Source organism: Haemaphysalis longicornis, unplaced genomic scaffold (assembly GCF_048455015.1).
Source record: "Haemaphysalis longicornis isolate Haplotype H1 unplaced genomic scaffold, Haemaphysalis longicornis Haplotype H1 scaffold_8, whole genome shotgun sequence".
Classification (NCBI taxonomy): Eukaryota; Metazoa; Arthropoda; class Arachnida; order Ixodida; family Ixodidae; genus Haemaphysalis; species Haemaphysalis longicornis.
This window is the reverse complement of record NW_027526445.1, coordinates 174,070,136-174,141,966: the sequence shown is the minus strand read 5'-3', so window position 1 is coordinate 174,141,966 and position 71,831 is coordinate 174,070,136. Positions and strand designations below refer to the sequence as shown.

The 71,831-nt window shown below is 50.4% G+C and overlaps 1 protein-coding gene, 1 non-coding gene and 1 pseudogene across 2 annotated transcripts; 1 reads left to right on the top strand and 2 right to left on the bottom strand.

The window, feature by feature from the left end:
• The first annotated feature begins 46,169 nt into the window (after positions 1-46,169).
• LOC144148592 (retinol dehydrogenase 14 pseudogene) lies at positions 46,170-51,226 on the top strand (annotated as a pseudogene).
• On the bottom strand, positions 50,539-71,128 carry LOC144148671 (retinol dehydrogenase 11-like). The gene is made up of 5 exons (XM_077680189.1): positions 70,807-71,128; positions 61,451-61,786; positions 55,668-55,856; positions 53,061-53,173; positions 50,539-51,459 (listed from the first exon to the last, which is right to left on the bottom strand). The coding sequence occupies exons 1-5, from the start codon at positions 70,940-70,942 to the stop codon at positions 51,280-51,282; spliced, it is 954 nt and encodes a 317-aa protein (XP_077536315.1). The 5' UTR covers positions 70,943-71,128; the 3' UTR covers positions 50,539-51,279.
• Positions 61,172-61,245, bottom strand: Trnap-cgg (transfer RNA proline (anticodon CGG)). Its single transcript has one exon. It is a non-coding gene; the product is annotated as a tRNA-Pro (tRNA).
• Positions 71,129-71,831: the final 703 nt, after the last annotated feature.

Here is a 71,831-nt window from a genome sequence, read left to right as displayed (position 1 = left end):
CGCGGTAAGTTTAAATTGACTTCAGCAAACTTCTAGCGTGTTATCTCGGCAGGAACGAGACGGGAGAAAAACACTATGATAGGTGAGGGGGGAAAGAGAAGGGAGGCGTTTACTTGCCAGGGGCGCCAGTCGACTGTCGCAACGAAAGGAGCCGATACACGCCCAATTTTTGTAAAGGAAAGTTTGACATCCATTTAAATACAGCCATACGGCTACAAAGGAAAGTGCTACAGCTTTATCGGAAACTTCGCCGTTGAAGAAAAATTCGTCCTGGTCCAGGAATTTTTCTTCAACGGCGAAGTTTCCGATTAAGCTGTATAGCTTTCCTTTGTAGCCGTATGGCTGCATTTAGGTGGATCAAACTTTCCATTACAGAAACTTACTCCACCTTGGGGATTTCCCCTAAATCTGGTCGATTAACGCCCAATTTTCTCGACGCACTCGCCATGGTTCCCGGTTCTGCACAATCATCAACTACACCAAGCATGACAACGCTAAAAATATCACACAACCATTCATTTCGACCCACGTATGCCACGATAAAAGCTCCGAGTTACGTCTATTCCCACGTCAGAAACAGGTCTGCCAATTTTTTCTACCCAAATGCTTATTCTTTTTTATGGCTATAAAGCTTGCGTCGTAGATGTCGTTTTTAGGTATAAAAAAATTGGCCGCGTATCTGCTCCTTTCGTTGCAAATGCCGTCAAAAGACGATAGTCTTTATCGGCTTTTGCGAAGTAAATGCCTCCCTTCGCTTTCCCGCTCACCTCTCATGTTGTTCCTCTTGCGTCGCGCTCCTCCCAAGGTAAAGACACCAGAAGTTTGCTTAAATCATTTTAAGTTTCCCGCGTTCCACTGCTCCAAACCGGGTGTTTCGATGCGAACGCTGCCGTACGGCGAAGACGCGCGTTAATTGAGGCGCCCTACTACACCGTTTATAGAACCGCGTTTCCCTACTCCACGTGCGTTGCAAGGAGAACGTGGAACCTATCTAGTGGAACCTTGCGTAACTGTTGCCGGTTGATTTCTTAAAATGGCGCCAGAAGCTATAGTGGCGCGGGCGACAGCAGGTGACGGCGGAGTGAATTCTTTTTCTGCAGTTGATGAAGTATTTAATTTCGCAAAAGTCAAGCATGTTTGATTTTTTTTATAAAGGAACACTACAAATATCACTTCTGCATTGATTTGTTGTCTCATATTTGCGTAATGTCTTGTTCTTCTTCAACAATGTTGACAAGTATGAACATTACACCGGACATAGACGGGTAGATTTAGCTGTGACTATATAAGACTATTGCGCAGGCATTGTTTTGCTTTGGCCGGGTGGCTGAATCGAGTCACAGACAGACAGACAGACAGACCAAAATTTCTGGGTTTAAGTAGCCCAAGAAAGACTATCGTCTTTAAAAGCGCCTACGGGAACACCGATAGAGCACTCGTAAGGAGACTGCACGAACAGGAGGGATCGGGCATCGGAACTACACAACTACGCCGGAAACTTCAGCGCAAAACGACTCACAAATTACGCGGGAACATGTACTCAACCCGTATTTTTAAGCTTAGGTCTAGCAGGAACACAGAAAGGAAAACCATCAGTCTAGAACGCCAAGAAAGGTATCGGGGAATAGTTTGGCTGTTCTTTTTTGGGTTTTTTTATTACTTGTTCTAATTAGTTACCGTAATTTGTTTCACTTTGGAAAGAAAGGGGAGAGGAGATATGCCTAGTTCCACCCAGCGTGAAATCTGCTGAAACTTCGGAGGTGTGGTTCTCCTGCATCGGTTCGAACGTCAACGGGCACTCGCCCGACAATGGCAGCGCCGTCGCCGCCGCACATATTCTACGGTTCGCGCCAAGGAATCGGCAGCTAATCTTCAGCGGCGGGAGCCTCCTTTGCCCAACTCTGCTTCCCTTAGCGTGAGGGAGTCGAACCGAACCCTGCGAGACCACTGCGCCATCTCTCGGTGGGCCTGGGAACCTGCTCCTACCCCCGCGTGACGCATGGCCTACAGCAGACTTACCAACATGTTCGACCTACAACAACTCCGCTTATAAAATGCGTTCAGAGTGCGTACCGATCGCACGTCTCGCGATAACATGTCGGATGCATTGGCTAGCTGAAGTGAGTTGATTAGCAGTTTTGGCGGTATGTGTTACTGTGTAACACCTTTGGCGGTATGTGTTACTGTGTGGGTGTGTAACAGTGTGTCAGGCTTGAAGCACCGGCATATTTCTTTTGCATGTCACGCGCCCTTGGCTGATGACCTTCATAGGTCTGCAACGCGTCTCTCCAATGTGACGGAATATACGCTGAGGAGGAAAGAAATTCCCGTGGAACCTAAGTCTGCCTACGTGTTTTGAAGGCGATTATCAAAGTCTTCCGTTCTGCTACATCGTGTTTGTGTTCTCTTCTTCGCTTGCGTTTCTTCGTCCCTTGGCGCCAATTACTTGGACAGCCACACTGACAGCACTTCGCGCGACACCATCCCCATTAACTCTCCGTGGTTGTCATGGGCCAGTTGTACTCACGTGCCGTCGCGTTCGCCAGTCACGCGGCCTGCCTCAAGTAAACGTCAGTAAGGTGATGAATTGGGCCAGTTGGTTCTGCATGTTTGAAAACTGCGTTTGAGGTTACTAAGGACACACTTGAAAGGAATACAAACGAACGACGTGGACAGCACGAGCGCAACTGTCCACGTGCTGTCCACGTCGTTCGTTTGTATTCCTTTTAAGTGTGTCCTTAGTAACCTCAAGCGCAGTTTTCAAACATGCCTCAAGTAAAGTCCTGAGTCGGTATTATCATGTTTTGTCCGTTTTGTGTCCGTTTCAAAAGTGTCCCTTTTGAGTGTCCCTTTAGCCCTGATTGGCTAAAAGTGAACACCCAGATGTGACGCCATGCAAGCATGGCAGAGCTACTGCGTTGAGCCGCGGCTTCTCCGAGCACGCAATTTGGAGCAGACGATTTTTCGTCAACTTGTGGTTGGTTCACTGGTGAAACAGTAAACACATAAAAAATAGTTTAAGATAGGTTTAGTCGTTTAAAATGTGTTTCCAACAACATTTGCGATAAATTCAACCCAAAGCCCACCTACAACTGAAGTCATCACAATAAAACGGACGCAAAACAGAAGTTTCCAAAATGGAGAAACACGAGAATACCGCCCCTGGTCTCTCTCTAGAAGTGTGCCGAGTAGTTAGCGCAGCGGCCACGCACTCGTCTCCTCCTTTAGAGACCCATGTTCTAACCTCCCGCGACCCCAACGGTGTTTTTAAGTGCGAATGCACTTTATAAGCGACCCTGAATTCCGTTGACCGCCGTCCGTCCACATAGCAACAGCTGCGGGTGCGCGCGCTCCTCGTCTTCCTTGGCAACGGGGGGAGATGGCACATACCCACGTAGGGGATTGGCCAGGAATCTCCTCGTCTTCCTTGGCAACAGGGGGAGATGGGCGCGCGCTGCCTGGCCGCTGACGTGGCACATACCCACGTGGGGGATTGGCCAGGAATCGGGCGTGAGAAGGGCTAATGCACCCGCTTAAAGGAGTACTGACATGAAATTTCAAAGCTGAGATCCGCTCTAGCAATCAAGTACAACGACAACACAAATAGGTGTCTGTGAATAAATGCATCTTTCTTTCTTTGTAGTTGTGCGTGTGTGTGTGATCTCTCTTTCGCGAACATTACCGAACCGCGCAAATTCAACTCGTGCATTCGCACTTTCACATTCTTCCCCTCGGGGAAATGCGGGGAAATTTTTATTAATTATTGTCTGTTTTAAAGCGAGGGAGCTGCTTTTCCGTTGCGAACGACGTTTTCTTTTTTTTTTTTTTTTGCTCCGTGGGAATTTAAGGCTCCCGCCAAAGAGGTTCTGTAAAACACAGATCCATGCTTAACGTCACAGAATTCTCACTTGTCATCCGAGTCGCAGTGGGTCACAGCAGCAAGGTGGAGCAGGACGAACCCGGTGAGCACGAGAAGACCGTGCATGGCGGTCGACGTGGGTGTCCGTCTGCCTTATACCGGAGAACTGCGAAAAACAGAATATTTTGAGCAGGACGCAAAGGTATGTGTTTTCGAAGTTGCGCGGTTCCTCGTATGGCTGACTTGGCGTTGGAAAAACGGACATCGCCGAGAAGGCAGCCGTGTATAATGCTAGTTACGTTGAACAACAGGGTGTCCACGTCATCTCCGAGTCTCGATTAGGACACAAGACTGCTCCAGCGTTTCCACTCGTCAGCGTCAATTCAATGATAAGATGAACAAAAAAATTCAACACCTAATTACCAGAATGTCTACCAGAACGATCTGCTTCCGCTGATCGCAGTAAAGGCGTGTACGAGATCTCGGAGTTCGTGGCTGTAACTATCTAAACGCTAAGCGAGCACAAAAAGTTATTCCCGCCCACAGTCAAAGTCACAAAGCCGCCTATAAGGACGCTTATGGGTTTGGGGGCCTTCTGTCTTAGTTAAGTGCAGCCTCGAATTCATTTCTTATTGAGCTAGGTTACAAAAGAAAGGAATTCCGCTGCATTCGGCATTCCTTTCTGCTAATTTCATTAGTTTCAATGCAGTTAAATCGCAGTTGTATGCGCCCACAATCCATTGAAAAAGTTATGATTAATTACGCGTTAACTTTACACTCGTCTTCATGTTCTTCTTGTGCGTGCAAATTAATGAAGTAAGCTTCATCTGTTCAATACCTCGGCTTCATCTCCGGCAATTACCTTACTTGCGTTACTTTATGCCGTTATCAGTGCGGAAGAATATTTTGCCTGCATTGGGCTACACTATGCTTCGTTACGACATTAGAGTATGGTCACTGAGCAGTTCGACGGAAGCAAAGGCAAAATTTTCTCCCACCTCCCCTCGCGGGAACCCCTGTGTAGATGCGACGCATAGGGGGTTCCGTTGTTTTTTCCGTTAGGTTGATTCTCCCACCGCGTGAAACGTGCCGTGAACCCCCTGCCGCGGCTATGACGCAACACAATCCAACACAATCCACTTTAATCCAACCCAATCCAAATCCAATCCAATCCAAGCCAATCCAATCCAATGCCCCTCGCAAGAGAGTGTTCGCTATCGGAGAGGAGAGGGGGTGAGCGGCGGGGAGCGCAGCTCGCGCGGCGAGGAGAATGGGGGAGGGGTGTGGACGGACAACAACAACGCCGTATGGAGGGACAAAGCGAGTGAATGAGATGCAGTCGCATGTAAAAAAATGCCGTATGGAGGGACAAAGCGAGTGAATGAGATGCAGTCGCATGTAAAAAAATTCCATTCTAAGCTCCCTATTCAAAAATGTAGCCTTCGTATATCGTATGTCGCATCTATCCGAGTACTGGTACAGAGTCTCGTAAGACTGATCCGGGCAGTAACTTATTCTTATAAACTAATGAAGGAGGCTATCTAAAGTGACGTAATTTTGACCTCATCTACTGCGCATAGCCGGCTTGTCTGTCAGAACGATGCTGTGGTGTAACTTCAAACCCAAGACTACAAAATGCGCGATTGACCGGAGCAACTTATGCTGCAGGATTTCATTAGCGAGTTCAGCGAATAACATGGTGCGGATAACTTTGCAGACGACTTTCTATGTTAACTTAGAGACGGTTAATCGGAAAAACATGAACGACATTGCTGAGAATCGCACTGCCCCGCAGATCCTGGATTCATGGTGAGTACTGTGCCGCATAACATTTGCCAGCCTGCTTGACAGCCTTCGTCTCGTCTGGATAGAACTCTTGGAACTTCGTATTTTGTAAGTTCCATGTCAAACAAACGTTTCCTCCCAAAATGTGCGACACCTAAAGAGCAGCAGATACACTGTACCTAGCACCAAAAGCGAATTTGAGCTTGAGCAGCTTGAGAATTTCGCACTTCAATTACGGCAATGCGGAAGCAATGCCATGCCCGCGGTCAGATAAGCCTTCGAGATGGTTCGCTCCGCAGCGTACCTCTCCGCGCGCTCGGGGCCCTTATACCTCGAACTTTTCCTTTTTTCCTCCAAACATACTACTTCACCTACCGAACGGAGTAAGACATAAGCGGAAAACTCACACGTTCGGTGGGAGGTGGCCGCTTTCCAGGATCGTTGGGATCAAGAGTCGGCCCGAAACACGCCGCTGTTTCAGTCACTGCTCCCCAAGCTTCTTCCTCTTTGTCTCGTGCCGAAGGAGGCGCGCAGGTTGATGGCAATGTCGGTAATGCAATGCTGACAATGTCGCCACCTATGATGGCGAATATGAGGTGCACAAGACCTTCTGTGAACCAGCGCTTAGCCATCTCCTATAGCACATCAACGACGTTTGGCTTTCTGACCAAATACCAGAGTTGTGGCTTCACGCTGATATTGTGCCTATACCTAAGCCAGGGAAGCTACACGACCATTTCCCCAGTTTGCGCCCAATCGCCTTGACGCCCACGCTTTGCAAGCTCGGTAGCTCGCGTGCTGGCAGACCGCCTTAAATGGTGCACACCTTCCTCCGGTACCACCCGGCCATGATTGGGTTTAAGGCGGTCGTTCACACAAAGGGCAGACAGTGCATGCCAAAGTCATCCACAAGGCATACAATCATGTCAGCCATGGGGCAATCCTGGAAACTCTCAGAAGCCTTTTTACCCCAGACAAGCTGTGCTCTTTCATCCAGACATTTCTTATTAAAGGTTTTTTTTTATATACGAATTGGCGGAGCAAGCTATGACCACTTCACACCAGTTCATTGAGTACCTCAGGGGTCGGTTATTTTACCCCCACTCTTAATGCTAATGATGTTGCCGCTTGCCTGACATCTCGGCTCCATACCGGACCTGTATTTCCTCGTCTATGAAGATGACGTAACAGCATGTACCTTCCACCCAGATCTGCATCGGCAAAGCGTGTGCCTTCAGCAAGCCTTGACAGACACGTAGAAATGGTGTCACAATGCTTTACTGACACTTTCAGCGAAAAAAAACAGCCGTTCTGCCTGTGGCCAGTGCTTGGGGCCGCCGCAAGCTGGCTATTTCTCCCCTCATACTCCAACTCTCCCGCCAACCCGTCCGCACTGCCACCTCTCTTCGCGTGCTAGGGTTGGACATTTCTTCGTCTGGCTCGCCTTCCACGTGGCTTCGATCTGCCCGACAAAAAGCATGCCAGATGCTTCATCTGATTCGGCGTTTCTCGCAGTAGTTTTGTGGCTCATGCTCCGATATGGGTCGTCTCTTGGTGAGGTCAGTACCTCAGCCTCGACTGTTTATCAGGCGAAATTCCAGTACGTGACTTAGGCGTAGTGAGCCCTACTTAAGACTATTAATAGCATAGAGTTTCTTGGTAAGTATACGAAAGAGGAAACTGCACCTGGGAATCCATGTCAGGGTGAGGGGGGGGGGGTAAAGGGAGGGTTATGGGAAGATCCCCGTTCTGGCTTGGGCTTGCCATGACAATTGGATTCTTCGGCGTTTTTTTATTTGATTTCTTTACTATGCATTAACACCCATACGGGCTACGAGGTAGTCGAAATGCTCCCTCTTTTGTGGTAGCCGTGAGCCGTGGCAACTTCATGCTTGGTGAAAGAGCAGGCAGTGCGTGATCGTACCTTACGTTAGCCAGCCGCTGACGAAGGAACGTATGACTGAGCGGGTAATATACCGCCGCAAAAGTTGTCACTGACGAAAAAGAAAAAAACCAAATGTCCTTTGGCGAAGACCATGTACGACAGATACGGGTGCCTGCGGCCGTCCATATTTTGTCTTCGCTCACGACTGTTTAACGCCACACTTTCCCTTTTTTCAAGTATCAACCAAATCGCTCAGCAACAAGTTTTATTGAACTGTAGTTGACGGTCGGTGCACCGGTTCACCCCGAAGGAGGCGTTTTTATAGGCACGCTCAAAAACGTTTCCAAGCTTTTCAAACAAGTTATTATTTGAAATATAGGTAAAATTAATAAACCGAGAGTCCCTATGAGTTTCTCCCAAAATATTAACATTGTTGTTAACTGCCAGCATGGCCTGCAGAATAGCAGGCACAACCGTACCGACAGAAATACTCTTTATTTCTTTCTTAGCTTTAAAACAGTCTGTTTCATTTTCCACTGATGTAATAACACATCATTATTAGCGTTTTTCTGTCCCTGTGTTCGAATATACGGCCACTAAAACGTTTCAATCCAAGCGAAAGATAAAACTAAGGCGAGGGCATGGTATAATGACGGCCCATGACGACACAGACGGCCTTGAAGTGAGCCGCATAGACGCTAGCGCCAGATTCCTCTCTGGTGTATATAGTTAGAAACTGTGTGATTATGAGCCGCAATCCGCACGATCACCTGCTTGACCCCGATGCCGTCTCTCCAGGCTGAGGCTCATGCAGCTGAACACGCTACGTTGAACAACATCGCTCAGCCCGTATGCACAAACGTACTTTTGTTGCGGAAGTAGCGGCCTTAGCTAGTTACATAAGTTGTTCCCTAACTGCTCCACCAGATCCCCCTGTAACCAGGCTGCCATAGTTGTACATAAGTTACCGACAGTCAGTAACCAGGGTACCAACAATCGACCCCTGCACCCTCCACACTCCATCGACTCCACACTCGTTCGACCGGAAAATCAGGAGCTAGAGGAACACTACTGAAGGCTGAGACCCAGTACGAGGCGGTAGAGGCCTTCGTGGACGCTGCCAGGATGCCGTTTCATCTACTGCGATGCAGTGTCCCATCTACCCAGACACCTCTCAAACTTGCCTCTACCAAACCATCCGCACCCTGCCATCTCTACTGGCGGAGCTGACAGCCATCCGGGATGGCCTACAGGCACTAACACCGTCTTTACAGCGGGCCCCAGTGGGTTCCATCCTGCATATTTATACGGACTCCACGGCGGCGATACGGGATTTACCCCGAGTACCCAACAATTGCACTATTTGAAGGAAAATACACGCCCTACTAGACACGTACCTGTGCCCTCTCCGACTGTTGTGGTTTGGGCGGAATACGCTCCCCGCTCATATTGCAGCGGATAGGGCTTGTCACCTTGCGTATATTCCTCGGGCCCTGCCAATGTTAACAACCGGTCCAATAGAAAGCTTTCCCCAACGGAAGAACGATCTGCGTCGCGCCACACGTGCCCTCATCCCACCGTGTGGAACGGACCTCCCCAGTAGACTTGCTCGCTGGGAAGAGGTTTTGCTGCGCTGGCTTCGCATTGGAGTGGCGCTTTCACCTGCTGTGACCCGGGCGTGGTCACCACGCTACCATGCCCCGTTCGATGACACCTGCCCCTTCTGCACAGCTCCTGCCGAAGAGGCTGATGGGCATTATCTAATATCGTGTGTTCTTGACTGATCTCAGCCAGTAATCGACACATGAGAGGCACAGGCCTCCATCCTGGAAGACCCCGCTACCTCCAGCGGTGGCTCTGGAGACCCCACCACCGCTACCTTCTTGCCTTCGTTCCAGAGATAGGGGCCTATCTCTATCTGTACATAGGTTATTTTGAGTTCAGTTGGTATTCTATAGCAAATAAAAAAATATGAGAGAGATTGGCGGGTCACTGGCCCGCATATAGTATCCCCTCTCACCACTGTCTCGTTGTAAAGAGGGTGGAATCGGGGCATCACTCAAGGGATGCCTGTAGTTGATTCGCTTGCTCACGATAAACGTGTCAAATATTGCAAAGTACGTAGATAGTTTAGATACAACAGAATCACAAACAACTGAAAGATAAAAAATTCAAGCTTGGGAACAAGGAGGCCAAATTCTTCGGAAATTCTTGCAAGAATGAGAGCCGCCGAGCAAGCTTTAGACAAGAGAATAATGCAACGTGTACTAATGCGTCGTTAAAAACACCTGAGCGTCTCACCCATATCCCTCCTGAACTTCTGGCTGGGCTCGATGCTGACTCGTTGTGCGGAGAAAACTTCGCCATCGCTTCGATGAAACGTCTATGTAAAGTGCATAGACAAATGAAATGCAAACACGAAAACGTGAACCATAACACGGACAATATAAAAATACTCTTCGCTGAAGTACAGCACTGCCAAGCTATTAGGATATTCGGAAACCCACATTTCCCACCATTGTTTTAAGTGCGAATGCACTTCTTAAGCGACCCTGAACCTGCGTCCACCGGCGATGTCCGCATAGCATACCCACGTGGGGAATTGGCCAGGAATCTCCTCGTCTTCCTTGGCAACGGGGAGAGATGGGCGCGCGCTGCCTGGCCGCTGACATGGCACATACCCACGTGGGGGATTGGCCAGAAATCGGGCGTGAGAAGGGCTAATGCACCCGCTTAAAGGAGTGAGTGAGTGAGTGAAACGACTTTATTCGATCATCCGGCGGGCGACTATCCTAGCCCCACGTGGGGAGGGTAATCGCGATGCGGCCACACATCATCTCGGCGTGGTGTCCTTTACTCAGCGAGCAGCCCTCACTACTCCCGCCTTCTTCTGGCACCCGCGCCTGCCCCTGTGCTGGGGTGGTAGCGAGCACCTGGCGCTTTCGCTCGGGCGCTGCTTTTCGAGGGCAGCCGAAATCCACTGGACGGCCCGCGTCTGTTGTTCCCGTTGGTCGCTTCCCGCAGCGGCCGCAAGCCACGGCGGGATCGTCGTCACTGTCCGTGCCTCCCTCGGATTTTGTGCACAGTCCCACAAAATGTGGGCCACAGTAGCCCTTTCCGATTCACACACGCGACACAAGTCACTTACATATACGCTAGGGCACACGTGTTTCATGAGCACCGGCGTGGGTAGCGACCCAGTCTGCAATTGCCGGAACGTCACCGCCTCGCTTCGGGTCAGGCCCGGGTGAGGCGGGGGCATAGTCCTGCGCCCTAGTCTATACCAGTTCAACACTTCACTATACTCCGTCATCCTGTCTTTGGCTTCGCACCACCACTCCTTCGTCGAGTCGGCCGGTTGGGCGGGGCGGTATGCGAGACCTCGCGCCGCCTCGTTGGCCGTCTCGTTGTGGTTTGCGTTGCCTCGGGCTGACACGTCCCTTCCCATGTGGGCCGGGAACCACTTGATAGTCACCGCTATGTTCGTGGGGTTCACCGCGCGCAACACCCGCACTGCTGCCACACACACACTGCCTCTGGCGTAGTTCCGCACCGCGGTCCTGGAATCGCTCAGCACGGTCGTGCATCCGGGGTGGGCGAGGGCCAGGGCGATGGCTACCTCCTCGGCCTGATGCGCCGACCGTGTCCACACGCTCGCCGCCGCCTTCATCTCGCCGGTGACCGCACTGACCACCGCCGCGGAGGACACGTGCAAGTGTGCCCGATACCGAAGAACGTAAATCCTCAGTACAACAGGGAGCGGAGGGCGGCAAGAGCCAGGAGCTTGATCGACCTCCACGCCAGAGACAGCGGTGCCGTATATGTGGACGCGGCGGAATATCAGGACAGGAGGGGAGCTTAAAGGAGTACTGACACGAAATTTCAAAGCTGAGATCCGCTCTAGCAATCAAGTACAACGACAACACAAATAGGTGTCTGTGAATAAATGCATCTTTCTTTCTTTGTAGTTGTGTGTGTGTGTGTGATCTCTCTTTCGCGAACATTACCGAACCGCGCAAATTCAACTCGTGCATTCGCACTTTCACATTCTTCCCCTCGGAGAAATGCGGGAAATTTTTTTGTAACTAAGCCACACCTCATTTTGACTTGGATGGCAAGAAATCGCGATATTTGTGTGTTCTACTTCATATTTTTGTATATTCGCGCTTCATTTGTCTATGATCGACTGAGCACTCAAGAAGAGTCGTGATGGCCGTAACCCTTTCTCAACGTTCTTTGAAGCCCAGAGCACTTTATGGGCTCACCTTGTCGTAGCTCGCTAACGGCCGATGCGACTGCCGGAATCAGGCGGCGCAGCGAGATAATGGACCCAAGTAGAGCTTGATGTACCTGTCACGATCTAGACCCGCGTTCGTGAACCTGTGAGGGTAGGGGTACCCTCCAGCCGAGAGACGACATGCAGCGTGCTGGTGGTGATGGTGACTGACCCCCGACCCCGAGCAGCCGTGCTCGGCGGTGTTTATTGCCCGGCCACACACAAGGTTGCTCACCGAGCATGGTGGGGCCACTGAACTTAGCGGCCAACGAATATCAGGGATGGGGGCGCCACACACTTGTCACACCCCTCACCCCCAAGTTTGTTTGTCCTACACAAACACAAAACACCTGTCCCCCCGGCGAGTACCGGTCCGGAGGTCTCCGCAGTCTCTCACTCCGCCGGAGCACAGGTGTCGAGGCCGTTGTGGCAGCATTAGGTGCTGCCTGTGTCACACTCGCACCAGCTGTCAGCCTTCCCGGTGTCGAAGGACTTGCGCGTGGTGCCGCAGTGGCGCGAGTAGCACCAGCCCCTGGTGCTGTGCTGGCAGCGGTCGGTGAAGCTGGCTCCCCTTGAAGGAGTCCAGGCTGAGGCAGTGCAGCGGGCCCGTGGCCAGGCAGCCCGGCTGCGCCAGCAGGGGCGCCAGCACCTGCTCGGGCGCGTACGGGTCCCCGCACACCATGCACAGCATCAGCCACAGGTCCGGCCGGGGCCCCGCGACCGCGGGCAGCGCCTGGTAGATGTGAAGCCGGTCGATGCTCTCCACCAGCGCGCACAGCACCTGCTCCAGCCGCACGGGGTCCAGGCCGCCGCCGTCGTCCACGAAGGGGCACTGCAGGCTCTTGGCCCGGTTGACGACCTCCTCGCGCAGGAAGTCCCCCTGACCCGCAAACACCATAACCAGGGGCAGGCCGTGGAAGGGCAGCCGGTCCTCCTGCTCCAGGTTGGCCAGCAGGGTCTTCTCGAGGCTCTCGCGGATGTACTCCAGCCCCGGCTGGCTGGCGTACACGCACAGGCAGCCCTGGGGCAGGGGCTCCGTGCGGAACGAGTTGTGCGGCAGGCCCACGTCGCTGTCGATGATCCTGAAATCCAGCGCGTACTGGGCCTTGTCGTCGAGCCGGAAACCCTGCGGGAGCACCTGCCGCATAGCCTGCGCCACCTGCTGGGCGCTGGCCCTGGCACCCAGCACCACCAGGTGCAGCAGGCGGCCGTTGGTGCCCAGCACCCCGCCGCCGTTGGTGCCGGCCTCTCGTCGGTGCAGCAGCTGCTCGATGACGCCGTCCATGCAGTCGGGCTGGACGGGGCAGTGCTCCCTCTGGCACCTCAATGCTTGCCGCCGTGCCGGTGAATGTCCCCACCTCGGGCTGGAACAGGGCCTCCGACTTGGTCAGGAGGCTCGGGCCATCTGCCACTGCATGCACTGCTTCCTGGTACTCCGGCAGCCTCACGCCCAACGCCAGGATCCAGTTCCGGCCCAGCAGCGTCGGTGACGGCCCCTTGGTCAGGTACAGGGGAAGGGTGGCCTCCCTGTCGCCAAGGCGGACGCTGACCTGGGCTTGACCCTCGACTTGGGCGAGCTGTCCGGAGTAGCTGCGCAGCATGACGCCCGACGCCTCGACGGCCACGCCAGGGAAGGTGCGCTCGAAGGCTTTCCCGGCCATGACCGACACACTGGCTCCTGTGTCCAGCTCCATGGAGATGGGGCGCCCGCAGACTTCGACAGTCAGCCAGTATGGTGGCACCGGCGGCTGCACTGTGGCCGCGTGCCACATGTCGAAAATCTGCGGGTCTTCGGCCACGGCGTGAAGCCTAGCCGCTGCACCCGAAGCTGCTGCCGCACGCCCCCGCCGCCTACCCTTGCGCCGACTCCCTCGGCCGTGGGCTGGCGCGGAACCTGTGCTCGGCGCCGGCTGCTGCTTCCGTCCGTCCGCCGTCGTCCCCCCTCGGCACGCCCGAGCAATGTACCCAGTTCTTCCGCACGCAAAGCACTCCGCTTGCGCGAACTGGCACTGGGAGGGGGGGGGGGGGTCACCACCGCAGCGAACACACCTGCCATGCCGTGCCGCCATCTTGTTCACCGCCGCCTCCGCCGACGGTGAGCCGGCCGCACGTGCTAGCTCGCCCGCGTCCTTGGCCGCAGCCTCCATCGCCAGCGCTGCCTTCACGGCGTCGTCCAGCGAGGGGTCGGGAAGCTCCAGGAGTAGCGTCTGCATGGCGGGGTCGTTGATGCCGCAGACGAAACGGTCCTGGAGCAGCGAGTCGAGCTGCTCCCCGAAGGCGCAGCCGCTCGCCAACCCTCGCAGCGCTGCGACGAACTGCCCGAGCGTCTCTCCGTCTCGGCGGCTCCGGTTATTGAAGCGAAAACGCTCCATTAACGTCGACGGAGCCGGGCTGTAGTGCGTGCGTAGCGTCGCGAGCAGCTCACCCAGCGACTTCTCGTGCGGCGTGGCCGGCTTGAGCAGGTCGAGCAGGAGAGCGAAGACGCGGGTCCCGCAGCTGGCCAGGAAGATGTCGCGCTGTTTTGCCTCGGGTGTGTCGTTCGCCCGGAAAAACACGCCGACTTGCTCCTCGTAGACCGGCCAGGCGGACCCTTCACCCTCGAACGGCTCGAGCCTCCCGTACAGCGGCATGGCGTAATGGCGGCTGGCTTGAGGGGGTGGTGTCTCGGCGTTCTCGGTGGCGGCGTTCACGGTGGCTTCGGCCGCTCCGCGGGCTTCTTCCCTCGTCGCCAGTGTCAGGGGCGACGAGTGGCGACGGATCCCATCCTCGTCGCCAGTGTCACGATCTAGACCCGCGTTCGTGAACCTGTGAGGGTAGGGGTACCCTCCAGCCGAGAGACGACATGCAGCGTGCTGGTGGTGACGGTGACTGACCCCCGAGCAGCCGTGCTCGGCGGTGTTTATTGCCCGGCCACACACAAGGTTGCTCACCGAGCATGGTGGGGCCACTGAACTTAGCGGCCAACGAATATCAGGGATGGGGGCGCCACACACTTGTCACAGTACCGTCTTTCTGATACATGCGAAAAGCAAAAACGCCCGTGTGTACGAGATTTCGGTACACATTAATGATGCCCAGGTGGTCAAAATTAATCCAGAGCCTTCCACTACGGCGCGCCTCATCGTCTGCGTTGCGTCGGCGTGATAAACCCTGCAATCAGTCAATAAGTAAATCAATTTGAGGCGGCAACAGCCGCTGCTACACTCTCGGGGGCGGCGGTGGCGGCAGCTTTCGGGTGTTTTTACACCCATTCGCGCTGGTGTTGACCGCTGGACCGCTTCGAGCGCCAACGTAGGCCAATCTTTCAGAGCGACATGTTCGACTGTGTGTTTCACTTCTGAGTACCCTCTCATGACCGCTTGCCGATTTATTCGTGTACGGGTTTTGAGGGGAAAGAGGGAAGGGTGGGTCGGGCACGCGCAGCTAAAGGTTTCATGCCCTTACTGATGGCATGTCCGTTCTGTTGGCGTGATGTTTAAACGTGGCCGTCAAACACGCCAATACTACCGGGCTGGTGTCCTCAGTGGTAGAGGGGATTAGATTGGCGTGTTACCATAACAGCAAGATGCCTACGACGCGGGAGGGAAAGATACAGCTCTACGTTTGTCCGCTAGCGTAGAGCTCGCGTCTTTCCAAATTTTAGTCTGGTAACTGGCCAGGAAGTATGTTCAGTCGTAAATTACAAACGAACTTGTTTTGTCTCGCTCGTGCACTCCGTCGATGGCGTGCAGGTCACCTGTTTTCATAGGATGGAAAGGCACTAATTTTTTTTTAAATGTGCTCCTGCTCGTTTTGTAATTACGTGGGAACCAGCCAAGGTCTCTCTATTATTCGTTAACTGTGTCGACAGCCAGGGAGCCCTAAGTGTTCGAACTGGGGATAATCCATCCCTGCCCATTTAGCTGTATACTCTCATATGGCAGTGTCCTTTACTACCGAGAAAGAGAACCGTCTACCACCCACTCGTTATCAACCCCGTCGATCCAATCCCTTCAAAAACAAGTCATAATCCAAATTACCTAGACAGGCTTAAGGATACCCTAATCTAGACAGCATATTGTAATGTCTACAGTTAATTCCACCATCAATCTCCGAAAAACCCATTAAATCGATCATTCAAGAACTCTAATCCTGCAGTTATCCAGCCGCTGCCCCTCTCACCCAGGTCCTCCTCACCAAATAATTGCGGGGCTGCTTAGAACACAATAGGACCGGGGAGGTGATAGCCAAGTTGGAGCGTCTGTCCAACCGCTGTTCATTGAACTTTCTCTTGAACTTCACCGCCGTGCCTTCCACCGCTTCAACAGTCTCTTGAAAAGCACCCAACGAAGCTCGTTCCACTCGCTCGTCATCTCCCGGAGCCCCCTGTTCACCTTTGTTCGAACGCCTCGGCTAGAGTGCCGTCTGACGACGTTCGAATTTTTAAGAACATAGTCTCTCATGGGCTACTTCAACAGAGAAATTTTGGTCTGCCTGTCTGTCTGTCTGCCTGTCTGCCTGCCTGTCTGTCTTTCTGTCTGTCTGTGACTCGATTCAGCCATAAAGCCAAAGTGAAATAAAATCTCTGCAATAGTCTCATATCCTCACAGCCAAATCTAAACGTCCAAGTCCGGTCTCAGTGTTCATACTTGTCAGCATTGTTGAACAAGAACAAGACATTACACAAATATTAGGCAAAAAATCAACACATGAGTTATATTTGCAGTGTTCCTTTATTCGAAAATTCTTTGAGCTCACGTCTCGGATGAGTGGCCACCAGGACGACGCCGAGGCCCGCGTCGCGGCGCGTAAAATCGTCGCTCTCCCGGCCTAACTAAACTTTATTCAATCAATCAATCAATTCATGCTTGGTTTTTGCGATACTAAATGAAATACTACATCAAGGGCAGACAACTGTCGATTGCTGTTGCCAGCGCTAACTCCTAGTGGCATTTAAGAAATCAAATAGCAATAGCAACCGAAAATTCCACTAGATCGGATCCCCGTTCCGCTTAGAACGCTCATGCAGAAATGTTGTAGTAGGGTTCCTCAATTCACGCGTGCCGCCGCCGTACGGCAGCACTGGCATCGAGACACCCGGCTTGGAGAAGTAGACCGCGGTAAATTTAAATTGACTTGAGCAAACCTCTGGCGTGTGATCTTGGCAGGGACCAGACGGGAAAAGAACAGCACGAGAGGTGAGCGGGAAAGAGAAGGGAGGCCTTTACTTGGCAGGGGCGCCAGTCGACTGTCGTCTTTCGGCGACATTTGCAACGAAAGGAGTAGATACGCGGCCACTTTTTAAGACTGGGCTGGCACAGACTACAGCGTCTGCAGTGTCGTGTAGAGGTTCCGTCTTAGATTCCCAGCCTAAGATGATGATGATGGTGGTGGTGGTGGTGGTTGTGGTTGTGGTGGTTTTTATGATGATTATGATGCCGCTGATGATGGTTATGTGGTGGTGGTAGTGGTTGTGGCCCATAAAAATGTCGCATATCCACTCAAGGGGGGTTGGCCAAGTTGACCCCCACCCCACCATAACTTCCCCTGACCACTGTACGGAGGCCCTGGGCCGCTCGGACGAAGACTCCCAGCGCCCACTGGTCACCCGAGCACAAGCCGTGATGGCGGCCCTTCGGGCAGCCATGGCGGCCCCTTAGGCCAGTGGTGTCAAAAAAAGTTTTTATCTCTCTGTTCCCGCGTGAAGGGCGGTGGTGGGAGTCCGGCTTCTGCCTCTTTTAATTCTTTTTTTTTCATCTTAAGGGGACAGACAACCTATTTTTGTGGAGTGTGTGCCCTCTAGCTCATATGAAAGCCAGCGTTTTATATACTGGGGTAAGAGCACGCAATTTCCAAATGAACACGCGGAAATCATTTTAATTTTGCACTAAAATTTCTGAAGCCTGAAAGGTGATGACATGTAGTGTCTAAACGAGACACTGCCTTGCGTGTCCAAACGATTCTGCCGTTTTCAATGCGTGATTCAAAAACCGCATAAATGAATAGGAGAGGTCGCATTATTGTTTTAGTTGGGGGCAAGCTTTTCTTAATCTCAGTGCAATTAAAGTATGTTTCCGCGCTGCTCACTGCCATGGTTGCCAGCATTCCTTTTGGCGGGACGCGTACGTCTGGTAGACCTAAAAATTCCCATTTAAAAAAGTTATAGGGGGCTCTCAGCAAAGCCGTTTCGGGTTAAAGTGTTTCAAGTGGTGGCCTTTTATTTGAATAAAGAAAATATACACGACCAAAATCAGTGGTCCGTACCTTCAAGTTTTAATTATAATTTTTATGGCTAAACTTATATTCGGTGTTCTAAATGATTTTTTGTAAGGTTACGTTAATTTACGCCACGTCACGTCAATGGAGGGCGAAGTGGTGCCAGACGCGGTGTTTCTTATCGAAACACCGGTGGACGTCGCTTTAGTGGAGTGCTTATAATACCGTCAGATGGCACTTCAGGCACAGCCTTGTTGGAACCTCCCCCTCTCCAGGAGGACGAGGGGGAGGAAACGGAGGAAAGTTTAATGAACCGGTGTGGTCAGCCACAGCAGCTGCCCGACTAACTGCGTCGGATGCGGGTGAAAGTGATATTAAAAATTCGCTTACACACTCACACAAATACGAAAACTGAAACACACGCGACACGCACACACACAATCGTGCGAAACCCTTGTATGTTCAGGAATGTACAATGTTTTGTCGAGTCCAGCGTCATGAGCAAATGCTAAAACTGCTTTTGTTGTTCTATGTGCCCTCCCGGAAGTTGACCGTTGGCCGAGACGTTTCTGCAAGTGAGTACTTACTGCACGAGCAGGAGCAACCTCATGTGGCGCTGCGGTTTCCCTTTCCCGGTGCGCGCTCCCCGGTTCCCGCTCCTAATTTTTGTAACCCACGATTATCTAGACTTAAGGACGCGCGGGGTTGAAATATAGAGGTCTAGGTATTTCTTCTTAACATGTTGCAGCTGCAGAACCCCGATGAGATAGGCGACACTCAACAACAGTCATCATTGTCATCATCATTATCACCATCGTCGTCGTCGTGCTCGTCGTCCTCATCGTGCCTCGTGATTCCCAACAACCGACGCCATTTGCAATCCCTTAAACGCCAGGCACTGAGAACGAAAGCAGCAGCTTGACAAGACCACCGAGTAGGCCGAACGCCTGGGGTTCTACTCACCGGCGGCCCCAGGTCGCACAGAGAAAGCTGCGCTGGCATGTCGGACAGCGAAAACTTGAGTAAGCAGATCCATCGAGCTTACGTAATGTCCGTTCCTTCCAGCACTGTGGCATGCGCAGATTGCTGTTTTGAGAACCACACAATGAGTTTCACTTTACCGCTTCGTTAGGGGCAGTTTTGTAAACGTAACTGAGACGCTATGACACCGAGCGGAGTAGGTAGGTGCCGTATTGACCGGGAATGCGATGGCATACTCAGGAAGAGAAGGGCGGAAGGGGATACAACGGAAAAGGTCACCAGCTCTTCCTATCGCCAAATGATGACTACCGATTATTATTTTTGTGTCTGAAGAGCTGCACCAACTAGATTTCCCTTCGGTGTGTGCTCACACCACGAGGATCAGCCATTCGGAAAAGTGTGCGAAAGAATCAGAATGGTGTGTAAAATAGGGAATCACCCATGTGTTTGCTAACTTGACTATCTTTCTTGGTTTTGTGGTTTTTACTTCTTTGTCTTTTCATATTATCGTTTTCCTTTCTGGGAGCCGCACCCCCTCCCCAACGCCTACCTCCTTCGAAATAAAATTTCCTGTACGCCACTGCCGGGGGGAGGGGGTGGTCTTGGCTGTGTTGGTTTTTGGTGTACTCGAGAGTAGTGCACCTGCTTGAGTACAACGTGAGCACCCAGTCGACCTAAGCAACGCTGGTAGGTGCAACCATGCCCGCGCGTACGGTATTCCGTATCCTGTTTCATAATTTTTGTTTCGAAAGGCCGTGTAGCTGAACCCTCGAACACAGACTAGCCATTTCCATTCACAATACTTTTCTTCCATGTTCGTCCACTCTGAAGAGAAGTTATTTTAAATATCGGTGGGCTGGGCTGGATTGGATATATACCCATCCGATTACCTGGATGTATACTATCGAAGCGGGAGCCGGTGTGCCATGGTTTTTCTCAACGAGAATTCGGCTTGACGATTGCCTTTCCCATGCTCTACCAAGATGTCGCAAAAGAATGGCCCCGTGTACGCTGGCTTTGCTGCAAATTACGTCTAAAAACGATAGCACGTTTCTTCCAACCTGCCACGTGGTGCTCTCTCTCTCCCCTCCTGCATTTTACCCTTCCCCACCCCACTCCCAAATCTCATTCACGTCCCTCCTGTACTTCTTTACACCCGCTCCTGCTTTTAGTACCTCTGAATCAACCCTACCTTTCCGTACTCCCTTTCCCAAACCCTGCTGCCACCCCCCACACTTCCCCTCCTCTTATTTCCCCACTACCACTTCAATACTACTCCGTCTGCAACCTCACACCCGCCCCCATTTTTCTCCTCGTGTTTACCTTCTTCTCTAGCCTATTTCCCTTCTCCAAGCCATCTCGCACGCCTGTTTCACCGTGAATCAATTTTTCCACCCCTCCGAACCTGTAACATATAAACCTTCCATTTTCCGTTCATTCACCCTCCTTTCCCCTTTCACTCCGGCTCTACTGCCCCCCCCCCCCCACCCTCATCCTGCTTCGTCACGCTGTTATATTACTACGTCGTTCTACCTCTTTCCATCCTACTTTCACCACCCTTCTCTCCTTCGGCACGAAGTACCTCCTCAAGCTTCCTCTACTAAGGCTCACTCCTGCACTCTCCCCCATTTCCGCAACACGTTTTCCCACTCTTCTCCCACAACTTCTCTGTCCCCTACCCTCCCCCCTTATGCTACATTTATTTTGGGGAATCACTTCTGCAAAGGTACACTGCAGGTTTCATGGCGTTATTGTGCCGATTCGACAACACGACTAGGAGACCGGCATGAATCCAATTCCTTGAGTTGCGCCGTCCTTCAGTGGACTTAGCACTCGCTGTAATAAATTCGGTGATTACTCGCCTAAGGAGCTTGAGTACGTGCTTTCGACGAGCTGAGTGTGTTGCGTTCGAGCCGCAAAGTCACCGTGAAGGACCTGAAAACAGCAGAACCCACACGCCTTTCTAACAGAACTTGCTCAGCTTGTTGGATTATGGTTGTGGTCTTCTAGCTTGCCTTTCCAACGCAGCACAAACCCAGCAGGCCGAGCAACCGACTGGCGGGCGAACCGAGAACACAGTTACGACTAAGCTGAGCGTGCAGCAACACCTGTCAGCGGGAATCGAAGAACAGCATGATGACTTGTCGCCGGTGGCCGGTGCGCTGCAACAACCGCTGCAACAGGCGCCGCTGCTCATTCATGAGACCAGAGTACCGATGGCGCCAGAGACAATAGGTGAGAGACAACTCTGCTGTAACCACGGGCTGTACCTGAGATAATGGCAGAGTGCAGGATTGGGCGAGCTGGTAATCCTTTTTGGTACGACAGCCCAGCAAAAACGATGGCCAAAGTGAAGGAACACCGAACGGATGCTGTGTCCGCCCTGTGTGCCTACACTTCAGTGTTTTTTGTTGCGCTGTACTGTTTGAGTTAGTGGCCTAAACTGATATGGTAATAGAAATGTAACTCTTAAAAGTGCATCTCTGAACCTGTTTCAGCAAAAGCATATGGCTCTCTGCGTATACCTACAAAAAAGGCGCTGTGAATATATAACTGAGAAATTTGGCCGGTGCAACCATAAAGCTGGGGTCATTAGAACTTCGAAATACAACACTTCCCAACGTCCGTTACGATTTATTCCGGTATATTGTTCCTATCACCCGTATTGCTAACGCCTCGTGTTTTCGCCCTAACCTCTCTTGCGAGCGTGTAAGCCCCCGAGAATGGGTGCACATCACGTAAAAGCCGCACCTACTTTGAAAACCGCCAGACGTTAACCGTATTCTCACTTACCAACATCTCTCAGGTGACCTCACCTCTGGATCACCCGGGCCCGATCTACCGCAGCGGTCCCTCATTGTGCACTCAAGCAGTTCGGTGTGCGCATGCTCCGAGCTCAGCTTCGAAGGACCCGCCGAGCGCGTGCGGAGCTGCGGGCACGTAGGCCTGCCTCCACCGCAGGTTGCTGTGGCTAATGAACCGACAAACCAACTAACCGGAATATTGCGCACCACCCGATCGGCCGTGCTCTGCAGGACCGTCACAATGAAGGTAAGTGATCGCTGAATGAATAAGTTTATTTTGCCCAAGGCTCTAAGAAATTGCCGCAAGTGGGCTTGCTCACGAAGACGTCGAAACGGCCACTCAGCTCGACAAAATGTGCGAATTCGGTGAATATCCAGGCGCAGCGCACGATTAGAGCAAAAAATAGGACCTGCGCTGGGACAATAGCGCACGTGCACGCCTGGCACTGTTGTCCCGTCGTATTTTCCCCTCTAACCGTATGCTGGGCCTCATCAGTCGCCAAGTTCGCACATCTGGTCAAGCCGACTGGTGGTCCTGGGGCTTCGTGGTGAAGTCCACCTGCGGCGGGTTTGTAGAATGAAGATAAGAAACGTTGTACTCCGGAGTCGCCTTCAGCCCTCCGCAAGTAAGCACCTCGAAGGTGCAAGAGAGCTTCCCGTATTTTGGTAGGATCACCGTTGCACAGTTCCCCTCGCACTGCGTCCGCTGGCTGACAGCGATGGTTTACTTATGGTACATTCAATATTGCAATGAATACAAGGCTGCCTAATATACGGTGCTGCGGTGCTAGAACAAAACAAAACCCATATATTTTGGTTTTGACCGATGTAAGCTTCCAACATGACATTCAACGGCTTATTCTCATGAGTTGTATACAACGTAATGAGAAACTGCAATAGCGAACTGTCGATCGCACAACGAGTGCGTGCAAGAACTGTTTTATTCACGAACTGTACTATTCTTGCACGCACAACGAGTGTGCGTGCAAGAACTGTTGTATTCACTATGAGCAAGGAATGCATCGATGGCTGGTGAAATGTTAAATCGCCCAGTGCCTAAGAAGTGTGAAGGCTGTTTGCCCCAAAGCTGTGTATGGTTATAGGGATCCATGCATTCTTCTTCTCAGCCAGCAAGAATCGGTAAGAAAAACGAAATGCCGTTCGGCAAAGCCTATTATCGCGAGCGCTCAAAAGATAACGGCCGTAACTCATCTCTTTGTTTGTTTTTTAACTATTAACGGCGGAGCTTTTGTAGGGCTAACCCTGCCTACAACACCAGCTCGTATCATGTCACGCTCCCGCTGGAGCAGGTTTCTCAGCCGCGGAAAATTGGGTTCCCAGCATAGAAAAAAATCATAAAAATTTTGATATAGAACAGCTTTTATTGCTCCCAAAAGAATGTCTTCTACGCAGTGCACTTGTGCTTAGTGGGAAAGCGCACTTTCAGTGTTTAGGTCTAATGTTACTGTAACCTGCCTTTTCCGCATTGCCTGTTGCCTGTGAAGCATGGGCATCTACGAAGGGAGTATGACTAATGAAAACGGCTCTAACCCTTGCGATATCGAAAGCATCCCGAAACAAATTAACGATAATAAGGTCATAAGACTTTAATATTACGCCGAGTTTCATTTACTTGTCATAATTAAATCACAATAAAGTTGTAAACATTCCAATATTGCTGTTTGCAGTCAATACATGGCGCCAGTAACACAAGGTGTATAGTTGCAGAAAACAGCTGTAAACAAATTTTATGAAAATTAGCCGCTAAGACGACTCCAATATTGCGCACGGCAGCTTTGCTGGCCATCCTTCTGCACAGAGTGGAAGAGCACTAAATTTTACTGCTCTTAATGTCAATTACTGGTTATATTGAGATCACAGCGAAGTTTTAGCATCTGTGGGAGGGATATGATTGCAGAAAACGGCTGTGCCTCTTGTTTGATCGAAACGTTCCTGAAAGGATAATGAAAATTGGTGGGTGATACGAATCTATCGTTACGCCGACTTACACTTTCTTGTCATATTTACTACCTAAGAGTGAAGTTGTAAACGCTTTAGGATTCCCGTATGCACTGAACAGATGGGCATCGACGGAAGTAGTATGGTTACCGAAAATGGCCGCAACTCTTGTCTCATTGAAACTATCGTTCAACAGTGCATGTGGAAATCGGCCACTACGTGGACTGTAGCGATGCGGCGGCTTTGATTTATTTGTCATAGTTAGTCCGGTCACCGTGAAATATTAATTTCTGCCTGCTAGGATGAAACTACAGTCCTTCCATGTTTCTCTCCGTAATTCCAATGTCATAATCACTACCATTGCTAAAAAAAAAATGAAAGCTATTCGTGCGAAATGTATTTTCTGCGGCTGCGCAGGTTATCCCTAACCAGAGGGTGAAATGGTTCCTAATTTTGTTCATTGTTTAAACCTTTCGTCCAACTTTGGAAACCTTTATATGACAATAAAATGCGCGCTCAATACGCGGTTTTTGTTTCATCGTTTGGATTCCCAGTTCTCTCGCTTTGGGACATGTTGAGCTCCAAAAAGGCGTACGGCCATGCATTTAATTGGAAATGTTTAGTACTCTACAGCACTGAGTGAGACACGCGGAAATGCGCGAGTGAATAAAAAATTAGAAAGTACAACTTTGGCTCATCCGGATGGCCGAGGACACCGCCAGAATCCAAGAACTTGACGCGGATGACCGAGGAAGAGAGCAGGAAGACGAGTAGGAGGCACCACCTACTTCGTCCCTTTCCTTTTAGGAGCGAAGCCCCTTAGGGTCTCGGGTTGTTGGCGTCTAATATCGTCTTTGCAACCGCCGTCTCATGTAGTCACGGTACTAAAACACCGGGACACTCGTTTAGGCCTCGTGCTAGAACGCTTCGTGCCTAAAGACACGAGAGTTTTACAGCAAAGCGTATACCTCTACCCCTAACGTTTTCATCTCCGTTAGCAAAAACGCCAAGGCGCCAATAATACACTTATACGTTGCATGCTTCGCCCCTACCCAGGTTTCACATTAGTGGAGATGGCCCGAGATTTTTTGACCCTATCAGGGGTACAAGGAAACTTTCTACTCCTACCTGAGGATTGAAGCTGTTCTGACGTTAGCCTTGTGACTGTACCTCCAAACACTTTATTCCGGATATTTTTTATCTATTTATCATTGATTTCAAATCTAGAAAATTTTCTAGTCCTTATCTATCTTTACGTAAGCCTGACACCTACAGTTTCTAACGCCATTTTCGCCACGATTTCCGCAGGCTGACGATTGCAGAAAGGTGGACAGCCGTTCTAATGTCGTCGGGATAGAAGGCGCGCAAGATATCGCCAACAGTTTGTCGCACAAACACGAATCTGTTCGCAATGGGACGCCTGGCGAGTGGTCGTACGAGGCACGGCCAGTTCCTTCTCCGGGCACCTCCACAGCAGGTGTCACAATTTCCTTGGGTGGCAGGACATCCGACGTCGCGCACGGGCAGGCTGACGACACGCTTGATGCTCAGAGAACAATCTCCCAGAGTGTTACAGGCCGGGAGGAAGTTAACCAGGTCAAGATGGATGGCCATAAAGTGAGGAGCCTCGATTCGACTTTACCAGCAGAAGAGATTATTGCCGACCTGAACGCAACGAAGCTGCCGGACCGTTTTGATGCCGCCGTCACTAGTCACCATCCTCCGCGGGCGACAAAGTCAGGAAGCAAGACTCAACACGGCGAAGAAGAGCTTAAAACTCATGTCAGCTCGGCCACGAGCCCAGACAGCATTCACCTGGAAGCCCGGATTCAAAATACTTCTGGTGTTGCTCAGGTTAACTCCAGGGACGGCATTTTCATCGACGACATGGAGAATGCTCCAGCAAAGTTGGCGGCTAAGACCACCTCTAGGTCAGGAGTGTTTGAAACATACAAAAATAAATCTACTCCGGACGAGAACGAAACTTCTCATGTGGAAGACGCTCTGAAGCCTCCATCAAATGACTTTAACAAGCAGGTTCTTGCAACTCACAGTAAAACGTTCCACGCTGCTGCAACCCCTGAAACTTTTGACCCCAGCGTTGGAAGAGGGAGAAAGGTGGCGGACGCTGTGCCTGGTGACAAACTTCGGAGCCGGGAGCCTTTGTCAGCCACGCAGCAGGAAATCTTGTGTTCGAAGCCACCCCGGTTCGTACATTTGGAGTCCACAGTCACGGAAGAGGAGAGCCTTGAGCTCCACCCTGAGCAATCGCTGCAGCAACGATACACGTCGCAAATGTTTCGAGCAACATCATCAAATCCACCTTTTGGCCAGGTCGTACCATTTGAAAACTCTTCGTTCAGTGCGTTCGACAACACAAATCCCGCCACGTACAACAGCTCAACCCCAGGGCCACTCATCGACGATCTCCCCAATTCACCACGGCTTCCCAGTGAACAGAATCCACCCGAAACTTCGTTTCTGGAGTTAGAAACCAGGGCATGCTCGTTACAGTTTGCAGATAGGACTGGCTTGCGTAAGCCAGAAACCAGCGCCACTGAAATGACACCAGGAGTCACCAGCAGCCAGATGAGCATTCAGGTCGGAGCATCGGCGGTTCGACCCGCGCAGTCAATGGCAGGCTACGACGCTACTCAAGAGGTGGTCGTCATATCCACTGACGTGGCGTCCCCATCGCCATTCTGTTCCGTTGCGAGGTCAGATGCATTTGATGAGTCCTCCAGCAGTTCCGCGCAGGCGGACGGTTTTCAAGTCAGCAAGCGGTGTCATTTATTTGGGGAACATGAGGCGCTGGCGACGTTTACAAATGATGTGCAATCAAACGGTCCTTCTAACAGATCTATCTCGGCTGAGCTCGGCGTCCCTCTCGCTCCAATGTACAACGGTCCACCAACGTGGAAAACCGAGGCAAAAGCAGCCGTTAATGGACAGCAACAGCGTGTACTGGACCGTGGCGAGAACCTCCTTCGAAATCACCAGGCGGACACGTCGGCTGCGCTTCCGCCCACTGCAAGCACAGATACGGGACCCAAGCAATCCTTCGTTCAACAGTTTGGTTACAATTTACAAGGTGGTGACCAGGATTGGATGCCCTACAGTCGATACAAAGTCCCGTCAAAAGACCTAGAAAAGAATTTCGTCACAGCAGATGCGGTGCCCTTTCAACCTTATTTTCTTATGCCTGCGCTACGGGGGAACAGGCATGGCGTCCGAATTCCACAAGTGCAAGCTGTAGTGGCTACGGCAACTGGACAATTTCCATCGCCTCGAGGAATTCGAGCTCCCCGCGGATTGCCACCACTGGTTTGGCGCAATCGACCGTTTTACCGGCCGAGGGCGCCATCAGCTTACAGAGAGAAGCGATACGGCTACCCTCTAAACCCACACGGCATGCCAGAGTCCCGGGGTCTTAGGGCTGCAATGTCGGCACAACATACCTTACGAACGGGAACCAATTTCGGACAGACTCAGAGACGAAGCCTGTACCCCAACAACGGAATGATGCAGCCGTTGCAACACACAGCCATGTCCCCAAATTACGCAGGCGTTCAGTACTGGGACAACACTCCGTATAAAGTCACCTCGTGCCAAGGAGGATATTACGGGGGCGTAAATCCAGAAGGGAGTCCTTTTTTCTTTAACACCAGCGGGAGATCACCATCTGCCGAAGTTGCATCCAGGCGGCGAACGAAACTTGATCAGCGGATTGCAGGGAGGCAGCATGTGCTGCAAGCTGGAAGCCTCAGTACATTTGATAGCCACATAGACGTGGACGAACCACTCACACTGAAACAACGAACATCGGTGGCTTTTAAAAAGTGGCCATCATCGTCAGAGCAGAAGGCAACGTCGGCCAAGAAAGTTCAAACGGAGCCGCGACATACTTCTGCGACTCATTCCACAGTGCTCGATAACACCGGGCAAAAAATTATAAAACCGAGGGCCCGAAGACATGTGGGCATAGACGACAGCAACACTGATCTGAGGCACATTCCGTACACGCGCGCAACAACTCAAACTGAGCACTCCATACCATCATGGACTACAACAGGTTCCCCACATCAGCCGAATGTGGGAGACGCCATCCACTTTCATGCCTTTTGTGAGGGTACGCCCAGTCCACGGTACATTAACCAAAACGTCGTCTGCCCTCAGTATCCTCCTTACATTCATCCGAACCTTCAGACGCCAGCCCCAGTCCAGTTCGTGCCATCTGCGGAACGCCACCTTCCTCCTTCAGTTGCCCAGCCTCCATATTATGCACCGACCCAGCTCCAAGGGAACCCGGCTGTGAATCAGCCAATAGTCGTCCTAAAGAAAACTCCAAGCTCTCCAGAGCGTGCGGCAGCCTGCCCTCTGTCGTCTTGTTTCAGGAAAGTCTCACACTGCGGCGATTATGACTCAGAAGAGAAGCCACGAAAGCCTAGACGCTGTCACCATAGCGGTGGTAAGCGCAGCAAGTCACCATTACCACCACCATTCGCATCGAGCAGTAAATTTTCATTGGGATACGTCATGAACTCCGAGAATGAGCTCAACCCCATTCTGGTACCACTCAACGCTCCTACTGCCCCACTCGCCATCAGTGTAGCCAGAAGCGCGGGAACCACCACAGTAGCTGTCCAGAGCCACGTAGCTTCGAGTTCTTCAATGACGGAAGAGGATCCGGTTGCAGAGCTCCAGGTACGAGTACAGAAGCAGCTCGTACAGATTGAAAAAGCAATTAAAGAGCAAGACATGCGGCGTAAGGAAGAGGCGAAAAAGAGAGACAAGTTAAGGGGTAATAAACTCAACGAAGACAAGCGAGCGAAGGGGCAACGCAATAAGACCACAGGTGGGTCAAATCCCGGAAAGAATCCACACAATATTGAGAACGCTGAAACGCCCGAGAGCTCCAGCTCAAGCGACTCTCAGCCAGAGCCATCGAGCTGGTTCTCCTGGTCTCGTACGAGCAAAAGCCGGAAGGGTGAGAAGCACAGGATCACCCACAAACAACTTACGACCTCTGTCCCCTCCGTAGGCAAAGAGACAGAGGACGAGTCACGCAGTTACTACACGTCAATAGAAAAGGCCATGGAACGGCGTGAGAGGACTGCTATTCCTGGTGCCTCCAGCAACGAAGCCTCGAGAGACCACCCAACATTCGCTTGGAGCATGAGGAGAAAAACACCAGAGAATCAAAACATCCAGTCCAGCGGTGAGGCCTTCAGAGATCGTCCAACTTTCGCTTGGACCACGCGCAAGAAAGCTGGCCAGGATAGGAGCGTCCAGTCCAGTCCACGCGGCAGTATTTTTCAGAAAGAAGCCTCCACGCGTGAACGAGAAAGATCACCTCCGCGAGTTTCTCCGAAAAGCTGCGACACTAGTCCAAACGAGTCGCCAAAAAGGCGTAACGCACCCAGTCCCCAACGTAGCACCGGGCGCAGGACTGCTGAATCAGCGTGGCGCACCCGGCCGCACAAAAACAGCTCCTCACCGGTTCGCTCTGAGCTATTGGCAGAACGATCGCATAGCTACGACTCAGATCCACGCGCAGACGCTTCACTGTTGGAAAAGAGGCGGGTCTCCCTGCCAGCAGAGAAAAGAACACAGAGACGCTGGTCGCGAATAGAGATGCACCGGTCGACCTCGTACGACACCGCTGCGTCCTCCGTGCCTCCTTCGTCGACAAAGGAAAGACGCACACGTTCTGAGGAACAGTTCAAGGTTCAGAGGTCGCCTAAACCAAAGAGTAACACAGCTTCGTCGTGGTGGGCGTCCATGTGCAGCCTTTTCAAAGGGCCGAATCAGCCCGAATCTCCGTCCCCAAAGACCAAGCAACTGTCTGCAGAAGATACAACTGAACGAAGCGGCGCTGCTGAAAAGAAGGCCAGCTCTGGAGGCGGCATGCTGTCTGGAATCTTCAACTGGTTCCCTTCACGGAGTGCAGACAAGCCAAAGAAAGCTCGGCGACGGTCGGCCGGCAGTAAGGAGGACAGCAGCAGTAGCTTTAAAGAATGGATAACTGAGAAAGAGCGCGCGCTGAAGAAGGCACAGGCTGAAATCAATGCACGCAAAAAAATGGCGCAGAAGCGACAAGGAAACGCAGTTGAAGGTGAATCTGAGATACCCGAGGATCCATACTTCGTAGACGATGGGGGATCACGATGGGCTATTCGGAGCTCACCATCGCCCTCGGAATCTGTCTCACACTCGCCCAAGTACGAATCAGCTACTGTGGAGGTTGTCACACCATATATGCCGCCAGGTCCGTCTACCTATGGATCTCCCGTAAGCCTAGTCCGCTGCACCTTCGGAGACTCACGGGAAAGGCCCGCTGCGGTGCCCTTACAACAACAATCTGGTCTCACCACAAGTGCAGATCACAATTGGTCTCTCCAGTACATCTACGGCGGCCCGGGAATGGAAGTACCCGTTACGCAAGGAAAACCCACTTCCCCTGTGGCCGACTCTAACGTTCCACCGTTGTATACCTTCCGAGATGAACCTGACTGGGTCTTACGCATCACTCAAGGACGCGAGCGCTCTAAGTCGTCGGTCGGCTCGGCTACTTCTCAACGCGCCTATCCGCGGAAGAGCAGTCTGTCGGCAGAGTGGAAGATGGAGGAACCTTCTTTTACAGCGCGGCCCACTGAAGTGCAATCTGGACAACGTAAAGGCTCAATTACTGCATCCCTCTCAGAGAGGCTGAAGAAAAAAAGGAGCTCGGTTTCATTTGAGGACGACAAGGAAGGTGGAACACCATCACAATGGAAACCCCAGGGAGCACCAGGGAAGTCAACGTACACGCAAGAATCAGCACAGCCGCCTCCGGCAGTCGTCTCACCCATGGCACCGGCTATCGCTCCTGCTCCAGTACCACCGCTGGGGTTTAACACCGAGGAGTCTTTCAAGCACGAGTTCTACGAGGAAATGGACGAGCGCGGCAGGGCGGTGCTGTCGGCTCCTGCTTATGAGCGGAGGAGTTCGATTCACGAAGCCACCGCGTCTGCCGCAGCAAAGATGGCGGCCATAGATGCGCTCTTCAACTCACGTAGCGGGAAGACATCCGACATCACTGGCGAATATGGGGGCGCCAGCACTACCGCGGACCATCCGCTTTCTAGAATCGCACTACAGCCAGAAAAATGCAGCGTTCGTGCGGAAACCCAAAGGAGTTCGCTTAAGCCGCGCGAGAGCCTTGGAGCGGAACCGTCCCAGCCGCCTACTCCGGAGAAAAGGATTGGGGTGGCCAAAGCGGGCAGGCGCTCCTCTGCACCCGAGACCGCCAGTGCCGCAGCTGCCGCGACCAACGCCGAGAATAAGGATGCTAATGACGAGAAGTTCAAGGCAGCGGCGTTCGCCCCACTGGCGCCAGGTGATCCGACGCACACCAACTACGTGCTCCAGCAGAGGACGCCTCGCAAACTGCAACTGAACCAACCGCTTTCGCACGAGTGTCCCACGGTGCAGGAGGTGGCCGGATACGCCATCGTCACCGCCGTGGTCCTCCTAGGCCTCGTGCTGCTCGTGTCGGTGCCCAGGATGCGCTTCCATGGTAGGCATATGACAGAGCTCATTTCGTGAAGTTTCCCGTAAACTCTGCGTAATATAACGCATTGCAAGCAGGACACAGAATGAATGTCTGGACGAGCGCTGATGTTGTTTTTAGCCCTCGAAAACTAAATAAACGTTTCCACGTTGTTCCGCAAGAGCGAGAATTCGCCTTTACCAAGTTCGTCTTAACAAGCGTTCACTGTAGGCTTATTCTGCGCTGTTTGTTGATATTTTAACGAAGCCTAATGCTGTGGTCGGAACCATGCATAAAGCTTTACTCTTGTTTTCCTTTTCTTGTTTCAGCCGTGGGCATGTAAGAGTGACCGAAAAACATTCGGAAATCTACGGCGTCATAGATTGTCGGCATTTACGTTTTACATATCCGTCCGCATTTCCAATAAATCACTACACGGCTTCCCACACCCTACACGGCATAGGGACGTTGCTGTTTCAAGGCCGTATATACGCCGATTCGCAAAGTATTCACGCTTCACTCATACGGATCCAATGAACAGCGGCACCTCCCTCGTCTGAACGTGTTTATTGACTATATTGACCTTATCGACGCGTTTATGGCGTACACGCTTGCACCACTTCGTGGAAGAGGTGACATCTCCCGGTCAACAAGGATCGCGTGGCTACGTTCCAGGCCACAACGGTTGACGCAATAAAGCACGCTTAGATCCAAGACATCCGTGACGTCGCGACAGGCTTTCGTCTACGCCAATATTTACCTTTCTTATTTCGCGAAGGCACCCCCGGGTTGTCTTTGTTCTTACGATTCTGTCTCAATTTGTAAAATAATTCGGTTGTTTTTGTTTTACTTTCAATAAAATATACTGCAAAATATGCTTCATATTGATTTTCAGGACTCGTCATTATTTGAGCAATCAGTGCTAATGCTCAATGAATGAATGAATAGAAAGCAAAGGTCCATGGTCATTTTAACGGGGTTAAGTGGACAAAGTGGACAAAGTAATGAAGAGAGGGTGGTGTCTTTTAGTAGGGGGATAAGTTGGCTCATATCGGTAGATTACTGTGTCATGGATACAGTCGTAGGACTAACAGCAGCACCTTGGATACTGACGCAGAAAAGCGCAAAAACAAGTGCACACTACGAGTTGCGACGTAACGAATCTTCAATGCTGAAGCGCGACATTGTTGGAACTTGCCTACGCGTTTTTGTTGCATTTTTGTTGTTGCAGCTGCTGCTGCTATTCTTTTAAACAATACTGAGGCGGGCATTGTAAATATAAAATAGAGATTTGATGGAACTTATGCGGATCATGTGCTTCTTAAAAGACGTGCACATCAGCTAGCAAACATTGTGTAATAGGATGCCTCAGCACATGTTGTAGGCTGTGTTCCAGCTTGAATTTGGTGAAAATGTTGTGCCTTTCGTACGACAAGCACAGACAAAAGCTGCAGGCGGTTGAACGCGATGTGTAGGCGTATAGAGTGTGGCTATTTACCACAAGCGCATACCCGTGAAACAGCCAGTAGCAAAATAATATATTATTAGGGCAATCGACGTTAAACAAAACCAGTCACGGGTATTTCCCACATGTGCTCCTAGGCGGAAGACCTTCCTGGGAAATTTTCCCCAGAGTCATCAAGCCGAGCTCATAGAAAGTGGGCTTCATAATCCAAGTTGCCTGCGCGGCACCATAACAAGACGGCGTCAAAAAGTCCCTTCCGACAGGCTTCCAAAATGTGCAGCTAAAGGGAAATCCAACAAGAATAAATGTCGTTGAAAGACGATAGTCTTCTGTAACCCCTGCCCCGTAACACCACTGCTCTTCCCTTCTCGCCTCCCTCTCCCTCTTGTCGCCTCCCCTCCCGGCTCCTCCCATGGTAAATTCATTCGGGGGTTTGCTCTATTCAATTTGAACTTCCCGCGTTCGCATTTCTCGTACGCCATCTGTTGGAAGCTTTTCTTTCGGTTGTTCCTGAAACTACTCACGAAGGCATCTTTTGTTTCAGAGTTCGGTTTCATCTCGCCTTTCATCGACACAATTTCCACAGCGTAGTTTTTGACCTTTGCTCTTGTAAAAAACAATCCAACGTGTAATGTTAACTACAGAACTTGTAGTGCACATCTACACTTCTCTCCTAAAGCGTTTCTGAAGGGATCTTGAAAAAATTGTTGGGGGCATTATTTAGTCGTTTTCTTCGGGCTGAATTTGAAAAAAAAAATGTTTATTTTCATGTGTTGGTATACCCAAACCACCTTCCTTCGCCGAAACAAACGACCCCGGGGTTTCACTCACTGAGCACACTATAGATGGCACGGCGAATTGACCCAGCGTTCCCCGCGCGGAGGTGTGCGCTCACGGGCGGGCGGGTCGGCGGTACGGCTTTGTCGTCTGTTTTGGGCCTGTTTTGGCGCAGCTTCGCGTCCATTGCGCGCTTCCTTCGAACAGCTTGATTAACTCGTTCGACAGCACCTCCAGGGTAATCCAGACCCGACGCAATTAAGTGGTCGTACGGCAAAGATACGTTAAAGGGGTACTTTCACAAAATTTTGAAGGCGAGATAACTTCGGAAATAGATTGGTGTGGACATATATACATCATCTGCGAAGTATCAGCGGCGAATACAGCCTAGAACATATTTAAAATCAATTTTAAAGTGTGAGAAATGCAACCGAGCAGCCAGCAGAGGACCACGCGCAATCGACATCCCGTGGGTATTTTGTAAATAAACATCCACACACGTCACGAGTTCGTGTTTGCTGCTTTCGCACTGCCGGCGCTTTTCGCCGGCTCGCCCGGCTCGCCGCTCCAATCGGAGGGCCGGAGGGCGGAGCTTCTGCTCTCGAGAACGAACGACCCGATCGTTGGCGGCGGAGGCGCCGTGAATTCGTCAGCTCATCGGGCAGCTTGCCGCGACCAAAGTTCTACAGCGATTCCAGGCACTCTGTTTCTATTACTTTTGATTTACATTGGACGCGAAAACGCGCCGGAGACACGAAAAGCCCACTGAGCGAGCCGCACGGTCGCTGTGCAGGCGGCGGCCACGGCCGCGAAGTGGCCCAGGCCGGCGACGGTAGCTCGAGTGATAGCTTGTTACAGCTGCACGAAATTGCACCCAAGTCCCAACCACGACAGTTTATATGAGAAAGGAGTTAATGATGCGATGGCGGGTTGCATTTCTGCACCGCTTACAAGAGCGGCAATCGAATATCCGCCGTAGTGCTAAGCCGAACACATCTGTAGGCGGACCTGTAGGCAGACCGCCCGGCTGCTGCCAGCGCGCGTCGTTCTCTAGCCGCGGCAGCATTTGCACTCGCAGCTCCTGCGTCACGTCCACGGTCGCTTTTTAATTAAGCGGCTCACGAGATCAGTACGTGTGGTCATTGGCAGAAACTGCCGGCGACACGGATTCGACAGTGCTACAGTGGCTCTGCTCTGTGATATCCCTCCGACGGTCACGTGGTCAGCTTTGTTCACACAAAATCCATCGTTTCGCGGCACCCGCTGAAACCGAAACTGCGACTGGCCGCATTGAAAACGCCTCTAATTAAACAACGGTTGCACGCTGAAGCAAATGAGGTTTCTACAGGTGATAAGTAGGTCACTAGCTACTTATCGCAACAAAAGAAAACAAGATGCAAAATTTTTGTGTCAGTGCCCCTTTAAGGATTCGTTTACAGGGTGTAAAAATAAAATGTAGAGACCACACACAGACACCTGGTCGCCAGAGAAACGCCACCTTTTGCGCACTGCTTGCCACGAATTGAACTCCGTTTTCTAAATTGGTGAATACCAATTTGGTTGTGTTTTAGAGGTATTGCAAAAGGCAAAAGGAGCAACTGGTTCTGATAAATAGCGATTATAAAGTTCCCTCAGCTTTCTCGCAATTCTCAAGCTTACTAGACTATCTAGCTTAAATCGCTATAAATGGGAATCACTAAGCTCGCATGCCGAATTGTTTCGGTGTCTGCGCTTGTGTCGCAGGGTGGTGTAGCCCCGAGCTAGCACATCGGGATGGCTAGGTTTCGCTGTCTCACTCTTCGAAAGACGCTCCTCTCCGTTTTCTTCTTGTCGCCGCACGGCCGGGCTACAGCGGCGGCGTCCGCCGCTCTATCCCGAACGTGGCCGACGCTGCTGCGTTCGGGATGCCTCCCCCGCGAATTCAAAAGTAACGGCTGGCAGAATCTCAGGTTTCACTCTTTGTAGAGCCACGTGTGTGATTTCAAGTGACGTCGCACGGGCAGTTGTTGTTGTCGTTTAAAGCTTTGCTTTCCAACCACCTTCACACCGGGGATGGAAGAAATTTTTTTTAAAAGCGTCTTCCCCAACAACCTGCAGCCGCCTTAGTTTGCTCAGAAGTTGGGAAATTTAGGCTTGGCTTCGCGGCAGATATTAGGTCACTACTATCCCTACAATTGCGAATGGCAATCCATAATGCGGCTTTTCACCTCTTTAACATCCTCTTTTCCGCATGTGAAACTTTACGGTGATTGCTGAAGAAAACCAGGGGGAAGAAGCGAGGAAAAAGTAGTGATCAAGACGAAAGAATCACCGCCTGCACGTCCAATTTTTTAGTTGTCATCATCGGGTTTTATTGAAACAAAATGTCTTCCTCTTAACGTCACCACGGCCTCTGCGATTCCTTTGTGTCATGATGCCGTGTATATTGCCGCAGAGAGAGAGAGATAAAACATTTTTATTGTCCGGCAAAATTGACGCTGCTTAACGTCGTGTCAGTCGGTCCCTCGGCATCGGCTACCTACACGCACCCAGCCCCCGAGGGGACAGTGCTTTCGGCCGCTGACGCTCGAGAGCCTCCAACACTTGCTGGACGGCCCTGTATTGCACGTCGTAGTCCTTGCTTGCCACCGCATCCGCTAGGTGCGGCGGTAACGTCTCTGTAGCACCGTCGTTCACTTTGCAGTTCCACAGGATATGAGCCATCGTGGCCCTGTCCTTCCTACACACGCAGGGGCAATGCCTCAGTGCTGTCATCGTGCGAGCCCATTAGTGTATGTCTCACGGCGGCCTCCCTGTTACAATACCCCCATCGGGGTGTGCGTCTTAGCGCCTGTAAGAAAAGGACTGAAAGGAATACGACGAAGAGGATCGAGACGCGTTCTGCCTGTTTGCCAGTGGTACTGCATTGCGGCCTACTGTGTTTTCTCCCGGTGTATCTACGCCATTAAACTCTCCTATTTCATTTTTCCCGTGGCAATATAGATGCGGTGAAGACTACGTCATAGATGTGGTGAAGGCTGGCCAGCCCCATCGGCGCGAACGGGCTGGCCAGAATTTAACGCTGGTCAGACAAGTGTCGTGGGAAGGATCAAGGCCGTGGAGTGGCATCGCAGGCTCAAAAAAAGTTAAGGCCTCAGTGAAGTATTCCGTAGAAATATGAACCGAGAAATACTCGCGAAGAAGCGTAAAGCGCTGCGAGGACATATGGGACCCTTATGAATGATATTGACTAGAAGCTTGCGACGCAGGTCGACCGGGGCACGCTGGTAACGCTACGTAACCAAGCCGCAAGAATCTCAGAGGCTCTAAAGCATGTGGACAACCAAAAAGAGCATGTTTTAGCGGCAGAAAATGCAGAAGCTGAGTTCAAGAGACCGCTCGAATATGAAATGAAGCTAGTGGAGACCTTATCCAAGATTGACGTGAAACATGAGGAATACTAGATATGTTCCCATCGCACTCAAGAGAATAATACCAATAATTAAATGCAAGGTACTTACAGCCCGGAACCATGAGATATCGTGAAGCTACCAAGGCTCGAAATGATCAAGTTTGACGCAACGAAGAAGCTATGGCTTCAATTTTGGAATCAATTTGAGACAACAATACATGACAGAGAGAGCATGCCGAAGATACAAAAATTCAATTACTTGCTGGCATGGTCAACTGGGGAAGCTGTATCACTTGTTGAAGGGTTGCAGTTCTTAGAAGAGAATTCTGAGCATGCCGTAGAACTGTTGCGGGAACTAAGGTAGAAAGCTGGGCCATTTGGTTCATAGTCTTTGAAGTGGGAACCAGTGTTTAAGACGCTACAAAATGCAAAAAAAAAATCAATCCCGTTTGTGTCTGTATTCTTCCCTTGTGTAGCGTCTTAAACGCTGGTTCCCACTTCAAAGAAGATGTTGCGGGAAGCCTTTGTAAAAGCGGAGAATCTGAGCGAGGCATGTATGAAGGAGCTTACGATTCTCGGAGCTGTCGAGAGCAAGAAAGATCTCATCAGAGTCAAGCGACTTTATAACGTAGTGCAGCTAAACAAACAAGAACTACACTCATTAAGAGTGAAACAGGTAATGTATACGCGCCAATGATAGTGACATTGATCAAGAAAGCTAGCCTTCCAATATGATGGTCGACTTCAAGATAAAGGAAGTCATCACAGAAACGAAAAACGGGACGTGACCATCGCTATCGGGATCCGACGCCAGGGTTCAAACACTCCAGAGACGTTTAGATTTTCTGCGAATTCAGATCAGCAGCAGACAAGGAGAATTTGACGACCGAAGCAGCAACCAAGCGGAAGACCATCGCGCACCCAAGACAAAAGTCAGGCCTACGTCAGGGTGTCAAGTTTTGAGACAGTCGCGTACAAAAGGTGCATATTCTGCCAATAACAAGGCCATTATGCAGAAGCCTGCACACGGATCATTAAGATGACTGACAAGAAGGCTGCTCTTGAACGGGGACACCGATGCTTTCGATGCACCAGACCAGACCACACGGCGCGAATTTGACGAGCCAACGTTCGCTGCAAAATATGCAAAGAAAGACCCGCCATTTCGATGTGCTGTCCCAGAAAACGCGACCACGATCGAAGCGATGTAGACACGATGCCTAAGGGCCAGAAAGAGTGAAGCCAAGCAGCATTCATATGGTCGTGCAATATGCATTCACAACAACACGAACACCGATTCGTGAATCTTCCTTCAAACTGCTGTCTTTTAGAAGGAAGGGCAGAAAATGGGCTGTTATGCAGAAACAATGCTTGACACCTGGAGCCAAAGATCCTTCATCCTGCAAAGCCTGTTATAGAAAATTAGGATGCAGAGAAAAAAGGATGGAGCGGCTCACCTTTGGGTCGTCTGGGGCCGGCGAGAAAGAAATGGAAATGAGGGTATTGGAAGTGAAACTTAAGGGACATCCATCTGAAAAAGGGATTGTTATTTAAGCACTGAAAATATGCGCGATTTCTAAAGACCCATTTCCATCACAAAACAATTTAGATGACCCGACGCAGTCTCATCAGCAAAGGGACTCATTAACAACATCGTTGGTCGACGAAGCGGCTTAATATTGGGAGATCGTTACGGTACGAACAAAACGGCTTCAAGACAAAGTCATGGCCGCGGAAACGATATTAGGGTGGGCATTAGATAGACCAGCACAATTTCGAGCCCGTCCTATGAATTCAACAGTGATGGTGCTGAATAAAAACGCTACGAATGAAGATATAAACCACGAGGTGAAAACGTTTTTGGAACTAGAATCAATAGGCATCACCGACAACGGTGCTCACGCCAAGACAGCAGACAACGATGGTGTACAGAAGTAAATCGAAGACAGCGTCGTTTTCCAAGACGGATGTTACGAAGTGAAGGTTCCTTGGAAGAAACACGTCTCGTTAGTCGGAAACAGTCCGTAGCTGAAAAGAGACTTTGCAGGTAACCAAAAAGCTACTTCAGGACCTCAAAAATCTTCAAGCATACGATAAGGCAATACGAGGGTATACAGAATCGGGCATAGCTGAGGGAGTGAACACAGAATAAGACAGCGAGAGCAAAAACTTACTACATGCCACATCAGGCTGTAATTAAAGAGGATAGAGCGACTACAAAGATTCGAATCGTGTTTGATGCGTCCGCGAGCCGTACGGGAGTTTGGTCGTTAAATAAGACCTTAGAAACTCGGCCAAACCTTAACCCTGACATCGCGTCCCTTCCGGTGAATTTCAGACAGCACAAAAGAGTGATATCCGCAGACGTGGGAAAAGCAAGATATCCCGACAATTGAGGCCTGGAGGATGAAGGGAGACACATTCAGCATGAATCCAATTAGTGTTCTATTAGCTGCAATGATTCATCGCCATTTAGATGCAGTAAGAGAAAAGCTCGCAAGCACAGTGGAGGAACTAAAAAAAGGAGTTTACGCCGATGATGTGTTGCTAGGTTCTCAAGGGATGTCAACAGAAGGAATCATGTACAACGAAGCACGAGATATATTTGCTGCAGCCGGCATGAAGTTTAAAAAAGTGGACGTCTAACGATTCAATTCTACGAAGTGTATTTGACGATTAATTAGGGCTTGGGTTTTGGCTAATTGGCTAAATATCGTTTGAATCAAACACTGCACGGATGCGGACAGCATAACGGGAAAAAGACAGTTTACAAGCGCTGGTACTGGCGCTGTACCAGCGCTTGAAGGGGACAATGAAGGGGAACACCTGCACCGGCGATTGAGACAAGAAGGAAAAGCTAAAGTGCTGGGAATGAAATGGAATTTCATAGTAGACAAAGTGAGCTGTCCTGTAACGGATTGACGTCAGAGATAGATGTGACACAGATTGCGGAGCGCCAGCTTTTACAAGCCACCACCAGATAATGCGATCCAGTAGGACTATGGACACCTTTTTTTCCGTGCGAGCCAAGCTGCAATTACAGGATATTTGGAAGGAGTCATTCACCAGCGATGACCCGTTACCAGAAGGATATAGAATAGCTCCTATGGAGTGGATTTTAGAGGTGGAATTGCTCGGCGGATTTTCGTTACAAGATGCCCACAACCCTATACAAAGGCGGAAGGGTTGTTGATTCTGGACGTATTTTCGGATGCAAGCCCAAGAGCATACGGAATGCCATATCTTATCCCCACATTCGCTGACGGAAGGAAGAACACCGAACTTCTAATGAGTAAAGGAAGAGTTAAACCGCGTAAGTACGTAACACTCGAAAATGCAGAACTATTAGCCGCCCCCGTCTCAGTACGTTTAGCCAAACACATCGTTGACAATTTCGTTGGCAAAATCAAAAACGTCAAATTCTGAACAGACTCCCAAGTTGTAATTTGCTGGGTCAACTCAAGCTAAATAAAGGACATTTATGTTTGAAAATGAGTAAATGAAATCAAGAGATCAAGAGCAAACCAATGGGACTACGAAACAAGTGAGGAAAACCCTGCCGACCAGATAACGAGAGGGAAAAAAACAAAACCCTGCTTACTTCGGATGCCCGGTGGAAAGTTCCCGCTTGGCTTATAGGATTTCGTGAGAGACCGGCATATTAAGCGAAGAAAACGATGTGCAAGGGAAGGAGGTCGCCAAAATGCAACATTTGCTTACGTCCTACGACAATGCAAAACAACTTATTCACGTGAACAGACTCGGCTCTTACACGGAGGCACTAAACATCGCCGCATGGGTGGCAGGTTATGCTAATAAGCTACGAAGATAAGGCATCAGGTCCGACGACTGCAAAACAACTCAACAAAGCGGAATTGTTTCTAATCAGGCAAAAGCAAAATAACTCATCCGTCATCCGTCACTTCAGGCGCGACGGAAAGGAAGGTTGCATCACAATTACATGGCGTCGGAATTTTCACAAACACTGAAGGTATAATCAGAGTGAAAGAATGGCTGGAGTGAAAGCACATGAGTTTCGACGACAAACACTAAATCGTGCTGCCTAAAAACAGTACGCCGTCAGAGATTTCTGTACGGCATGCGCATCATCAGACAATGGCCGGCGGCGTCTGTGTAACGCTGAGCAGATTACGAACAAAGTTTTGAGCAGTCCAAGGCAGGCAGCTAGTCCGTAGATGCATTATATGAAGGGTATTTAACGCTCGACCGATGACTGAGTCCTAAGTCGTGTTTCAATCGTTTTTCTGGTGAAACACTTAAAACTTCTTATCAGTCCATCAAAAATGGCTGGTGAATAATATACTCCGTAATGCGAAATTTGTGCGCTGCGCGAACTGCGGTCGTCTCGAGTGGCGGCGTGTAGCTGCTGCGTCTCAGGGAGAGAGAGAAAAACACTTTTTTGGTGCGACACCGGCTTCAGGTTGGGGCGGTGGCCTCAGCCCAGATGACCGAAGCGACCTGCAGCGCCCGTTGTGTCAGGGTCCGTTGTGATCGCGTGATGAGCGAAAGCATGGAGGCGTGCGCTATTCTGCCGTTATCTCGCAGCACATCGCCGCCGCCGACCATGTTGCTGCAAATCGTGGTTGAACCACCCGCGAAAATGTCAGCGATGGCGTGGCTCTTCCATTTACAGTCTTTGACTCACCGAGGATTACCCGAGAAGCAATCCGGCATTCAATTTGATTTTCTCATGTATCCCTATGGCTTCGGGGAATCCTCGGACTACCCGTGGGCTATCCGCGGTGAGTCCGAGGCTGTAAATCCAAGAGCCCCTGCTTCGGTGGCGCAATAAAGCTGTTGCGAAGCACGCCCACATCGGTCGGCGAGTACTTGAAGCGGAAGTAAGGGCATTCCTACATGAGCTACGACTCCAGCAAGCTCCTGGTGCATTACCAACATCCGTCAAAATTACGGAGCGTTACGAATAAAATTCTCCGTAATTTGACCTACAAATTGACCTACAGAATTAATCTACATTACTCTACAAATGTGCATTACTCTACATTATTCTACAAAATAATAACCAGTGCATACTGCCGGTTATAACATACGGAGCTCAAACTTGGCGCCTTACGAAGCAACTGGAAAGCAAAATTCGGTCGGTTCAACGGGCCGTAAAACGAATAATACTACGAGTAACACTTAGGGACAGGAAACGAGCGTCCTGTATCAGAGTACAAACTCGAGTAGAAGATATCATAGTTGAAATAAAGAAAAAGAAATGGACTTGGGCTGGCCATGTAGTGAGACGAACCGACAGCCGGTGGACAATTATGGTAACAGAGTGGACACCAAAAGACGGGTATAGAAGAAGGGGAAGGAATACGATTGAGGGATGAAATACGGAAATTTGGGGGTAAACTGCGGGCTCCAGCAGCGCAGGACAGGAGCGGTTGACTGGGAGAGGCCTTCGCCCTGCACTGGACCTGAGTAGGCTGCTCATGATTATGATGAAGCAATGTAGGCGCTGACAACCAGAATCGAACCCATGACCTGGTGACGCCTGCACTTCTTTTAGCAGCGAACCCGCCGCTGAACCTGTGCAGGGGTATCTGGGGAAAAAGGAGGGGAGGAGATGAAGAAAGTACGCCCTGCGGTTGGTTATCCGTGGCCGCTTTGGGTGGGGTAAGTGTTCCTTTATATAGCTCCCTGTGGAAGCTGTATAGAGGAACGTTAGGAGGTGTAAGGGTGTTTACGGGTGATGTTCCGGGAAAAGTCGTCTTAGGGACGCTATAAAATATCTGGGACTACGTGGAAAGATTTCAGGAGTCGTGTAGTTGAGAGTTCTATACATACACGCAGCGAGACAAAAGACACTCATCTGCTTTTTCATTGTCTATGATGCCGCAGTGTGCACCTTTCTTCCTATTGCAACTTTTTCCCTCCTCCCGTACCCCGCAGAGTAGCATGTCGGCGTTAACATGCCGGCAGACCTCTCTGCTTTCCTCTAACAAAGAGCTTTCTCTCTCTCTCTCTCTCTCTCTCTCTCTCTCTCTCTCTCTCTCTCTCTCTCAAAAGACACTGAGACGCGATTTGTGTTGAGGAGCTTTCCTGCCCTACGGGTTCCGCCAAGATTAGGGAGCTTGACTACAGTCCTTTTGCATAAATAATAGCTTCATCTCTCTTGCTCAGTGTAATAATTCCCACGCGAGGACATGTCATCGCGGAGCTTCGTTTGACGAATAACCCCGCAGCTATATAGACTTCGTCTCATGTCCGGAGTTCCCGCGGTATACCAGGAAGATGGGGCGTCATGAGTGCGAAGGAACGCGCCGCGGTGCAGGCTCTGTGGCTATAGCGCTGTGCTGCTGGCCCCGAGGACGCGGGTTCCATTCCCGGCCGCTCTTCTGATGGAGGTGAAAAGCAAAAACGCCCGTGTGTACGAGATTTCGGCGCATGATGAAGATCCCTAGGTGATCAAACTTAATCCGGAGCACTCCACTACGGCGCGCCTCATGGCCTGTGTAGCGTGGGCGCGTTATACCCCACAATCAGTCAATCAATCAATCAGGCGACGCGTTCACCTCTTGGCCCAACCACGCTTCACTCGGTGCAGTGGCTCAATGGCTAAGGCATCGGTGGGCCTGTTGATTCGGTTCCCTAATAAAAAACAACAAATACTGTAATATATGAGCTGCATATAGTCACCATCATCGTCAGTATAAACAAAGCGGAGAAAGCATGCATCATGTTAATAAATTACGTCATTTGGTTCTGGGCTACGGTGGTGCGTCGTGTCATCCGAGGTCATCCGAGGCTTCCTCGGGACGCGGAGACTACATCCTTACGCAGCCGACAGGATCCACCATGGAGTCGTGGTCGTGCTATTTTGGTGAATAAGGCAAGGAAGAACCAACAGAAACACGACACGCAAAGCTCATTCTATTGTGCCAACCTCTACTTCCAATTTTGTTACCAATTCTCGCTTGTGATTGGGCTCTTTCTTCATTTAAATGCTGAAGCTTCAAATTTACAGTTTTGTGTAGCGGGCGCGTTAGCCCTCCTTACGCCCGATTCTTGGACAATCCCCCACTTGCGTACGTGTGATGGGGGCTCTCACGAGACGCCGGCTCACGTGCGCTCCGCCTTTTCTTCGTATTTTTTGTAGCGTAAGCTACACTGCCCGAGGTTGAGCTGTTTCGCGTGGACCTTGAAAGGCCGTTCTGCGCAAGCGCGAGAAGCATTGGATTGGCTTGGCTTGGATTGTATTTGATTGGATTGGATTGAATTGGATTGTGTTGGATTGTATTGTCCAATCCAGTTGAAGTACGGGTGTGTAGAAAATTGGGTCTGCACATTCGCCGGTCTGCGCATTCCAGAGGAGTGACGTCATAGCCCCGGCAGACGCACTGGCGCGGCGCGTGCCCAGCTCTGCGGCTCCGTTACGCAGTAGCCAAGTCTGACGCTGCGCAGGAGCGACTTGATAGCCGTTTCGCGTGGCTCCTGGGGAGCCGCGCTGCGCATGCGCGAGGAGAAGTCACTGGACTGGATTGTACCGGACTGGACTGGACTGGATTCGACTGGACTGGACTGGACTGCATTAGACTGGATTGGATTGAAAATCGTTTTAGCAGCAGTAAGCATGATAATCAGCTGATCCTAGACAACCAGGAAACCTAATAATAACCAGCTGAACCTTAGCTCACGCTACGTGTATCCTGGCATAGCCGAGTTAAGTCACTGCTATTTTTTTCTGTTCGTTGACGGGGCAACCAAGAGTTTAAACAGCTGTGCTGTTAAAATTTCTGAAATCGGGAAGTTGACCATTCAACCACACTTCGTCTCCCAATCAAGTTAGTCGTTCTGAGTGGCTCAGAAATACAACACTTCACTGATATTCCAGAAATTCCTACAAGCATCATTCGAGATCTTCAAAGGAAGCTTCGTCCGGCGGAACTGCATCATACGTATACACCGCGGCTCGAGACAGAGAGAGCGTCCAAGTTGTTGTTGTAGTCCTCTATAAAGGCCACGCGACCGAAAAATCGGGAGAGGGAACGAGGGAAGGGGAGGATTAGCCGAGTTATAGAAATGATGCATGTCCTTCAATGACAAGCCGAAAATGAACGGGGCCGATAATAATAGCAATCTTTTGGTACGACAAGAGCTTTCGCTAACTACAAACCTGTCAGCTATGAAAATCGTGACTTTATCAGACTTATTAGCCTCTGCCTCGCTTTTTTTTTTTTTTGTCGAGAAGTCGTCCTCTTCTTCGATCCTCGAAGCAGGGCATCGGGGTTCTTCGGAGCTCACCAATGCCGATCGCAATGACTAACCCCTTCCCGGCTACAGTGCGTCTATAACAGCGGAGCAGTTTAGGGGCTCGCTGTGTCCGGCGGTGTCCGTCACGCCAGGTGGTCTTGCCCGTCACGCCAGGCGAAGGTGCATTGCTGCGCCGGCAGATGGCGCCACCGCCTCGACGTCCGTCCAGTAAACAATCTCCGCTCGCGCGCCAGTGGGTTGGAAGGAGGATGAGGGAAGAAAAGATAATGTAAGATATACCGCGGCCATCAGACGGGCTTTCCCGCCATGGAAGCCGAATAGTTGGAAGGTCCCAGTGCGCTCGCCGGTGAACGCTCTCCCGTACGGGCTACAGAAACAGCGTACGCAGAAGGGCTGGAACGTCAGCGCTCGCAAACATGTGATCACCAACAGAAATTTCGCTGTTTCATCAGATTTCACAAATGTGGAACTGTCTTTTTTTGCGCTGTCATTCTCGATTAAGAACGTAAAGTCAGGTAGCTAAAGATCTAGAACAATGGTGGGTACACCCCGCCACTTATGGGAAACCATGGCAAGAACAACACGGTTTGCAAGGACGGGAAACAATGACGAGCAGTTTACTACAGTTCACTACATCAAGCCCGCATTTGCACGACACGTTCATGATGAGTTGTTCCCGTACGGCACGCAATTTCTTTCGCGTAAACATCGATGTAGCCGATGTGGCCCACACCTTTCTAAATTTGGAGCGGTCGGTCACGCGTATAGTGCGAGGCACATGTGTCGCGGAAATCGCGCATCTGATGGGACACTTGAGGTTGACAGCCTAATTTATTATCTGGCCATCCTTTTGGCCAATCTCTGATCAGATATGTACCAGTGAAACCAACCACAGAAGAGAGGGGGCCAAATCGGCAGAGGAGCACCACCAGCGGCATAAGCAGCAGCAGCGGCGGCGGCGGCGGCGGCGGCCTTTTCCGGTCGGCCTTCTTCGGGAGGCGTGCTAGCGGCGCGGTCATGGCGTCGGAAGACGACGACCCGGGGATGTTCGAGGTCTTCACGTGGCCCTGGAAGATGCTGGTGCTCTCGCTGCGCCTGACCATCATCTTCTGCCTGCTCAGCTTCGGCGTGTGGCTGTACTGCCGGCTGACCAACCGCCGCTGCAAGTGCACCACGCGCCTGGACGGCAAGACGGCGCTGGTGACCGGCGGCAGCACGGGCATCGGCTACGAGACGGCCAGGGCGCTGGCGTCTCGCGGAGCGCGCGTCATCTTCACCTGCCGCAACATGGAGGTGGGCCGCAAGGCGCTGGCCGCCATGACCGAGGCCAGCGGCAACGGCGACGTGGTGCTCAAGCACCTGGACCTCTGCTCCTTCGGCTCGGTGCGGCGCCTGGCGCAGGACATCATCGACACCGAGCCGCGGCTCGACATCCTGGTGAACAACGCGGGCCGCTCGGCGCCCCCCGAGCGAACGCTCACCTCGGACGGCTTCGAGACCACCATCCAGAGCAACCACCTGGGGCCCGCGCTGTTCACCGCGCTGCTGCTGGACCTGCTGCGGCGAAGCGCGCCCAGCCGCGTCATCTTCGTCTCCTCCATGGTGCACGCGTGGTCCAAGCTGGACGTGGACGACGCCTTCCTCCAGCGCCGCTACTCGAACAGCCGCGTATACGGGCTGTCCAAGCTGTACAACATCTACTTCGCCCGCGAGCTGTCCGACAAGCTGCGCGGCCAAGAGGTCACCGTCAACGTGCTCCACCCGGGGCTCGTCAAGTCGCGCTTCTTCCGCGAGACGCCGACTACGTACTTCGGCAAGTTCCTGCGCTACGTGATCGTCCCGCTCTTCGCCAAGGTGCGTACACGCGCTCATGCCTTTCTCATGCTAGACAGAGAAGACCGTAGTACGTTCTTCCCATCCGCCAGTCAGGGAAGCACAGAGAGCTTTACGTTGGAAAAGTTACCCGAAAACGCATTCGTGTCCATTTCTATGCCACCAGGCTGTACATTATCTGCAAATAGTGCCACCGCGTGCCCTGCGTCACACTCGAAACATCGCGGAAGCAGCTATTCTCACAACCCGCCTTGTCCTAGATGTCATAAAAGTTGGTCATAAGCGTCTAAAATGGCTGCAGCTGTCGTATACGCAGAACATCGCTTGTACTTACCGTATTTTCGCGCTTATAACCCCCCCCCCCCCCGGCACCACCACTTTCAGCCCGCCGCGAAAGATTAAAAAAATCCTCGCGTATTGCCCCCGCACATTTGATGCAGGAAAGGCTGCAGCAAAACTGCTGCTCAAACAAGTCATCACATTCTGTGTAGATAGAAAAGGGGTATATTTAGCAAGTAGAAAAACATTGCACCATCTTCACGTAGGAGAACCCTGAGTAGCATGCGAAGCAGCCGTGGGGTCTACTCAAGTTCCCATTAGTTTTCATTTCGATGGCGGCGTTGCGGGAGAAAAATGAGGGGAGCGGAGCGCGCGCGCGCGTCATTTATACCGCGGAGCTACAGTGGCGCCCCCAGCAGAGTATGCAGCGGCTACCGTTGCGTCTGTAACCCTAAGCTGTTTCGCATTATCGCGCGCAGACACGCAGGTGTTCCCATTCGTTACGCAATCCCGGTGAGGAGAGGAGCTTCGGAGAGGAGAGGATGAATGCCGGAGAGGAGAGGAGCGTCGGAGAGGAGAGGAGGAATGCCTCACATACTACTTGTAACCGAGCATGGAGGAAAGAAAAGTATTCTTTCCTCCATGGCACTGACTGTGGCTCTCGCCAACGCTGAGCGAAGTGGATTTTCCGGCAGCCGCCGGCAGCGGCAGCTCCGCGATCTCGACGCGACGTAAGCACCGCTGCGGCCGCGATACAAGTTAAGGCCGCCTCCGACGGCAGAGTTTTCAAACTGGGGCCCTATTCTCGACTGCACAAATTGCCGGCAATTTAGGCAATTTTCCGGAAGTCTTTTCTGATTGGCTTTCAATTTTGGTCACGTGCTTCCGGCTGACAAAGCGGTTGTGTGTGGTGTCTTCATTTTGACGTTTCATGTCGTCAACGGACACTAGTTCTAAAGTTTGCCTTATTTCTCGTTACTAAAGGCGCATAATTCTTGGCCGGCAATGAAAAACCAGACAAAATGCGGCGGACATGACAACGTAAGCCTGTCTTTGCTATTCAACAACAATACTGCTTGTAATACACACCCCCTCTGTGATTGGCTGAGAAGGCGTGAGGTAATTTAAGCAGTTGGCGGGAACGATTACGTCATGCATTGGCAACTTCAGCCTGCGTAAAAGTGACGTAATGCTACGTAACAGCATGAAAATGGCGGTTGTTTTTGTCGCAAAATACAAGCAAAATAGGGCACAATATTGCCCCGGCTTACGGCGCCGCGAAATGTGCGGCAATTTGCAGCAGGCGCAGTTTCGCATGCGCTCTGTTTAAAGCATGTTTCCTACCGAAACAAATTATAGTTTCAACTGCTTCCAAGTCAGCGATCATGCGACATACAAATAACATGCAGTATTTTGCTTTTATGTTTGGCAATGAAATAAAAAATATTTGTTTGGCGTAACCGCAACATAAGAGGGCAGTACAAGCCTCTCCATGACAAAGAGAACCCAATGCATGGCATTTGTCCATACTTGTCCTAGTAAGCTGTTGGGTCACATGATCGAACTCAAGAGAAAAATAACAATGAAAAGTGACTATTTAGTTCATTACAGCGCTGATTGCAGTCGAGCTTGACGAATGAGTGAATCGGTGACATCGGTGTGCTCCGCGGTTATCAGGCGTAGCGCTTCGCTGCTCTTATGTGTCATAGAAGCGATAGTCGCGGCCGTCTTTTTCTGTGATCACGCCATAAACTTGTAACATAGCAGCAGACGATGGCGTGGCGGCGGTGGCGGCAGGGAAGGTGATAACGCAACAAAGCTTGCATTGAAGCAGAGAGCCCAGCTATGTTAATAAAAGCGATTGAAAGAAATAAATAGATACGGTAAAAAAAGTGTGTGATGTTCTTTAGCTCGACATCCGCCTTTCGCTCGCTTTTGGATCAACGTTACTCGATCGCCTTGTGGTGTTGGCGCCAAGTCTGACCTCCAGAAATGTGTTTTTCTTGTCAGCCTCAGCTACCGTCTTAATTTTTATAGTACATGCCAAGTGTTTTTATATCTTTCTTGCACAATATTTGATACCTTGGTAGCGATCGTTATGAGTGACTCGTCAAATTACACTGCATGTCGTCATAGCTATAGGTGCAGCACGTCACTGATTGCTTACGTTGTGCTTACGCAAAAAAACATGGGCGAAATGCCGGCAATTCGTGCAGTCGAGAATAGGGCCCCTGACCTAATCTATAAACGTTTGCCGTAGCGACTGCGCATGTTTGCAAGCGTAGCGAGGCAGCCACAGACAAAGCGTCTTAAAAATTTGTCCGTTCCATTCGCCCAGATTTGACCGCCGCAGCTGTAAACAAGTAGACAACACTGTCTATGGGCTCAGTAAAAATGACATCCCTTCCACCACACTTTTTGCAATGCATTGGGATGCTAGGGGCCTCTCCTGAATATTCTTTCCTCCATGTAACCGAGTATAGCATACGCTACGCTAGGGTAGGCGGGTACCGGGACCCGACTGCGCATGCGCGCGCGGGCTCGGAGAGGCGGGCCGCTCGTCCCCGCGGGACGAATGTGCGCCCTGCCCAGTTGGGTCCGTATACCTGTGAGCATAGCGCAGCGTACGCTAGCCACTGTGCTAAAACTTTAGTGCTGTTCCCTCATTTGCTCATCCTATTCCCGCTGATTGTCGGGCGTCAATACCCGTGCGTGGCTTGCTCTGTGCAAGAACCGCTTCGTTTTGCCAAACCAAATCAAGACGCAGTTGTTGGACACTGTCGTTGGTGTGCCCTTCGTCGATCTTCCTATTCACGCTACTCTGCACTTGTCCTACCTCAGCGTTCCCTACCCATAGCACTCTTGCATGCCTGCCAGGTTTGCCGGGATGGCATTAGGTAGGTCTAACCGGGGGGGAGGGGGGAGGAGAGAGAAACAATGAATTTTTACTTTATTTCCAACAGAGCAGGAAGCGAACTGTTCCGTAGAAGCGACGAAAAAGCTGCACCACTGGCCACTTTCTAAATTGTCAACGTGGCTGACGCCGCTCTTTTCAGGCATTTCTGGGTATACTTTAGTGCCACTAAAAAAGTTTACCATCCCTTCCTAAGGAAAGTTAAGAGAAGCGCGGAAGCTTTATCGCATCAAAACTGCATCAAAAGTGCGTCAAAACGTCAGCTAAAACTGCGTCCAACCTTCACTGAAAGTGCGCTCAATCGATCGTCAAACCTTCCAACACCGAAATCACAAACGAAGAACGAACCGATGAGACGAGTTTCGCAAATCTGAGCCTGTTCTTTTTTTTGTTTGTTTGTTTTTTTTTTTTTTCGGAAAGGGAGGGCAGGGGGTTCCAGACCGGATCAACCACAAGTTATTTTTTTTGTGTGTGTGTGTGTGTGTTTGTGTTGTTTTTGTTGCTATTTATTAACTTTGTTTGTTTGTTTGTTTGTTTGTTTGTTTGTTTGTTTGTTTGTTTGTTTGTTTGTTTGTTTGTTTGTTTGTTTGTTTGTTTGTTTGTAATAATATTTGGTAATTTTTGTTTGTTATTTTCTCAATTCCTAAAGTCCCCCCCCCCACACCCACACACACCGAGGCAAAATCCTACCTACACCACTGAATCATGACCCTGAAGCTCTAACAAATGATCTATGTTACCACAGACACGCCATTGTCGACTGCACAGCACACGTTTTTTCTTCGTCTCCAGTTTGCACACACCGATGGTAGTGACGTATATAGTCAAACACCGCTGTCTGTCCTTCTGTCCGCGGCCGCAGTCTCCGCAGGAGGGCGCGCAGACCAGCATCCACCTGTGCCTGTCCCCGGACCTGGCGCACACGAGCGGCCGCTACTTCATGGAGTGCCAGGAGACCCGGCCCGCGGCGCACGCCGTCGACCCCGTGCTCCAGCGGCGCGCCTGGGACATCACGGAGCAGGCCCTCGAGATGCGCATCGCCGAGTAGGGCAAGAATAAATTTGCGCCCCGCTGCTGCAGCTGCTCCCTGCTTCTTCTTCTTCAGCGAGCCGGCAGTCCTAGCTGTCGCTCGCTCAGCTCCCACAGCAGCCGGGCGTCCCTCCGGTCGCCGGCGCTTGAAGCAGCGGGCCACTGGTTCCGGCACTCGGACAGGTACCAGCCGCTCCGCGCCTCGTCTGACACGCAGGCGTGCACGGTCGTCTGGCAGGCCTCCCGCATGCTCTGCGCGCGGAACACATACCGGTCCCCTCTTAATTCAGCCGAAATTTTACACCATTGTCGCAATTTAGAGTCGTCTTCTTTAAACCGGAAAGCTACTCTATGTAACATCTTTCAAGGCCATTAATCGCGTCGCAAGTGACCTTCAGACGCCGTTGCGCACGCTGCGCCTTTCCTTTTTATCGCTTCGCCGCTGCGGCACCACGCGACTAGGCGAGAGAAAAACGGATGCTTCGCCTGCGCTCGATCGCTCAGCGTAGACTGGGCCGTGTGTATGCGCGGTTTAGAGCAAGCGAACCACGTGACTGGGCGAGGTTTTAGCAGCTGCCTCGCCGGCGCTTGGTCCCTCAGTCTGGGCATGCATCTATGGCGCGCCGACTGGGCCATCTGCCCGTTCCTCTCAGCGAAAGGGTGAACCCAATCACCAGTAAATCCAATCACCTTTCGTCATCAACTCATACCCCCATATATATGCCCTGAAGCAAAATAAACGCTCGTGAAAAATACAGCCAGACGGCAGACTGCTAAATCCCAAAGAAAACACTCATGAAACACGGTGTGCATAGTCTGCTTTCGCTCGTGATGACTAGGTTTAGAAGCGTTAAACCTGAGCCATTTCAGGGCCGAAGCATCTTAGAAGCTCGGGATGTCGGCGTCTCATCTCGTCGGAGTCTCATGTCGTCGCAGTATCATGTAGTCACGTTACTAAAACCCAGGGACACTCCTTTTTATACGCCTCGCGCTAGAACATTTTATCCCCGTGGAAGAACGCGTACTAAAAGAACACAGCGGGACGCTAGTATTCCAACGCCTCCCGCTAGGACGCTTCGTGCTTCAAAAACACGAGACATTTACAGCAAAGCTATACACCTTTACCCCCCAACGGTTTCATCTCTGTGGGAAAAAGTGACGAGGCGCCAACAAGTACATTTATCGCAGGGAACGCGTCATTTACACCCATCACTCGACACACACGAATCTGGCTCTGAGTTCGAACACGGACTTACTACATGACAATTTTAAATCCCATTTCATCAGCCTTTTTTCTCTACAACTGCGCAACGTGCAATACACCAAACGCCACCTCAAACTTCCCAATCGAATTCCATCACCTACATTGGAGCAGTGAGAGCATAGGCTGACCAGCTCCCAGCTCGAGGATCAGGAGTACCTGACCTCCCGGGCGCGGGCTGCAGGGGGTACTGAAGGCGGCCTGGACTGAGGCCACCACCCACTCTCCTTTCCCCATCCCATATCACCGGAAAAATCCAGGGCTATCTCCACTAACGTGAAACCTGAGTGCATATTTAGCGCCTTGGCGATTTTCCCCACGCAGATTAAACCGTTGTGGGGTAGAGGCATGCAGCTTTGCTGTAAAAGTCTCTTGTATTTGAAGCACGACGCTCTGTAGCGCGAGGCGTAAACGAGTGTCCCGGTGTTTTAGTACCGTGACTACATGAGACGAACGACGATTACGACGACAGGAGACGCCAACAGCCCCAGCCCCCAAGGGGCTTCACCCCAAAAAACAAGTAAACGTTATTCCTCCTCCTCCTCGGCACTGTGGCCAGGAGAGCGGCGAAGGGGGAGCGAATACGGCTCACCTTGACTCCGAATAGAGCGGACAGCAGGCCGAACCAGGGTTGGCCCACCCGCGTCAGGCCGCGGGCCACGCGAGTGTTGGTCACCCCCGGGTGCACCGTGAATGCCGATACGCCTGCGATTAGAGGGAGACAGTGTCCCCGCCAGCCTGCCGAGAGGCTGAGCTGGCCTAGAAAGACGCGAAAAAAAAAGCGCAGGTGATCCTCCCAAGGTGATATTCTAACGTAACCGCCATAGATGGGATTATTTCGTGCAGGCGATCACCTGACGACGATTCACCTGCGGCAGGTCGTACAGCTCCCACCAATAAGTATCGCGTCACCTTGGGGAGTTTCACGCTCTCCTAATCCTCCCTCCCTTTCACTCCCCTAGGCTCTGCCCCTCACCATCCTGCCTATAGCCATCATCATCATCAGCCAGTCTACGGCCACTGCAGGGCAAAGGCCTTTTCCATGGATCTCCAATTATCCCGGTCCTGCGCTAACTGCGACCACTTTATCCCCGCAACCTTCTTGATCTCATCTGCCCACCTAACTTTCTGCCACCTCCTGTCACGCTTGTCTTCGCATTACGTGCCCACGCCCATTTCCTCTTCTTAATTTCTACTAATGTGTTCTTAACACGCGTTTGTTCCCTGACCCACTCCGCTCTCTTCCTGTCCCTTATTGTTACACCTATCATCTTCCGTTCCATTGCGCGCTAAGTCGTCCTCGATTTAAGTTGAACCCTCTTAGTGAGCCTCCAAGTTTCTCCCCGTAGGTGAGTACCGGTAAGATGCAGCTGTCATACACTTGACAATGGTAGGCTGCCGTTCATGACCTGAGAATGCCTGCCGAATACTTGGCTTTACTACCTTTACTTAGCCCTACCTTCATCCTCCTCTCCAGTCGGCTGCACTGGCGTGTATACAGTTCTGGGCATGCGAGCTGAGCGGGTGTGAGTTGTAGGGGAATGGGTGGGGGGGGGGGGGGGGGGGGGGGGCAGATCAAGACGAAGCACCCTAAATCTCCGTTGCCCCGCGCCTTGCACTTGAAGTCATACGGGGTTGCGTTGAGCGTGCTTTGTTTGCAAAATTCTTTCTGGTATTTCCTCTTCCCCCCCTCTTCCCCCATCAATTCCTACCGCCGCTGTCTTCTGGACTTCCTCCAGGAAACAAGTGTCAACTAGTACCTTTAAGACTTCATGTCAAAGAGCATACTATAGCAATTAAAAAAAACTAGATGGTGGTGTGGCTCCAATTCCCTATTTCCTCTACCCTTCCCCTTGTGCTCCTCTCCTCCTTTCCAGCATATCCTCATTACCCTCGTCTCATTACTCTGTCTTCCCTACCACCCCTTTCCTGCTCTCCCTTCTCCTTATATCATCTCCTTCCTCCACTCTTCCTCATAGCTTCTACGGGCCTTTCCCACTCGCTCATCTTCACCTCCCGTTCTCCTCTTCAATCCGCTACACTTTTTTCGACCTGCTCTCCCCTCCCCTCTCTTCCCTTCACTCTCAATCTCACCCTCTTTCTCTCCTCACATTCCGCTTCCTCCCCATCTCTCGTTCCCTCTCTCTCGCTCCGCCAATCCCTTCACCACTTATCCATCCCCTCCCCTCATCCTTACTCTCATTATCCCCAACACGCTCCCCTCCACTCCATCAATTCCTCGTGAGAGCTTGCCCCCCCTTCCCTCTACACTTTTTCGCATCCTATTCACCATCCCTATCCCATTTTCTCCTCACTGTCCGTATCCCGCTTTCTATCCTCTCTTTCCCCGCCGACGCTCCCCTTCACCTCACCAATTGTTCAATGACCAATTCCCAGTGGGGAAATAATCCATCAGTGAACAGGTTTACCAAACATTTGTGAATGACTGACTTTTTTGCATTTAGGTAGCGTAAATGAAAAAAAAATTATTGAGTTTGAGTGAGTTGTTTCCGTTTTGCCGACCGATGGCGCGAGAACTGCGCAGTGTCTGAGGAATTATTGCTAAGAGGACCTACTCGATTCCCTCATGCGTTCGCCTCGGCATGGGAGGAGGATGCGATGTTTTTCGACGCAAGCACGCCACCACCACGGGCAACCGGTAAGTTGGTCGACGGATAGGCGCAGACGTGTTTGGTGCGGTTATGTCATCATGCAGAGAGTACGATGGATGCCCACAATGGCAGCGAAATAGGCTCAAGCAAGGGAGGCGCCCGAAACTTCCTCCAGGCGCGTGCACTGCCCCCGCATCTATGGCCTTAACGATGCAACATGTGGCGTGCTGTCACCACAGATAGCACCTCATCACACGGACTAAGTATACTGAGCACGGGAAATCTGCCTCGCCCCGCTACCACTTACGCTTTGCCCATTGCTACGGCCGAAGTGAAAAAAAAAAAAAAAAAGATGTTTCAAAGAGTTGAAATAAGTTATGAAGGGTCACTTCCCAAAACAGCCCGTGGCTGTCGCCGAATGGTGGAGAAGTCCGCCTGGACTGAAACAGACTAAAGTACGACCCAGGCTGCCAAGGAATCAAATCAAAGATCAAAGATCGACCCTGTCGGCGCGTCACGTACTGAGCTCCTTCCCAGGGGTTGCATAGTTCGAGCGACGTGCATGTACGGGAAATGGCCACGTATACCGGCGTCCCGCAGGCGTTGGTCCAGCTCGGCCGTGAAGAGCAGCATGGCACGCTTGGAGTTGCAGTAGGCGCAGCCGGCGTTCCACGAGCAGCGCAGGCCCTCGACGTCGTCCCAGTCGATCCGCGCCAGCCGCTGCACCACCGACGTCAGGTTCACCACGCGGGACGGGGCGCTCGTCTCCAGCGCCGCTGAAATCACGTCGAGCAATCTTAGTCGCGCCCTTGCTTACCCCTGCTCATAAGAGACGTCACTAGTCTATTTATCCGTGCCTTCGTGTAGCGCAAAAACAAAGAAACGACAGAGGATACAGGGAGGCGACGGGCTTAAACGGGCACTACCAACTATCCCAAACCCAGACTCTGATAAGCTATTTATCCGGCCTGCAGGACGAAAGCCTCTCCCATCCACTTTATGGCAGCCCGCCCCTTGCTTCCAATTTTCTTATCTGATTTTTCTATGCGGTTATCGTCCTTCTTGTACCTCTAGTTCAGTCTCCCGGTAGCCATTACTTAAAAGACCGCGCGGAATTAAGCTAAGAGAACATTTTACAATAAAATATCACGGGTCTTCGAGAGTAAAACAATTCGCATTGCTGGAGCTCTAACCCTGAGGCGTTGGTTCCAAAGACTACGATTCTACCCCTAGGCTACTGAGGATTTTTTTTCTATACTGCCCCTCTAAGAAACTACGTAAAGTAAAAACACCCACATGGCTCAACTTGGCGGGTGGTCGATGTCACTAAACACCAGTGCCCTGCTTTGAAAAAGCGGTTAAAATTTGTGGACTCATTATTATTAAATCACTGCTCATTTTTAAAACATCACCACTAGACTCTTGTGAGAGATACATTTCTCTCAGCTTACGAATATTTCCAGTGAATTAATAAACTGCGGGCCTTGCGTTCACATCAGTGACATCACTATCCCTAACAGCCATTCTGCTTCTTCATATGCCGTGGAGACCAAGGAAATAAAAAAAAAACACCACAGGGTATGTCATCATGGTCTACTTAAAGCACACGCATGCCGCTTTGCGTCAGGGGCATGTCCTTTCGAAGGGTTCGCTGGAGGACGTCCCAGAAAAAGATAGCGTCCCAGCAATATACGAAGCGTGCGTGTTCAACCTTCTCGGGCTTCTTGCAGAGTCTAGAATCCTTTGACCACGGCAAATAAACACCCCTGTGCCCCTGTCGACTGAACCAACTGAACTGTGGAGCATAGAGTTTCATACCAATCTATACTAGAGGGAAATCTGGCGCTGCATTCGCGGGCCGCCGTGGGCGGCGCCATTGCAGCTAGCGACGTTCCTCGCCTCCTTGGCTGGTTTGGTTAGCCACATGGCTTCTTTTCCGTCTTGAAGCCAAAATCAATAAAAACGGTAACATTGTTTTTTTTGTTCATCTTGCATTAAGCTTCTAAATAATCCCTGACAAATACATCTTTCTGGGGCTTTAATTTTATAATAACAAAACAAATTCGATTATTCTTGTGCAGTAATATTGCTGCCTTTTTTCAGTCAGAGGCAACTTTTCAGGATGTTCGTGAGCCATGCCAAGGACAAGTGGAACGTGCCTGCCCGGTACATGACGGAACGCTCGCTGAAGCGCGGCTCCCGTAGACAGTGGCGCCAGATTTACCTCTAGTGTATATTAGTATGAAACTCTCTGCTGCGGAGCACCTTAGCAGCTGCTCAAAACAACAGAGGGAGTGCTTGAAACAAAGCAGTGCGCGCCGCTGGAAACTCACAAGAAGTAAGGGGCCTGGGAAGGTAACGCAATCTCGCGTCCGCTAGTCTGGTTCTCAACCTGTTGTCAATCCTCTATATTTCTTATCCCCAAGCATTATTCCTTCAATTCTTCTTGCCATGCTTTGTCGGGATGACCTAAGTTTTATTCCAGTGTGTTCAGTCGCTAACTCCTCCGTGCAGTACCTGCCGAACGAGCGAATCACGAATCTGAGGCGGAATTCTCAGTTATCTCCGTTTCTAAAGGCCATCTAGATTCTACAATGCTGTTCGGCGGTACTATAAGCACTTCACTAAAACGACGTCCATCGGCGTTTCGATAAAAAAGTTCCGCGCCTGGCCCTACTTCGCCCTCCAGCGACGTGACGTAACATGAAGTAAATTAACCTAACGTAAGGAACAAATAAAAAACATTTGAAACACCGACAGCTAACCTAAGCCATGAAAATTATAAACTAAAGATGTAAAAAAATACCGGAGGCAAGAGCCGGACTCTAACCACCGTCTTTAGTAATACAAAGCTAAAACGGAACCTCTACAACATCACGGCAGACGCCCTCGCCAGTGTTAGCTCAGTCTTCAAAATGGCAGTCGAATGTCGTCCGAGGGCACTCAAGACCATGCGGTTTCCGAAAATGTCCATTTCAGATCCGTTTCAGTCGTGACGTAGTTCTGCTTACAATGCCTCTGACCAATGGATGTGCTGCGTCACATCCAGTCGTCTGGTTTCAGCCAATAAACTCTCGCTCTAAACTACCACGTTAAAACGGACGTGGAATGGACAAAACTGAGAATTGCACCCCTGCCCGACTAGACGAACCCCCACGGGGGCTGTCTACTGGTTTGCTTGGAACACTCTTTTTTTTAATTGCGCCAGTTTGCGAGGACGACATCAAAGGAATTGAAGGATAGAAATAGGAAAGTGACGGGATGCAAGCGGCTTCATGTCCTGCTGTATACTGTATAGGTCTGTATACTCTATAGGTATACTGTATAGGCCAGTCTCAGCAAGAAAGTCCAACAGCTGCTTGTAGAGAGGACCACGCGTCCACCGGTAAATATCGGGAGGGTGGCCTGGCCGATGTCCTGAACACTCCTGTTCTGTTAAACAACCGGTAAACAGGCTTCGCTGTTCGGCATCAGTGATCTTGGGGTAGAGGCGTGGGTTCTCACGCTGAAGGTCTAAGTTATACTGGTTTTCCTTTTGTTGTTTTTTTTAACACGAAAGTGTTTTATTCCCGGATACACGAAGATTTCGCTGACGTCGTATCCGTCACCGAAGTGACACCTGTACAACGAAGCAAGCGGCCTGTAAAGGGTGCACCCCTGCACGCAGGGTCTTCTTGCGGGGAAGAAACCTTTAGCACTAATCAGCACGTTATACTTGAGGTTGTTCGTTTTCGGGTTTTATATTTCGCGATACACCAAGATTTCACTGACGTCATACCCGTCACGGAGATGACGCCTGTACACCTCTGCCGAAACGACCCGGCAGCAGGACGTCGCTCGTCAAGCACACCCACAAGACAGCAGCCGACCCGCAAATCAGGCTTAGCTGCAGATTTCGCTGCACAGTTCACTTTCGTGTTTTACTGATTCCTATGACAGAGGAATCAATCACAGTTTTTTTTTCTGTTTTTGCTTCTGCAACATGTTCTCTTAGTCAGTTCTACGCACCCTTGTCGAAAATAAGGATAATTTGATATTCTTTAGGTTTGTTTAGCATACCAACATGATCATCAGTTGTTCGATTCTTCTAAGACGACACCAAAAAAAGGCGAAAGTGGGGTGCTTCCAGGCGGTCAGGATAGTCAAATACGCCTACCGAACACAGTCGGGGCAAGGAAGCGCCCCCGCCATTGAGACACAGTCGTGGTCTTCTTTAAATTGCTTAGATTTCAGTTAACGTTAAAGGGGCTATGAAGACAAATGAAAATTTGGTTGATTAAAAACACTATTTTGTCACGATAACAATGATAACAATTTCATCACAGACTTCAAACAAGTAATGGAGATAGTAACTATTACAGTGAACAGAGCTCCGCGCAGTGCATGTGAAATCGACTGAAAGAGCGGAGCTGTGGGTTGTCCTTACGACGATTACGTTTAGCTTCGGCTTCTCTCTCTAGAATTTCGGGGTTAGCTTGCCCGCGCTGTTAGCTTCTATCACTTGCTTCCAACGACAGTGAATGGAAGCCAACCCCGAGAGCTCGGGATTGTATCCATTTACGGTCGTTGAGCCTCCGCTGCTCTCTTCCGTAGCACGGGATTTGCTTGCATTTTCCGTTGTTTTGCTTCGGCTGCTTTCTTCCGTACCTCCGGGTTAGCTCCTCATCACTGTCGTTTTGCTGCCGATTACATCGCACGCACTGTTGAATTCGCTCGCCTACGACGCTGACGTTTTCGGGCGAGCGCGCGTTGATTTTCTGGTCGCGGGACATCCATGACGGGAAGAACGTGTGGCAGCACGCCCCTGCGAGGCAGTTGCGCCATCTGTGGGCGGGTCTGGGAACCGGATTTTCCGCGGCGGAGAAAGAGAGAGAGAAAGGCCTTTATTATCTAGACAGACATCTGCATCAGAGAGAGCGTGACACAATAACAGCAGACACTGTCGTCCGGGCAAGCCCCGGCCACTTTCGGGCGACGTATTTATGATGTCACAGAATATGGTTGGTGCTGAGCATGGCTGGGCGGTTGTAGTGGGCCCTCTTTTTTCTTTTGATGGCATCACTTGAATGCTAACGACCAGTGGACACCCTGGTAACTGATTGTTAGTGCCGTCCTTTATCGCGTCACTCCTCCCCGTGCTTTTTACGCCATTGCAGCGCGACATTTGAAATTTGTTAATAGTTACGTTTCGTTTTTTTAAACGCTTTCATACCCGGAATGGAGCCGAGCGACTTACCAAAGGGTAGATTTTTAATTTTATTATTTTTTTGTGAAATTGAACAAATCTGTATTTTGCCTTCGTGGCTGTTTTACAGATCTGCAGGCGATTCGAAATAATCACTCCACAACGGCGCGGTTACCGTATTTACCCGATTCTAACGCGCACTTTTTATCAGAAAAAATAGGCCGGAAAATCGCATGCGCGTTAGAATCGGATAGAAAACCGAAACTAACGAAAGAGCGGAAATTGCGTCCCGCCCATCGCCATCTCAAGATGGCGCCAAAGCTTTTAGCTACGATTTTTCAGACGCAGCAAGCCTAGGCGCCTAGGCTTTTCTATCGGCGTTCACACAAATCGTCAAATCGTTTCACTTGCGCGCTTGATAACAGCAATGGCAGCCGCAGCTCCCACGCGTTCAAAACGAGCGGTCGGCTGAAGCGTGCACCTCTGAAGAAGCTCTCGGGATGGGCGTGCGAGGCGTGAGCCATGATCCCATCGACCATGGTTGAACGTTCGTTATGAAGTGTGGAATAGCGAACGCGCTTGAAGGCACCGAGGCCGAAATGTTGTGGTCAGCGGAGAGCGACGAGGAGCGAGATGAGTGAGATTACTCCGGGAAATAAATCGCCCGTTTCTCTCTCATTCGATTGTCTGGGTCACAAAGTCCCGTGCGCGTTACAATCGGAGGCGCAAGTTTTTTCGGTTTTTTTGCCAGGGAAATCGGGTGCGCGTTAGAATCGGGGGCGCGTTAGAATCGGGTAAATACGGTAACTCTGTGAAGGAAAGTTTGACATCCACCTAAATGCAGCCAACGGCTACAAAGGAAAGCTATACAGCTTTCTCAGGAACTTCGCAGTTGAAGAAAAATTCGTCCTGGTCCAGGATTCGAACCCGGGACCACTGCTTAACCGAAGCAGTCGCTCTACCAACTGAGCTAACCAGGAGGCTAGTCGTTAGTAGCGCGAAAACGAATTGATCAACAACTCGAAGTGAAGGACAGGGGTTAATCGACTTTCCTTCACAGAAACTTACTCCACCTTGGGGATTTCCCCTAAATCTTGTCGATTAACGGTAACTCTCTTTCAACACTGGTGTCCGCTCGACGTGCGTACACTCATCGTAGACGATGCGCATGCGCACTGTACTCACGCAGCAGGAGGCGCGTGAGCAGGCAGTGCCCGAGGTAGTTGGTGGCCCACGTCTCTTCGTGGCCCTCGGCCGTGAGGCGTCGTGCCGCCGGCGCCACCATGCCCGCGTTGTTCACCAGCACGTGCAGCCGGCCTCCTGTCTCGCGCAAGAGCCGCCCGGCGAAAGCGCGCACCGACTTCTCGCTCGCCGTGTCCAGGGGCAGCCAGCTGACGTCGCCGCCCGAGGTTTCGGCCGCCAGCCGCGCGACGGCGTCCCGGGCGCGCTCCGCGCTCCGGCAGGCCAACACGACGCGTGCGCCGCGCAGGGCCAACTCCCGCGCGGTCTCATAGCCGATGCCTGCGCAGGAATGCCACGCTTTTCGCAGAGCAACCCGACAATTTTTTCAGCCACGTATCCCGAAAGTAGCCCAATGTCGACCTCCAAAAATAGCCCAAAAATCGAATCAGAAAAGTTACACAATTCATTTCAAACACTCATTAAAAATTACATTGCGGAGGTGCTGTACCGCTTTAAAAAGGTCTCGGATGATGTGAGGTCTTTGCGTTTCTAGTGACCCCAAACTTTACATGAACGATGTTTTTTAACATACTTGGCCCATTCCCCATGGCGTTGGCACCTGGGCCAGCGGCATTGGTCAGACTAGGAGAGACACAAACGGGCGCTGAATTTCAACTGTTTTTTTTTTAGCGTCCCAGCTATCACAGCAAAACTGTATACCTCTACCCCCAACGTTTTCATCGCCGTGGGCAAAAACGCCAAGGCCCAAGAAGCGCATCCGTCAGGCTAATCAGGCATACAGCGTAGAGCTCAGAATTCGTTTAAGCATGTGGCAGAGCACGACGACGCGGATTCAATTCCCGGCCGCCGCAGCCGCTTTTTTGATGGAGGCAAAAAGCGGAAACGCCCGTGTGCACGAAATTTCGGCGCACGTTAAAGATTGCCAGGTGGTTAAAATTAATCCGGAGTCCTCCACTGCGGCGCGCCTCATCGCCTGCGTTGCGTCGGCGCGTTAAACCATACAATCAATCAAATTCGTTTAAGGAAACCACGAAACAAGCATTGAAAACGCATTATAGATGTTGAGGCGCCTGTGAACAACCCATGACAAACAACCCTCATGCACATATCACTCGACATTGCGCGACCCACAAAGATAAGACCCAGGCGCAATGCTGTTCACTTTTTGAAAACACCAGCGTGTTGTGGCGACACAAGCACCATTTGACATGCGAGGTAATCGAAGCTTTTTATATAAGAAAGCACGATGATAAGTGTGTCAGCCATGCGTCGGTGGCCCTTCATAAAAAGGAATTTCTGTTCTTGTCAAATGCATTAACTTAGACATTTTGCTGGTTGGTTGTTGACTATGTGCAGTGTAATCTTGTGTGTTTTTTCGAATCGTAATCCTGTGACCTTTGTGTTTATCAAATCTGCATTTTCGGGGTTGACCTGGGCACGTGTTCTTTCTTTCTGAGCATATATTTGTGTTTACGCCTAATAAAGTCAGTTGCGAGTTAGCGCCGTCGTGTGTGTCTTCTCTTCTGTGTCCCGTTTCAAGCGCTACTTACGATGAATCAAAACCAACTAGCCCAACTGTCAATCTTATTGAAAGATTAATTGAGATTATCTTTGAAGTGAAGGCCCAGCAGGACTAGTGTCACTACGTAGACGCCGAGCACATGCGCCAGGCTAGGCAGCACCCAGCATTTGCCGCCAGAGAAGCCTAGCGTAGTGTCAGTAGGTAAAGTATTATAGTACCGCCACTGACGCACGCATGTCAGCAACGGCGGCCATTTTGTGATTCATTGGTGTTGTGAGATTGCCGCACGTATACGGCCTCGCCGTTAACTCCGATCAGGTCGTTTCTTAACACCGCTGCCGAAGATGCAACAAAACTGCATTTTTTTTTTTTTTTTTTTGCACACTTCTACACTTCTACCCACTTTTACGCATCCATTTTCGCAGGGCGGGATGGCGACCTGCAGAAGTGGATTCTATAAACGTACAAGAAAAAAAGCCCTAAGATATCGAATTTCAAACGTTGGGCAGTAGCGATTGTGCAGAGTTAGAAGTTTTAAAAAACGTCCTAGAAGTTTTATCACTTCGACACATTGACTGTGAGGGTGGGCTGATACTTTTTCACTCTTTTATGTAGTAGGCATCTATAATCTCTCTCTTGCTCTCATCTGAGGTTGTTACGGAAATTTTCTTTTCAAGTTTTGGCCTACATCCGCAGCTTTAGGTCACCCACGTGACCTCCTAAATTGCTGGGACTGCAGGTCGGCGCCCATGGGCAATGTCAATGTTTGAAAAAACCGGGCCATCTCCCGTAACGTGAAACCCGGGGAGGGGCGAAGCATGCAGTGTGCGCCGGTGTTTCCCACAGCAGAATCGCTGCTAATGGGCAATGAGAGACAGAACACGATTTTGTTTCAAGTATACTACATACACCCAGCAATCGCGCATAGCTAATCCCAGTCAGTATGCATAATGTTTTTCTTCAGTTCTTCTCCCTCGTCCTAATGCTTCTAGTGTTGATGGGGCTCCTCCGCTTTCACGCCGTAGATCATACCGAGTTTAGGTAGAGGTATAAAGCCTTGCTGTAAAAGTATCGTGTCTTTGAAGCACGAACCCTTCCAGCGTGAGGCGTTGGAGAACGCGTGTCCAGGCGTTTTAGTACCGTGACTACACGAGACGACGACAGGAGACGCCGAAAGTCCGAGCCCCTAAGGTGCTTCACCCCTAAAGAGACAAAATTTTCTGACGTGTTTTTTAGCTTGTTATTCAGAGGAATCGCTACCATCAACCGTTTAAAACTTAAATCTTCTTAGGATTGTTTTTTTCTTTGTCGTTTACCCTACAAAATTAGTATACCTCAACAAAACTGGGCGCCACTCACTCACTCACACAGAAAAATATCTTTTTCCTCACGCACTCACTCACGCTCACGTTCACCAGTCGCTGTCACCACTCGCACTCACGCTCACTAGCACCCTCCACCACTCGCAGCCACTCGCGCTCACGCTCACCACTCGCCATCACCACTCGCACTCACTCACGCTCACCACTCGCACTCAAGCTCACTAGCCCCCTCCACCACTCGCACCCACTCGCGCTCACACTCACCACTCGCACTGTCTCACGCTCCCAATTCGCGGTTACTGGCGCTTGCGCTCACCACTCGTCGTCTCCCCTCGCACGCGAGTGTGTGCAGCAGACCCTCTATGAGTCATGAAACCGAACAGTATTAGTGCATTACGGCGTCAGAAGGGCATCCAAATCACATTCCTAAATCAACACGTCACAAGATAATTAATTCTAGGGTGCCCCATAGCAGGAGCTCACTCAAGACATATTTCAGAAGCTAAAAGCGATCCCGCCATTAACAACCATCACAGCGAGCGGCTCCTGCGACGAATAGCCAACAGTGAGTACAAGCACAACAGTGGCGCTCACCGCGGAAGTCCTGCATTTTCAGGTACAATGATGATGTAACGCTACCAAACGCGCCTATCATATCACTAGCGGGAGGACTTTCGCTCCTTCTGAGCATTAACAAAAGGAAAAGCTGCGGTCCAGGTGGTATTCCAAGTGGTTTCCTAAAGCGGTATGCCGAACCAGTTAGTAGAGACTGTGTCCTATATATTACAAATAAATCAAGGATCCTTGCCTTCCATCTGACTGGGAAACAGATAAAATAACTGCAATACACAAATCAGGCGATAAATTGACTCCCGCTAATTATCGCCCTATTTCGATTCCCTCTACCTGCAGCAATATTCTCGAACACAATGTGCTAAAGTTTCTAACAAATTTCATTGAATCAAACCACATTCTCCACCCAAATAAGCATGGTTTTAGATCCGGATTATCTACAGTTACTCAGCTTGTTGAAACAATGCATGATGTAGCCCTAGGAATTAATGAACGTTCGCAAACTGATGTAATCATCATTGATTTCTCTAAGGCGTTTGACCGTGTCTCTCACGGTAAATTACTTTTCCAACTAAATAATTTACTGGGGGATGGGCCGGTTTTCCGTTGGATACGTAATTTTTTAACTGATAGTCACCAGTTTGTGTACTGTGCGGCAACCACCATTCCGATTTGGCTCTAACTGTGTCAGGAGTACCCCAAGGTTCTGTGTTAGCTCCTTTGTTTTTCACCAGCTACTTAGCTTACCAATTATATGTTCCAATAAGGCTCTTTGCAGACGACTGCATTCTCTATAACCAAGTAAAACACCCTGAAGACCAGTTGAAACAAAATAACTCGTTAAAAAAGATAGCCCAGTGGTGCGACGACTGGCAAATGAAGATCAACATCGACAAAACAGCGTGCATGTCCATTACTAAGAAAACTTCAAAATTAAATTTCTCGTACAATTTAACAATGCGGAAATCCAAAGTGTAAACCACTGTAAATACCTAGGCGGGGCGATATCTTCCGATCTTGGCTGGACGGAGAATGTCCGCTACGTCACAAAGAAAGCATTAAACAAATTATTTTTTATCAAAGGGGCACTTTATTTTTCCACCCACGAAACCAAACTTCTCGCATACGTCACGTTCAGACGGCCTCTCTTGGAATATGCAACTGTTGTCTGGTTCCCTCACACCGTGTCTAACATAACAACTCTGGAGAGGGTTCAATGCAAAGCAGTGCGCACTTTATCTACAACATATATAGGCGCAGTGACCCGCCAACTGAACAGTTGCGTCGGGCAGGGCTACCCATACTTTCAAGCCGCGCACAGCTTCTTGGAGTGAAGTTTCTATATCAGTTAATCCACAAATTATTAAGAATAAACCCTGATTCCTTCTTGACCTTTCGCGGCGCTAGACCGACAAGGCAACGCCATTCTCGGGAATTAGAAGAGTATTAGCGCGGTGGTTTCGGGACTCATGCGTCTACGCCGATCCCACCAGCGTCCGCAACTACTTCCAAGGAATTGGTACAACGGTTTGCGGCTGTGTTGCCTGGCAAGCCTCGCTATGGAGACTGCTGAAAATTACAGAACTTCGTGTGCTGTGTGCCCTGTCACTGTTGTAGGACTGGCTGTTGATTGGACAGCTTAATAGCTCATCAAGGACATTACTGTGAACTTTCATGTGTTCTTCTTTGTTTTAAGAACAGCTGTCTGGGGGGTGGGGGACTTTGCACTTGTGCTGAACCGAACTATTCTACTAACTATTGCTCTTGCGCATTCATTTAATAGCAGCACTTTTAGAGATTCTTTTTTTTTTTCCACACAGCATTCGGCAATGGAATGCATTAGGCCCTGTTATCACTCGACAGCCAACCATTCAAACATTTTTGCAACTTGCTGAAAAAAGTGTGCTAGATTGTGTACCGTTATGGATGGTGTTCATACTTACCTTGTATGTAACTGGTGTGCGTGATTACTTTGTGAATTGCCTGAATACCTTGAAATCTATGTAATGTGATGCTTGTATGCAACTTGGTGTGTGTATTGTTTGAGTACGCATACTTATTTTTTTTACTGTATTATTTTTATTATACCTACTGTGAATATGCACTGTAGTACTGAGATAATCCTAATGCATTGCTTGAGCAAGTTGCGCATCTTTTCTGTAACTTTGAATGTGTAAGCTCACTCCGGTAATAATCCCCTTTGAGGATTGACAGTATTGTGTAAATAAAATAAATAAAAAATAAAATGGTGCGAGTAGCGCGAGTGCACTCACGAGTGATGGGCGGGGTTCACGGCGAGTGGCAATCGCACTGGCATGCGGTGAGCGAGGCTCCCCGCGAGTTGCCCTCGCCCTCGCGAGTGGTGAGTGGGGCTCACTGCGCGTGGGGCTCTTGCACTCACTCGCACGCACACTCGCCAGTCCAAAACGGTGGCGAGGATCACTCACCACTCACTCATGAGTGGTGAAGGGGGGTGTGTGTGAGTGCACTCGTGAGGGAGCCTGCCGACCTATGATTATTAGAGAATAACATTGAGACTGATTTGTTTACTTTTGCGAGCCAGCCTAAGAGTGCCATGTTGGCTGTTTTGAAACGTAGTTTTTTTTTTAATTTTATAGATCTTTAGGGTGTCTCAAGCAAAGATACAGAATAGCCTAACAATAGCCAAATAGCCAAAGAACAAGTTCTTCCACCATGCATAAAAACAAGTAGCCATATTTGGCTATTAGAAGCCCAACTTGGCAACTCTGTGAATAAATAAATAAATACATGAAACACCAAACTCGAATGAAAAAGGAAAACTTATACCCGCTATTGCAGGGTTGAAGGCCATGCGCGCGCTTCTCGCCGTGCACGCATTCTTTTAATTCGGCCAGGAAAGGTGCTTCTGGGGAGCGAAATAATTATGTTGTCGTTGTTGGCAAGATATGCTTCATCACACGGTTGTTTTCCGGCTCTTTCATGAACCCGAGGAAGAAGAATGCAGCACCAATTAGCGCGAACGCTCTCAAGTAGACGTGTCCGCACACCCCAAAGCGCCGTAAATTTGAAGTTTCCGAAAGCACCACAGCCGTAAAAAATTATATACATGCTGCTGTTGTAAACAAAACAATGAGGGGTCTTAAGCACCTCTTTTTGGTTCCGGCACTCATTCACTGAGCTAACCAATAACAAAATGCTTGAATGCAAAATTATGGCTGCTTGTAGCACAGGATTCATTAACTGTCCATTTATTTAAAAAAATATATTAGCACGAGCGTGCCATGAGGCGTCTGATAGTGTATTTCAAAGATCAGATGTCACGCAATTGATGATTACCTAATTTCACTTTTCCTCATTTCGCACGTATAGGACACAGATGCAGAGTATCCAAAACTTAAACAATGAATGAAAAATGACAATGAATGACAATGAATGACAATGTGTATAATAGATCCTGAAATGTCAAACAAGAAAGAAATGCAGCAAGGATAAAATTTTTCATATAATTTAATTGATATCAGGAGAGGGCGATTTGACCAGAGACAATTTCTCTTTTGATGTTGCATTTCTTGCAGTGCATTTATTTACTAAAAAAAGCCTTGCGAAACATTATTCCAAACCATTTCTACATCTTGTAATCATCAGGAAAATTTGAAAAAAAAAGAAAGTGAGGCGTCTAGCAGGCCAGCGTGTTGACAAAATTTTCACACATTTGCAAGAGTACAATGCAGGTACGGCCCACACGCATATGACCTCTGCAGAAGCCCGACCAATATTGGCAATATCCACATGACTAAATAATGGTGACCCGCCGCGGCTCAGTGGCTAAGGAGCGTTGTGCTGCTGCGCCCAAGGACTAGGTGGGTTTCATTCCCTGCCGCGGCGGCCGCTCTTCTGTTGGAAGCGAAAAGCGAAAACGTCCGTGTGTTCGAGATTTCGGCGCAGGTTAAAGAACCCCTGCAGGTGGCCAAAATTAATCCGTCACCCTCCACTACGGCGCGCCTCATCGCCTGCGTCGCGTCGGCGCTTTAAATTTCATAATAAAAAATCAAATAAACTAGATAATGGTGTTCACAGCAAACAAGAAATCCTGGAAAATACCTCCCTCCACTGAGACAGTTTCGTGTGAATCCAGGCCCACACCACAAGCGAAACCTAACATAACGCAGACAATATTAGAGTATATGGTAACAATTCACTATTATTTACGCCATTACAATACACAGCTTCTTGTACTAACTCTAACCAATCCACTAACCTATCCACGATGTTTCCAAGAATATGCAGGCCACCTTTAGTGACACCACAATGTCGCTTGCACTGAACCCCACTTGTTCAACCTATCGGAACAGCCCCTCCAGTGTGACGCCAGTTTCTCAGAAACAGGAGCGTTGCACCAAAATTCATGACAGATAAAACTGCAAAGAGCGAAGCACGGCACATATTCCTTACATAAATAAGACCAGTTTTGTTCAATATAGATATGTGGGGTACACAGTGTATGCGAATGTATCACAACAAAAAACTGCTTCCATTGATTCCCTAATTACTAAACCAGAACAGCCACGGGGATGCGAATTTTAGTAACTCCATAACACTGACCACACCTAAAGACCTGCTTGTTGAACAACTTATCGGAACTCCATTTCCCCTATACAACTCTCGTGTAACGGAATATCTTCACCAAATAAAAACAGGACAAGTAAAGAAAAGCATACCCACCTCCCTTGCAAATGACAAACTCGTGCCTGCATCATGGAGTCGGTTTCAGAAGCACACGTAGGGTACGCGCTGATCGTATCAAGCGACCATTGTGATGACAGCTACAGGCTGGCGATTGATAGCTTACACTACCGATTAACGGATTTTTTTTACCAGTTAATCGGTTCAATTTAGCGTCACTGAATAAGCTTTATTTAGTGACGCTAGTTCAATTCACGTGAGCGCATTAAACCAGAAATCAAGCTCCGTAAAACTATACGTTAGAATATATAACGCTGTCGCCTTACATCGATAACTTTTGTATAAGTCCGTGATTAAAACCGCACGTTTGAAGTGACAACGAGGAGAGGCTGCGGGTTTGCTTCTTTGAGAAATAGCGACCACGCGTTCCAGCCACTAAATTCCAGCCACATCTACTACACGAAGGTCTGTTTAGCGTGCCATCCGGACAATCTCACACACAGACAGCATATTGCTGCAAAATAAAAGAATGCATATGATTTTGACTTCCGTGTGGAAGACGCCTAGCAAAAGAAAAAAAAGGATTTCGAACTCTAAATATAATTTTTCGCACCAGCCGATTAACCTTTAAGGAATTGAATATTCCCTGTCGATTAATCGTATTAATTTTTTAATTGATATCCAGCCCTAAAAATATCATATATGCTAGCGCCGATTAGCCTAGCCACAGCCAGCGCATATCGAGACACGAACTGTCGGATCAGCTGTTCGTGGCTAGGATGAGGTAAATGCGCCAAATTCCTCGCGCTTTGCGTTCACATTTATTTATCGCGATCGTAGATGTGGCGACGACGCTTCTCGCTGCCGAAGGCGCGTTTCGGCTGCGGCGTGCGGCACCACTGCTTACCACCCGTTTCAATTTGGCGCCGCGGCGTTCTAGAAGCAGACGACGCGCCCCCGTTGCTATAGCGACGGGGCGCATGCGCAGAGAGCAGTGGGGGTGAGATCAAGTGCGAAAAACCGCTGCCCCTGCACGTGCATTTCATGCCCGTTTCAAAGTGTCTGTTTGGAGCGGGCCCTGATTGCCTGAAAGCAGACGATCAGGTGTGACGCAGAACATCCCTTGGTAAGAGCCCTTGCAAGAGCAGCTACGTCAGACTGAAATGGCGCGAAATGGACATTTTAGAAACGGACACGCCTCGGAATTCTGCCCCGGTATTGACTGCTCGCACCGCCGCCCGGAGTGGAAGGCTCACCGCTGTTTGCTCCCGTGATGACCACCGTCTTGCCGCTCATGCTCTTCGTGCACCGGCAACATCGCGTCGAGAGGCGGTTGTACGCGAACAGCGCCGACAGAAGCAGCACGCCCGAAGCGATCAACGTGAGCAGCATGACGCCAACTACGCGAGACCGATAGCGCGCTATCGCGGCGTCTGCTCGCCGAACAACGCCGGCCGCCGTCTCCACCGTTGCCACATGCGAAGGAGGCGCGACGCACGAATACGTAAACCGCAGCGGCCGAACTCAACAGCACGTACGGCACATGTTCAGCGTTTTCCCCGGCCTCCTGGACTCGCGAGAAAGAGGGTAGACGGAAAGGAGGCGCTTCCGGTATGCGGCTTCGTCTTGGCTAACGTCCTAGCGCAATAGCTCCCCGCGGGCTGTGTTTTGTTCACTTAATGTAACACTCGGCAGGAAAGGCGGCGATGCTAGGGGCCCCGCTATGGGGCCATCCGGGTGGCGATGCTAGGGGGCCTGCCGTGGGGCTATTCGGGAGCGATGCTGTCGCCTAGCGCCGGCTTTTTGCGGAACTGATGCCGTTTTTGTCCGACCTTGGTTCAAGAAATTTTGAGAGTCACCAGGAAACTGCAAAAATACTGTTTTTTTTTACAACCGTTTATTTTTATTTGACTATTTGACTGTATTCCTCATCTCCTCTCTTTCGTCTTGAGGCAACACCCTTGCATTCAAGAACTCGCATACAGCTGTTGAAATGGAATACGAAATAGAGGTCGCGGATTTGATTGCCTGCCGCGGCGGCCACTTTTCTGATGGAGGCGATAAGCAAAAACGGACGTGTGTGCGAGATTTCAGCACACGTTAAAGATCACCAGGTGGTCAAAATTAACCCGAAGCCCTCCACTACGACGCGCCTCATCGCCTGAGTTGCGTCGGCGCGGTAAACCCTACAATAAATCTATCAGTCAATACGAAATAGTTCCTATTGTCGATAACACGTGGCCATAGCAACGATAAGGGGCATCCCGACGGCGATAATGCG

Bases quoted from the DNA above. Each gene is read 5' to 3' on its own strand.
- LOC144148671 (XM_077680189.1), bottom strand. From the start codon at position 70,942: ATGCTGCTCACGTTGATCGCTTCGGGCGTGCTGCTTCTGTCGGCGCTG. The intron at 55,857-61,450 runs GTGAGTACAGTG...ACGTGATTTCAG, and splicing joins GCTCACGCGCCTCCTGCTGC to CGGCGCTGGAGACGAGCGCC. The intron at 53,174-55,667 runs GTATACGTGGCC...CTCTAATCGCAG, and splicing joins CCAACGCCTGCGGGACGCCG to GCGTATCGGCATTCACGGTG.